The sequence below is a fragment of the Magnolia sinica genome, chromosome 7 (assembly GCF_029962835.1).
Source record: "Magnolia sinica isolate HGM2019 chromosome 7, MsV1, whole genome shotgun sequence".
NCBI classification, from domain to species: Eukaryota; Viridiplantae; Streptophyta; class Magnoliopsida; order Magnoliales; family Magnoliaceae; genus Magnolia; species Magnolia sinica.
In genome coordinates, this window is record NC_080579.1 from 41,295,751 (window position 1) to 41,367,839 (window position 72,089).

Sequence of the window (72,089 nt, forward strand, 5' to 3'; positions counted from 1 at the left end):
ATATTTTAGCAAATCCTTACACAGAGAGGTCAACATGCATATGACAACGATGAATCCTAGTTTAGTAGTCATAGCAAACAAAAATCATATTTACATGTTCATACAAACATTTCAACAAACACATGAGATGCGTATTTTGTACTACATAGTTCACACATGTATATTATATCGACAACGGTGTATTTAAGACAATATGGCAGCAATCAAGTCTGACATAAATCATTACTGACATTGAAAGCATTGAAAACCATAACCTAAACGTTTATAGTCCGCACCTTTCATCGGAATACTGGATTCGGACTCGGTTCGAACACTATGTTCCCGAAAAAGTAATGACGGGTACCTAAATCATGAAATAGGTTAGCTAGTCTGATGATTAATCAGCTGGATCTCTATACCAAGAATAGGGTTAGGATTTCTTACCCAAAATCATAGCCGAAACGGATCATGTAGCGAAGTGGGGAGGTGAATCAGTACATGGAGTAGTGGGAGAGAACCACTGTAGCATTCTCTAAAGATTTCTCTTCTCTCCTTCCTCTTTTCCCTTCTTTTCTCTCTTCTGTCTCCTAGGGTTTGGAGAAATTCGTATGGGAGAGAGATGGGGTGTGTGGGAGGCTATTTATGGGCCCAGTAGTGATGTAAATGGCCCCAGGGCCACTATATACATGGTTTATATCCTTTAGGCAGCTATTTTTAACAAATAGGGCTTATAGGGAGGCCCACTACTCACATACATCGTAGGGTAAGTCCCCTGAGAATAGATCTATGCCAGGACGTGATTTCGGTGCAATCAGACAAGCCAATCGACCGTGGAGGACTAATGTCAGATCAACGATTGAACTTACTCAATCAAGGCCACAAGTATACGGATATGTGTAGGGAAATTTCCTTTTCCCATGGGTGAAGTTAGGTCAGAAACTGACAGTCCAAAATCCCCAATTTCGTGTGTGAATGAATGACCCAATTCACTTAAGTTTCAATACATTTTCTAAAGATATTTTCATTTCTCACACACTTCACTCAGGGCTCAAGTTGTGTGTTTCTAGATACTATCCAGGCTCGATTCCCACAATGGTCGTCAAGCCCAGTAGGACGGACATAATCCTATAGTTTCGAGGTCATCGGATTCTCGACGTGCGATCTAGGTCCGATACGGAGTTGCAATGATGTACTCCTGAGAGCGACAGGCTCTTGGGATTTTTCCTAGGTCTTTATACCATGTTGAGTCAGCGGTATTAATAATTTTAGGTCTTCTCATTTGTGAATATGGTGATCCAAGCTATATCCACCAATTATTTAGTTTAGTACTTAATGAAATTTTGCCTAAATTATACTACAGGATGTGGTCCTCAGGTAATTCTATGTTTTCTTGGCACTTCTAGTTATTATATTATTTTAATTATTTTTTTAGTAGTTCATCATCAAGTCTACTTTATCTTCACCAAATTTCATTAAATTTCATGTTCTAGAAAAATTCTAAAAATTCTGGAAGTACCAGCTGTCTGAACTAATAATTTTTGGATAGTTGTCACATCAACCTAGATTTAACTATATTAAAATTTTTATTTTATTTTTCACTTATTTTTATATGAAACTAGACTTATCAAGCTTCAATCTGTCTTTTGAATCGCCTAAATTGGAATTATAGTGACGGAAATATGACTTTTTGAAGTTGGCCTGAAAATGTAAAAAATTTCAGTGAGGGTCCACTGAAATTTGGTGCACCGGCGGTGTGCCGCAGACCGGGTGGTGGCGTCGCGCCCCTCTGGTGGTCCTGGTGATGACTCTACCACTTTATTCTTGAAACGAGTGTATCTTGTAAACCGGAATGAGTTATTAGACGTGCAATATATGATTTTGGGGTAGGAGAAGCTAAGGTATCCAAATAACCTAGTTATTTCTAAAGATTCCATCAGGTTACTGGTCTAAAGTCCACTTTATTTGTATTTTTACTATTTATAATAAATTTTAGTTTAGTTATAGTTCTTCATCCTTTGAGCTTTAGGATTTGTATCTAATCTGAAAGTACTTAGAAAAATTTGAAGAATAGGGTGGTGGAAGATGAAATTTTCGAAGGAGATGGGTTGAAAGGGGGATTTGAACTTTGGGATTGAGTTTTGAGAGCCTGGGAAGAGAATGGGGTGATGACTTGAGAGTGAAAAGGGTATAACAGACTAGAAATGGGGTATAAGTGAAGTAGAAATGACCCTAGGTGAAGCCCCTCGGGCTTCTATGTGATTCATGAGAGCAAAGAGAGGTCGCTTCTATAGCTAAACCCTAGGCTAAGACTTCAGTGTTTAGATTAGCCAGATGGCTTGATCCTAGGGTCCTTTAATGTTGATAAGTTCAATCACTCCCTCCTAAGTCAATAAGGTGTTATGATAGACCCATTTCCTAAGGACGTCCAACTCCAAGTTGGCAAAAATCCGGGACGTTACATCTTCATAGCCTACTCCTCCTAGCTCATCTTCTCCTATGACTAGGTCTTGGGCGTGCTTACAAGCATCGCCGTCAATTCCTCAAGAAGGGGGTAGCCAGGCTTCTCCATCCTCTTCAATTCCAGTTAACAAAGACTCTCAACCAGAAGGTAGTCGAGCTTCTCCTTCTAAAGGGAAACATATTATGATTGAAGAAGTCGATGAAGAAGACTTAGGGGATGAGAATTCAACCTCCTCATCTGACTGTACTACTTCTGCTGAATATGAAGATGATGAAGACGATGAAAATGATGAAAATGATGATGATTTCGAAGGAGAAGTTGACATCGATGGTGAGGAAGATGTCATTGCAAAGGGTACTGACAAAGAACATCTCCCACCGACCTCTGAGACTCTTTGTAATGACCCTGAAAATTTTATGCCAAGACCCGAGTAATACCTCTATTTTCCTTATAAGCTTTTTAGGGTAATTAGCGCTTAACTCGATTGCTTGTGAAATTTGCATCAATCACTTTAAATTGGATCTGCATGACTTAAAACCTGTAGAATGGTTAGCGCTATGTTACTCTGAAATCTGGGATTCATCGCTAAAGCCAGTTGTTCTTGGGAATTTTTGGAAGTTCTGGATCGGACCTGGACCGCGCGTCGAAAGTCCGATAGCGATGATCTTAGGCTATTGTGGTCACCATGTTGGGCTTGACCATCACCTCAAAAATCAAGTCCATGTGATGTTCTAGGTCGATTTGATTGAATTCGGAGTGAAGAGTGTGAGAACGGTTGGAAATTTAATAAGATTTTGTGAAATCTGAGTCGTGTCGCTTACGCGATGATTTTAAGCAATCTGACCATTGGATTCTGACCCAATTTCACCCTCTGATCAGGGAAGGTGGTCCAAGCATGTCCTTGTGCTTGTGGACCTGATCGAGATTCGGTGACCGTTGATTTGAGTGTGGTCCACCACGGCTGATCTGAAGATCCAGTCGGTACGAAAACTCAGCTTGACCTAGATTTATGGTCAGTGAGCTTAAGTCCGACCTTTCGTGGTAATAGGCCCACCGGAAGTGCTTCGTTGGATTGAGAGAGGCTTGTTTTGGTTATACCCTAAGTATACCTTGGCCTTGGGGTTATTTTCATCAATGTTAGGCCTATTTATAGACCTTAAAACCCTAGTTCTCTTTTCCATACGAATTTTCTAACCCTAGCTTAGAGAGACAGAGAGGAAAAGAGAGAGAAAGTGAGAGAGAAGTTGGTGAATCATCTTAGATTCTTTCCTATTCTTCTTCATCCTTAAACCTTCACTTTTGAATCGTTATTCCGGCGATTCTGAGTTCATCTTTGGGTAAGTTAACTTAACCCTAATCTGTGTTAGAGCTTAGAATAGTCTTTGTGTTGTTGTAGCTCATTTCTATTCTTGCTTTAGGTTATCCTGTTGCCGTTGACAAAGACATATCGTCTGAAATCAGTTCGGTGTTCTTTTCTGGATTAAGGTGCGGACTTTAATCGTATAGGTTATGGTTTTCAAGGCTTTCAATGCCAGTGAATGGTTTATTCTTGCTATGGATGATATTTCACATGCCAAATGTTATGTTTATTCTGCGTTCCTGATATACATGTGTTACATTGAGATTTGTGTATTCTATATGTATGTATAAAGTACCGTATGCGTATAAAATATGAACATGTGGTTGCCATGATTATTTGTCGTGTACTTATGCTAATTGTATGTGCGACAACTCCTTGGTAAAAGGAATTGTCCAAATGTGTGTATTTCAACATACGTCATATATGTTGAACTATGTATTCTAAGTGTTTGTAGAAATGCCTGAATGATCTAAAGTGTAATATATTATACTATTTGCGGGCGTTGAGAAGCGATTCTCAACTCTCCCACTAGTGTGTATGATTTCCTTCATGCAAGTTACATTCCTTGTTGTTTAATTTCAAGTCCTACTTATGCTTAAATCCAAGTTCAGTTGATATTCTTCAAATGCTTACATACTACATGATTTGAGTTGTTGTTCCATTACTATTCTAAATTGTAGATAGGAATATCTGTTGTAGTGGAGTGTGTGTGGGACTATGAATAGTCCAGGAAATCGGTAATCGGCCTTAAGTTCGTGGCTGAGGTTGCTTTCGCCACGTAGGACGTGATTAGACGAACCCGAGTCGTATTAGAGTTGTCGGCCGTGGTTTGGCCACGCGGAGTGTTCGCGCACTCTATGTCGTTCAACCCAACATGTGCTCGTGCTAGTCGAGTTCGTCAAGTAACCCGATTGTCCGATGTATGTTCACCATGTATGGAGCTACTGCTTGAATTTAGGGTACCGAACTTACCAATGAAATCCTGTTAACCATGGTACCTTGATCCGCTAAGACTCATGAGCCGGACATGGTGGTATGGGACACCGTGGTCGAGCTGTCGGCTATGCTGGGGTGACAAACCTCCCCGTAGTGACCAGTGAGCAACCAAACTCGTGAGCCGATTATGGTAGTATGGGACACTATATTCGTGCTGTCGGCCTACATTGATTGGTGACGAGCCCTTTGTAGTGACCTCGAGCATGCCTGGATACCGCATTGAGGTGACGAGCCTTATTCTAGTAACGAAGGTATGATAGGCGTGCATTGATTGGTGACGAGCCCTTTGCAATGACCTGAAAACATATGATCGTATGAGATATCTAGGACTGACGACCCTAGAATGGATCACTGTTTGGATGGTGATATGAGGAAGGTATCTTAGCTTCCCAATCCTGCTGTATGAAAAGGACTAATAACAACTTGGTAATCATGTTCATGCACCGCATTTGCATGTGCTTTGTAGACGTGGTGCACTTTGAGGCGATGTCATGCGTAACGTAAGATGAAGACGCTGAGGGTGTACGCGTGAGGGCACACATCATTCTTCATACATCCTTGCATTAACAAGAGTACTTAGGATTTGTTTAATTGTTCTGCTTTATCATTACTTCTTGATTGAACTGATAACATATTAACCTTTGCTTTATTGTTCCACTGAGTTGATCACTCACTTCCACGTTCTGGGGCGGTATTAAACACCCACTAGACTTTGTCTTAGTTGCTAATGTTGCAGATGTTGAGGCGACCTCTGAGGCAGAGCGGGAGATTGATGATGATAAGGTTGCTTTCTCTTTTATGCAGTTTTCAGACGAGTTCTAGTGAGCCTTGTTCTGATGCGCGGGATGCTGGGATTTCTTTTGGGAATTAAATGATGTAATTTGATACTTGTAATTTTGATAGTAACACTTGTTAGTATGACCTGGTATGTATATGTACTTCAGGGATTTACACATGTATACATATATTTCTATAAGTCTTCTGCTTGCTTTCTTCACTTATCCCTAAATTATATTTGCTATTTAGCTTAATCTATTCCATGTTTTATGCACTAATACAGACAACATACATCCATCATTAAATATGTTGCATAAGTGATGTTTTGAAACTCGGGAGCTGAGTTATGCTCGACCCCCAAATTTCAGGGCGTTACACTCTTCCTAGTACCACTATTCCTGCAAAGACCCCTGCAATAAAAGAGGAGGAAGAAGATGAGGCCCTGGATTACGGAGAATATCGATATTCACTAAGTAAGGAATTTTCTCTTTTTCTTTTTCTTCTTACAACTTTATATATATACATATATATATATATATATATATATATATATATATATATATATATATATATATATATACATCTTGCAATAGTTATCTCATTGTTATTATATTTTTATTTCAGATGTTCATATTGTCAATGTTAGGATAGGTGATACTCCTCCTGCGGATCTTCCTTCGACTGCACCAGTGATAAGGGTTCCTCTGGTTCCTTTGGTGGCACCAAAATTGTTTTTCAAGTGGAGACCATTGATGTAACACCCCAAATTCGAAAACCGGGCTCATAAAATCCCGTTCACCAAATCCGGTACCGATAGCCTCCGTAGTACCCCATTCTTGGCTCCCAGCACCCATACGCCAAATTCTGATCCTGGGATCCTATAAGGAGGATTTTTCAACGTATAGTCATCTCGTAAGAAGTATAACCACAAGTTTACCCAAATCACGAAGGCAACCTCATCATCACATATCCACTAATAAAAACATTTGAATACAGTGCTGAAAGGGAAATACATATATCGAAAATCAAAGCTCCAGAAGACCGCTGAATGCTCCAAGCTTAATGCTGCTGCAAATTAACATCACCTGCATGCATCTATCATGCATGAGTTTATATAATGCTTAGAGGGTGGTGTAAGTGTGTGAGCAATATATGCATGCTCAGAATGTAATATCAGAGTAAATGGAAATACTGGTAAGTCCACGAACCATACAATATCAGAGTAAGCAGAAGTACTGACAAGTCTAAAAATAAATATCATCAACCTAATCCAGGATATGCGATGAAAAGACTTAGCAAGCCAATGTCATATACTAAGAAAGTAATGTAGGTCAATTATGCAATACGAAGACATAATAAGTCAAATATAAGATACCGATGATACAATGCAATATGTAAATCATGCTAAGTTCGTCTAAGCCATATAAGTATAGAAACATAGTAACCCAAAATGCCATATGCCTGCGAATGTAATGAAATATGCGATGTGAATGAAATGACGAAGCTGGAGTGTGAAGTCGAGATGATAGTACGTATTATAGCAGGCGACGGGGTCCACCATAAGGGACTTCTATCCAAACTAGTCCCATACCTAAATTTGGATAGTCAAACTCAATGTGGTAAACTCCTGATCTCAGGTTAGTCACTCGCCCCAACTGAAATTCTGGCCATTGCGAAGGTACACATAACAAACAGTTGCGCACCATTAGCCTGAGTGGATAGTGAATGAATGAATGAATGAGTATGCAACTCTTGCTAAATAAGTCCACATAATAATACCGTACATCTCTGGGATCATCACCGGGGTCTAGTACACTCCAAACTGTCTACCGCCCCTGCAGGACACCTAGCCCAACGAGTGGAAAAGTCCTCACTATCCGCCTTCCAGTAGTATACTAATGCCTACCTGGCTCGTCGATAGCGGACCCATTTGGGAGCTGGTCAAACTCAACCTAGCTTACAGCCCCCTCACTAGGGCGGATAAGGCTACACCCCATCCCAACCGACCACGACACAGTGAGAAACGTGACCTACTGGTATTCGGCACTCGGATGCTTATGTATCCACTCGGTCTAGACGTTGGGGTAGAGGTTTAGGGACTTTCACTCACAGACATCCAAAGTGCCCCGATGCTCGAACTCAAACATTTTTAGTGTCCCATATGGTCATCCACGACTGCCTTTGGAGGTCACAACCCTGATGTCACTAGGGCGTGCACAATCAACAATGCAAGATGCATGAATCATCTAGTCCAATCATGTATCAATATTACACATACCGTGCGCTCATGTGGGATAACTCCACCTATCAGGGAGTCCCATAAACCATCTATACAATGACATATGCAATGGTCAATCACATCTCATAATAAACATGCGGATGATGTGTATGGGCATGTATCATGATGTTATGCTATCTCATACTCATAATTGGTATCAATAACCGGCATAACAATCGGCCTCGACAATGTGGACATTTAACCAACATTGCCCCCAAGGAATAGCCCACATAGAGCCTAACATATAGCGGACCCATGGCCTCACACAACGGCCTAATATAAAACACCATGGGCCTTACTAAAGAGAATAATACACATCATGATGGGCCTCTCACATGGGCGTAACATATATCACAATGGGCTCTATCACCTGGCCCTCAAATGCACCACGATGGACCTCATCACATAGGTCTCAAATACGTCACATTGGGCCTTCAACATGGGCTGAATACACATCATAATGGGCCTTAAATATGGACCGCATATACATCAAATTAGGCCTCGACAATTGGAATCGGCCTCGACAATCAGAATCGGCCTCGATAATAAGAATCAGCCTCGATAATTAGAATCGACCTCAACAATCAAAATCACCTCGATAATCAACATCGGCCTCGAAAATCGGCCTCGAAAATCATCCTCGAAAATCAGCATCAATCTCGATAATCGGCCTTGATAATCGGAATCGGCCTCGACAATCGAAATCGACCTCAACAATCAGAATTAGCCTCAGCAATCTGACAATCAGAATCAGCCTCGACAATTGAAATCAGCCTCGGCAATCGAAATTGGCCTCGACAATCGAAATTGACCTCGACAATCAGAATCGGCCTCGACAATCGGAATCGGCCTTGGCAATCAGAATCGGCCTCGGTAATCAGAATTGGCCTCGACAAACGGAATCAGCAATCAGCCTAACCAAGGGCCTAAAGGAAGGTCACAATGAGGACTTTCAACTATCATTGCCTATCAATGTGGACATCTAACCAACATTGCTTCCAAGGAGTGGCCCACATAAATGATTCATACACAACGTAACGGCCACACATACATCACATTAGGCCTCATTCATGGGCCTCTCATATATCGCGTTGGGCTTCATACAGGGGCCTCAAATAAACCACAATGGGCCACGCCCATGGGCCTCGAATACATCACAATGGGCCTCACTCATCGACCCCGAATACATCACATGGGACCTCACCCATGGGCCTTGAATACATCATATTGGGCCTCCACCCATGGGCCATCAAATACATCACATGGGCCTCTATACATCAAGTGGGCCATATCACATGGGCCGCACTAGCGGGCCTCATATACATCAAGCTGGGCCCATCGTAACATTCATTTTTGAGATTTGACCTAGTCATAAGTTAACATAGAGATAAATGAAGTGAAAACCAAACATCAGCTTGATTAGAAACTATTGTGGCTCTTAAGAAGTTTGAACGGTGGATGTCACTGTCCACTATTTCAATGGTGGGGTCCACTTGAACTTTAGATCTGACTCATCCTTTCACTCATACCATAAAATGATATCTCAAAGTGCTTGGATGATACGGATACAATGCATGCATCATGGTGGACCCCATCGTCCAAACAGTGGATGGTGTAGATAAAACACATACATCATTGTGGGGCCTGCGGAACTTGCTGACGTTGTACAACAGCGGGACCCACAATGCCTGGTGGTGTCAATATAGCAGTGATATAACTAGCATGAGGTACCCAGCCAACCCACCTTCCCACTACTGGTGGGTCCCACTATCCCAATCTGATGGACGGTGGATACAATGCATGCATCATGTGTGGCCCATCCAAATGGACGGATGACATAGATGGGTCCACGCAAGAGATGAGTCCCACAGGCCCTACTGACGACAATACAATAGCTATTTAGCTGCCTACTTCAAGCAGAGCAAGTGGTCCCATGTAGGGCCCACCACTATATATATGAATATAATATATATATATATATAAATATATATATATAATATTAAATTTATACAATATTAACATCCAGGCCCTCGACGGCCTGGCAATTGCATATGTCAATGAGTAGCCCCACATGTGGAGTGGGTCCCACTATCCACGAACGGTGCAAATGAAATACGTGAGGTGGGTCCCACGTGATGGGCCACCCTCTCATGAAATAATAATATAATTTTATATATTATAATATATATATATATATATATATATATTGTAGCTGGATAGTAGACCCCATTGTCAGTTCACACTTTCTTATTACACGTCCAGCGTCCAGGGACGGTAGACGGATGGTGTGGATATACGTTTCATCAAGGTGGGCCCCATCTGTGGGTACACCACATCATCACGGTGGGTCCACGTGGTGGCCCATCACCGTTTGGATTAAATTGACATTTGTATTTTCTCCTCTGCCCAGGTCTGTCCAAGCGGACAGTGTAATGCCCTAAAATTTGGGGATTAAGCAGAAGTTCAACTCCCGAGTTCCAATGCATCACTTATGCAAGAATGATAATGATATTTAAATGTTGTCCATATTAGTGCATTAAACATGAGTGGGATTATACTAAAATAGCATATCATACTCCAGAGATGATTAAATTAAGCAAGCGGAAGACTGTGATAGATATATAAGGTATATAAGTGGTTATAAACCCCCAGAGTATGATCATGTCACTAAGCTGAATATATACATACTGGTTCCAAAATATACAAAATGACCAAATGTAATGTCCAACTAATTCGTAACCCTGTAATCCCGTCAATCAGTACATGGTCTACATAGACCCGCCTGATAGCTGAACATAGGAGAAATTCACCTCCTTACCTATGAAATTCAAATCAGCAGCGTAGACATCGTCGCCACCTGCGTCTACAACAGAGTCTGTTAAGTGTTTTCAAACATCATCCCATGTGGGAATGAGTAGCTAATTTAATGGAACTATAATACAAAGGTTAACATGTTATCAATTCAGTCAAGCAGTAATGATAAAGAAGTACATCAAACAATCCTAGCTACTCTTATTAATGCAGGGATGATATGTATTAATGATGCATGCCCTCACCTGCACTCCCTCTGCGACATCATCTCACGGTCACGCATACAACACTCCCCGTAAATGTACGCTTCCTCGCCAAAGCACATGCAATGTGGTGTATGATTGTGTTAGACAAGTTTTTATTTAGGCTTATTCATACAGCAGGTTTAGGAAGCTAAGGTACCTCCCTTTATATAATTTACCCAAATGATGATCCATCTAGGGTCATCAATCCTAGTTAATCGCATACGATGGGCAGTTTTAGGTCTCTACGGAGAGGCTCGTCACCTCAGCGTAGGCCTAGTTTATACTCGAGGTCACTACAAAAATGCTCGTCACCTTAGCATAGTCCTAGTGTATACTCCACGTCACTCCACCAATGCCCTACCAACTAGCAGTCTATTTTCAAAGGCTCGTCACCAACCCGACTGGAGACCACAGCCAGGTTGCGACTGTGTAGGCCGACAGCTTGAATATAGTGTCCCATACCACCGTATCGGCTCACGAGTTTTAGTTACTCACTCGTCACTATGGGGAGGCTTGTCACCCCATCGTAGGTCGACAGCTCGACCACGATGTCCCATACCACCATGCCTGGCTCATGAGTCTTAGTGGATCACAGTACCAAGGTTGAAACGAGTTTTGCATTGGTAAGTGGTACCTTAGATTCAATTAGTAGCGTCCATACATGGTAAACACACAATAGGCCAATCGGGTTATTTGACAAGTTCGACTGGTACGAGTGTACGCTGAATTAATCGACATGGTACCACTGTCGACAATCATCGTACGACTCGTATTCACCGAATGCATCAAGTGTGGTGAGACTAATTTGGCCACCCGATCGAAAACTATTACTGATTGGCTGGACTACCTATTAGTCCTAATCATACTCAATCGCAACAGGTAATCACATGTGATAGTCATAATAGTATTGAACAAACAATTTAAACACTACAATCATTTGAGCATTTTATAAAATGCAGAGCAAACATATCTTCACACATATGTATTTCATACATAAATCGCATAGTTGGATTTAAGTTACATGAAGGAATTTATACATATAGTGAAGGTGGTTAAGAATCTTATCTCAACACCCTCAGAAAGTACAATTCATCAGACATTTATTCACTCAGACATTTTATCAAACACTTAGACTACACATTTCAACATACATAACATATATTAGTTATAACATATATTAAGGTAAATCCCTTCATAAAGGAGTTGTCTTACATACAACAAACATGTATTCTAGATTAATAGTCATGGCAAGCACAAATCATGATTTCACTTTCATTCGAACATTTCAACAAACACATGGAATGCATTATATCCAACATAGTTCATATATGTGTAATACCTAGAAAACATCGTATCTAAGTACATGTGATAGCAATCAAGTCAATCATAAATCATTAACTAACATTGAAAGCCTTGAAAACCATAACCTAAACATTTATAGTCCGCACCTTTCGTCGGTTAACTCGTTTCAAACTAGGTTTGGATCTTACGTTCCCGTATACAAAACAACGGTACCTAAATCATGAAATGGGTTAGCTATTTCACCGATTCCTCTATTTGGATTCCTAAAACAAGATTCGGATTAAGATTTCTTACCAAAATTGTAGCTGGAAGATGGTTGGATAGTGAAAGAAAATAATGATCTAGCATATAGAGTCGTGTAGGATGATTCTTGCAACGATCTCCCAGACTCTCCCTTCTTTCCTCACTCTTTTCCCCTCTTTTCTCTCTTTTCTCTCTTAGGGTTTGGAGAAAATCGTATGGAATAGAAATGGGGTGGTTTAAGGACATTATATAGGCCCAAAACTGATGCAAATGGTCCTAGGGCCATGGTATACTTGGTTTGTATCCAAAGGGCACCTATTTCTGACGAATGGGGCTCATCTGGAGGTCCATTACTTGTATATGGTCTGAAGAAAGTTCCCTGATAATAGATCTATGCCATGTTAAGATTTTGGTCTGATCAGATTAGTGGATCGATCATGGAGGATCCGTTTCAGTTTAACGGTCATTGTCACTCGATCAGGGCCACAAGTATACCAATGAGTGCAGAAAAATTTCCTTGATCCAAGGGTGTAGATGGGTTAGAATTTGACGGTCTGAAGTTTTTAATTTTTCCCGTGAACGAATGGCCCAATTCACTTAAGTTCTGGTTCATTTTTTAAAGATATTCGCGTTTCACACACACTTCACTCAGGGCTCAAGTTTTGTGTTTCTGGATACTATTTGGGCTCGATTCCAGCAATAGTTGTCAAGTCCAATAAGACTGACATAATCCTATAGTTTCACGGTAATCGAACTTTCAACGCACGGTTCAAGTCTGATATAGAGTTTCAATGTGCTCCCGAGAACAACTAGGTTTTGGGATTTGTCCTAAGTTTGCAAGGGACATTGAGTCAATGGTATTAATGATTTTGGGTCTTACCATTTGTGTAAATAGTGGTTCGAGCTAAATCCAACAATTCTTTAGTTTAGTACTTGACTAAATTCTGCCCTAATTTTAACAGAATAAGATCCTAGGGTAGTTCTATGCCCCCTTTTGACACTTTTAGTTAGTATATTATTTTAATTATTTTTTTAGTAGTTCATCATCAAGTCTACTTTATCTTCACTAAAATTTATTAGATTGTGTTGTAAAAAAATTCTAAAAATTCTAGAAGTTACAGCTGTCAGAACTAATAATTTTTGGATAATTCTTACATCAACCTAGATTTAAATTTATTAAAATTTTTATTATATTTTTTTACTTATTTTTATATGAAACTAAACTTATCAAGCTTCAATTTATCTTTTAAATCACCTAAATTAGAGTTACAACGAGGGAGATATGACTTTTTGAAGTAAGTCAAAAATGTAGAAAACTGCAGCGAGTGTCCACCAAATTTCGGTACACCAGTGGCATGCCACCGACTGGGCGGTGGTGCCACCCACCCGCTGTGAAGTCTGGTGCCGATTCTACCAAGTGAATTTTGAAATGGGTGTATTTTACAAACCGGATTGAGTTATTCGATGTGAAATATATGATTTTGGGGTAGGAGAAGCTGCTCTATCCAAATAAAATATTTATTTTATGAGATTCTATAAGAATAATGGTTAGAAACCCATTTTATTTATATATTTACTATTTATAGTAAATTTTAGTTTAGGTATTGTTCTTCACCATTTAAACTTTAGGATTAGTGTCTACTATGAAAGTAATCAGAAAAATATGAATAATAAGGTATTGAAAGGTGAGATTTTTAAAGAAAATGGGTTGAAAAAGGGATTTGAGACTTTAGGATTGAGTTTTGAGAAGTCGATAAGGTGTTATGATAGACCCATTGCCTAAGAATGTCTAACTCCAAGTTGGCAAAAATCTGAGACGTTACAATCTACCCCCCTTAAAAAAATAATTTCACCCCCGAAATTGGCTAATGCTTCTATTAGGTTCGTATTCAACGAGCACATTTGTGAATACACTGACCTCAGTTATTGTAATTTTGCTCGTACCCATTATTAGGCCTATTCTTTAATATAAACTACTTTAATATTGAACCCTAATTGCTTTACTTCAATGACTTCCTTATTGACATTCTAAGGAAGATTCAGATCATATTTAATGACCTAACCTTACGTATACCCTGGATCAATTTCCTTCGATCATGGGCCAGTGGGGAAGGGGCCCACCATGCTTCCACTGTGCCACTTTGATCAAATAGATGTATAAACTGATTTAACTAGATTAAGCTCAAAATGTTCTACCCCCCTTAAAATTATTTCTACTCTTAAGGCTCAAGAATCTATGTCCCAATCCGTATGTCGGAACAAGGTGTAATGTAGGACCTATCCTTGACATGAAATGAAAAACGATCTCTCAATACATTGGTCTTCCTTTCATCAATGATATGTACTATGACATTGGTACCTATGGTCATAAAAAGGAGTTAAAATATGATGGGTGTTGTGGTTGATTTCAGGGACGGGTGTGAGTTTGTGGCAAGATGCCTAATTCTATCAAAGGAGTTTTGCCACGGTCCTGACTTACCCTCTTTAATCATGTCTAGTTTAATACTATAAGATAATCTATACATTATTAGTGCATAAGGAATTTGGATAAAATAGGTTAACAGGCAGACTATCTTTCTAAGTTCATATGCATAATATGTATGCCAGAATGGTCTGCGATTCGGGACCTAATTCCTAAATGTCTGTTGCCCATTTGAGAAATTTCTTAGGCCTACAAAAAAAATTCCTATTAGTTATGTGTTCTTAACACTTCTCAAAGGTGAAGTAATAAACTTTTGGTTGTAAGTGGTCGGTCCAATACGGAAGGAAAGTTGTGTAGTGGGTTTAAGCCGGATACATAGATCTTCTGCTTAGCTATGACAGAAAATTTGTCGTATCAGTTCTTAATCCTAGTTGATCTCGATCTTCTGCTTGATCAGAGTATCGAGTTCATTGGTAACTACCAGGATTGAGAATTCGATTCAAACCGTGAATACTTCACTCATATATAGTTTCTCTACTTCGTGTTTTCGATTGTAATAAGTCCCTGGGAAGGCAATTCTAAGGGGTGTGTTGATTTGACTTAACATTCAATCTGAGGGATATATAAGTTTTCTCTAAGCATGAGTAGTCTCTAATCAAACAAGCTTCCTAAGAGTTATTAAAGAAGCCCATAAGTATCAAGGGGATCTAACGAAGGAATGAGGTCTCACTCCAACCTAATCAAGCCAACTAAATAAGTCTATCTTTCAATTATCTTAGCATATTCAGTTTTTTACATTCCTTAGTATAACCAGTAGCCTAGTCTTAACTTATGAGTAGCGATAATCCAATAGTTGTAATCCAAAGTTTGTGCTCATATGCTAGATGATTTCATACCATTTCTAATATAAGAAATTGTTTTATCACTTAAGGTCAAAATTTATCTTATTGGAATTGAGTTGCCCGAACTTGAATTTAGCTACGCTCGAGCACTTCACAAATGCGCATACCTGCTAAGGAGGTCATAGGGTTAATGTTATTAATTTATTAGATTTCCTATACTATCAGATCTTTCGAAATCTAAGAGTACCAACTTTAGGGCCCAACATTTGATGGTCATTGTTTATAGACTAAACTATAATGTTTGGTCTCGACCATTGGTAGAGACCATTCTAACGGAATTCGAAGGTCGAGATCTCGTTTCGACCTTTGTTTGGCGCTTGCACTAGTCTCGGCACTCATCTTATTCTTTGAACGGGTTGGGTGGCTAGGCCCGGTCTCATCCGGGGCCGTGCTCTTCTTTCCCATAAGGGAAAGGAATGTGGAGGGGGAGAAGATAGAGGTGACTAGCTTAAAAAGAGACATTGAGTTGACAAAGGTTGAAGAGTGAGGTGGTTTTATGAGTTTGGAAGGATATGAGACACCAAAGAGTACTTTTTTTCTCAAATAGGTGGAAATAGCGAAGATGGAGAGATGAAAATGAGGAATAGTGATGTAAGGATGAATAAGATTGAAGATTTGAAGGTTTTGAATGTATAGAAGAAGGGATTTGAGAGGGAAAGGAAGGTTTGGAGGGTTTGGGAGTGAAAATAAAGTTGGAGGGGTGTGATGTAACGCCCTGAAATTCGGGGGTCGAGCATAACTCAGCTCCCGAGTTCCAAAACATCACTTATGCAACATATTTAATGATGAATGTATGTTGACTGTATTAGTGCATAAAACATGGAATAGATTAAGCCAAAACACAAATATGATTCAGGGATAAGTGAATAAAGCAAGCGGAAGACTTATAGCAAAATATGTGTACAAGTGTAAATCCCTGAATTACATATACAAACCAGATCGTATGAAAGTGTTATTTAACAAAATTATAAGTATCAAATTACATCATTTCAATTCCCAAAAATAATCCCAAAGATCCCGCGCATCAGACCGAGGCTCACTAGAACCCGTCTGAAAACTGCATATAGGAGAAGGCAGCCTCGTCGTCATCCAGCTCCCGCTCTGCCTCAGACGTCGCATCCACATCTGTAACATCAGGGCCTAAGACAGAGTCTGGTGGGTGTTTAACACCGCCCCAGAAATGTGGGAGTGAGTGATCAACTCAGTGGAACAATAAGGCACTGGTTAACATGTTATCAGTTCAATCAAACAGTAATGATAAAGCAGGACAATTAAATAAATCCTAAGTACTCTTGTTAATGCAAGTATGAATGCGGTATGATGCGTGCCCTCACGCGTACACCCTCAGCATCTTCATCTTACGTTACGCATGACATCGCCTCAAAGTGCGCCACATCTACAAAGCACATGCAAATGCGGTGCATGGATATGATTACCAAGTTGTTATTAGTCCGTTTCACACAACAGGATTGGGAAGCTAAGATAACTTCCTCATATCACCATCCAAACAGTGATCCATACTAGGGTCGTCAATCCTAGACATCTCATACGATCATATGTTGAGGTCGTAGCAAAGGGCTCGTCACCAATCAATGCACGCCTTTCATGCCTTTACTACCACAGATCGGCTCGTCACCTCCTTGCGGTATCCAGGTATGCTCGAGGTCACTACAAAGGGCTCGTCACCAATCAATGTAGGCCGACAGCACGAATATAGTGTCCCATACCACCATAATCGGCTCACGAGTTTAATTGCTCATTGGTCACTACGGGGAGGCTCGTCACCTCAGCGTAGGCCGACAGCTCGACCACGGTGTCCTATACCACCATGTCCGGCTCATGAGTCTTAGCAGATCAAGTACCATAGTTAATAGGATTTCACTGGTAAGTTCGGTACCCTAGATTCAAGCAGTAGCGTCCATACATGGTTAACATACATCGGACAATCGGGTTATTTGACGAACTCGACTAGCACAAGCGCACGTTGAGTTGAGCGACATAGAGTGCGCAAACACTCCGCGTGGCCAAACCACTGCCGACGACTCTAATACGACTCGGGTTCGTCTAATACGTCCTACGTGGCGAAAGCAATCTCAACCACGCATATAGGGTCAATTACCGATTTCCTGGACTAAGGCATAGTCCCAAACACTTGACACTACTACAGATATTCATATGGAATGTAAGATAGTAATGGAACAACAACTCCAATCATGGTACATACGCACCTGAAGAATATCAACTTAACATAAATGTAAGCATAGGTAATGCTTGAATTAAATAACTTGGAATGTAACTGCATAAAGGAAATCATGCGCATCAATAGGAGTATTGAGAATCACTTCTCAACGCCCACAATTAGTGTAATAAGTTACACTTAGATCATTCATGCATTTCTACAAACACTTAGCATACATGGAACAATATACATGACGTATGTTGGAATACATGCACTTAGACAATTCCTTTTACTAAGGAGTTGTCATACATGCATCTAGCATACATACATGACAAATAATCATGACAAACACAAGTGCATATTTTATACGTATACGGTACTTTATAAATACACAGAATACACAAATCTCACCATAGCACATGCATATCAGGAAAGCAATGTAAACATAACATTTGACATGTGAAATCTCATCCATAACAAGAATAAATCACTAACTGGTGTTGAAAGCTTTGAAAACCATAACCTATACACTTAAAGTCCTCACCTTAAGCGAAGAAAGAACCACCGAACTGATTTAGACGAGTTGTCTTCGTCAACGGTGCTAGAATACTCTAAAACAAGGATAGAAATGAGATACAACAACACCAAGACTAATCTAAGCTCTAACACAGGTTAGGGTTAGATTAACTTACCCCAAAAGAACTCAGAACCGTCAGAAGAACGATTCAAAGCGAAGATTCAAAGATGAAGGAGAATAAAGAAGAATCCAAGATGATTCACCAATTTATCTCTCTCACTTTCTCTCTCCTTCCCACTCTCTTTCCAAGCTAGGGTTAGAGAAAATCGTATGGAAAAGAGAGCTAGGGTTTAAGGACTATAAATAGGCCTTTACTTGATGAAAATAACCCTAGGGACAAGGTATACTTTGGTTATAACCAAAGTAAGCCTTTCTCGATCCAACGAAGCACTTCTGGTGGGCCTATAACCATGAAAGGTCGGACTTAAGCTCCTTGACCATGGATCTAGGTTAAGTAGAGTTTTCATACCGATCGGCTCTTCAGATCAGCCGTGGCGGACCACACTCAATTCAACGGTCACGGAAACTCGATCAGGTCCATAAGCACTAGGATATGCCTGGGCCAACCATCCTGATCAGAGGGTGAAATTGGGTCAGAATCCAACGGTCAGAATGCTTAAAATCGTCGCGCAAGCGACACGACTCAGATTTCAATAAAAGCTTAATAAATTCCAACCGTTCTCACACTCTTCACTCCGAGCTCAAGCAAATCAACCCAGAACATTAGATGGACTTGATTTTTGAGGAGGTGACCAAGCCCAACTCGGTGACCGCAACAGCCTAAGATCATCGCCATCGGACTTTCGACGCGCGGTCTAGGTCCGATCCAGATCTTCCAAAAATTCCCCAGAACAATTGGATTTAGCGATGGATCCCAGATTTCAGAGTAACGTAGCGCTCACTAATCTACACATTTAGAGCCATGCAGATACAATATAAAGTGATTGATGCGAATTTCACAAGCAATCGAGTAAAGCGCTAATTACCCTAAAAATAACTACTTAAGGAATGATTAGCACAAAAATCTAAGGTCGTTACATGTGAAATGGGTGAAAACAACCCAATGGGGCTTTAGAGGGGTGGTGGGGTGGTCCCACACATGAGTCAGGGCCCACATGGTCGGCTGACCAGCGGTGCGCCACTGACCGGAAGGTGCCGTCGCCACCTCCCTGGACTGATGGAGGTGGCCACCCCTCCCGGGGTGCCGAAAATGTGCAGGGGACCCCCTGAGTCCCTCGGGATTTTGTAGTTTGAGCCCTTAAGCCCGCACGGTCCATTCCACTAATTGCACGTGAATGTATTCGTGCCTTTTGGGTTAATTTTAAGTTTAAAATTCCTCGACTATGGTCTAAACTCGTCAACTGATGGCTTAAGGTGACTGGGATCAATTTACATGATCAAGGACGCATACGGACTAAGCTACTGTAGTTAATCTCACCCGTCGGTGAAACATTTAGATCCTACGATCATTTCTAAACTCCATCGCTCCCTTCCTAAGTCAGAGTGTGTCATAGTGCATTGTGTTACCATAACCCAGGTCCAGTTTAATCCAAATCATGCTTTGATGCCATCTTGTAACACCCTGAAAATCGGGGGTCGAGCAGAAGCTCAACTCCCCAGTTCCAATGCATCACTTATGTAACATAGATAATGATGTTTAAATGTTGTCCATATTAGTGCATTAAACATGAGTGGGATTATATAAAAATAACATATCATAATCCAGAGATGATTAAGTTAAGCAAGCGGAAGACTATGATAGATATATAAGGTATATAAGTGGTTATAAAACCCCAGAGTATGATCATGTCACCAGGCTGAATATATACATGCTCGTTCCAAAATATATAAAATGACCAGATGTAATGTCCAACTAATTCGTAACCCTATAATCTCGCCGATCAGTACATGGTCTACATAGACCCACCTAATAGCTAAACATAGGAGAATTTCTCCTCCTTGTCTATGAAATCCAAATCAGCAGCGTAGAAATCGTCGCCACCTGCATCTACAATAGAGTCTGGTTGGTGTTTTCAAACACCATCCCAGGTAGGAATGAGTAGCTAATTTAGTGAAACTATAAAGCAAAGGTTAACGTGTTATCAATTTAGTCAAGCAGTAATGATAAAGCAGTACATTAAACAATCCTAGTTACTCTTATTAATGCAAAGATGATATGAATTAATGATGCATGCCCTCACCTGTGCTCCCTATAAGACATCATCTCATGGTCGCGCATGCAACACTCCCGGTAAACATGCGCTTCCTCGCCAAAGCACATGCAATGCGGTGCATGATCGTGTTATCCAAGTTCTTATTTAGGCTTATTCATACAGCAAGTTTAGGAAGCTAAGGTACCACCCTTTATATCATTTACCCAAATGATGATCCATCTAGGGTCGTCAATCCTAGTTAATCGCATATGATGGGAAGTTCCAGGTCGCTACGGAGAGGCTTGTCACCTCAGCATAGGCCTAGTTTATACTCGAGGTCACTACGGAAAGGCTCATCACCTTAATGTAGTCCCAGTGTATACTCAAGGTCACTCCACCAACGCCCTACCAACTAGCAGTCTATTTTCGAAGGTTCGTCACCAACCTGACTGGGGACCACAGCCAGGGTTGGCCAGTGTAGGCCAATAGCTCGAATATAGTGTCCCATACCACCGTATTGGGCTCATAAGTTTGGGTTACTCATTGGTCATTACGAGAAGGCTCGTCACCCTAGTGTAGGCCAACAGCTCGACCACGGTATCCCATACCATCATGCCCGACTCATGAGTCTTAGCGGATCATGGTACCAAGGTTAAAACAGGTTTTGCATTGGTAAGTGGTACCTTAGATTCAAGCAGTAGCGTCCATACATAGTAAACATATAATAGGCCAATTGGGTTATTTGACAAGTTTGACTGGTACAGCATATGCTGAATTAATCGATATGGTACCACTGTCGACAATCATCGTACGACTAGGATTCACCGAATGCATCAAGTGTAGTGAGACTAATTCGCCCACTTGACCGGAAACCGTTACCGATGCCTGGCCTACGTAGTAGTCCCAATCATACTCAATCGCAACAGGTAATCACATGTGATAGTCATAATAGTATTGAACAAACAATTTAAACACTACAATCATTTGAGCATTTTATGAAATACAGAACGAACATATCATCACACATATGCATTTCATACATAAATCGCGTAGTTGGATTTAAGTTACATGAAGGAATTTATACATATAGTGAAGGTGGTTAAGAATCTTATCTCAACACCCTCAGAAAGTATAATTCATCAAACATTTACTCATTCAGACATTTTATCAAACACTTAGACTACACATTTCAACATACATAACATATATTAGTTATAACATATATTAAGGCAAATCCCTTCACAAAGGAGTTGTCTTACATACAACAAACATGTATTCTTGATTAATAGTCATGGCAAGCACAAATCATGATTTCACTTTCATTCGAACATTTCAACAAACACATGGAATGCATTATATCCAACATAATTCATATGTGTGTAATACCTTGAAAACATCGTATCTAAGTACATGTGACAGTAATCAAGTCAATCATAAATCAATAACTGCCATCGAAAGCCTTGAAAACCATAACCTAAATGTTTATAGTCCACATCTTTCGTCAGTTAACTTGTTTCAAACTCGGTTCGGATCCTACGTTCCCGTATACAGAACAATGGTACCTAAATCACGAAATGGGTTAGCTATTTCGCTGATCCCTCTATTTGTATTCCTAAAACAAGATTAGGATTAGGATTTCTTACCAAAATTGTAGTAGGAAGAGGGTTGGATAGTGAAAGAAAATGACGATCTAGCACGTAGAGTCGTGCGGGAGGATTCCTGTAATGATCTCCTAAACTCTCCCTTCTCTCCTCACTCTTTTCCCCTCTTTTTTCTCTTCTCTCTCCTAGGGTTTGAAGAAAATCGTATAGAATAGAAATGGGGTGGTTTAAGGGCATTATATAGGCCCAGAACTGATGCAAATGGCCCCAGGGCCATGTATACCTAGTTTGTATCCAAAGGGTGCCTATTTCTGATGAATGGGGCTCATCTGGAGGTCCATTACTCACATATGGTCTGAAGAAAGTTCCCTGATAATGGATCTACGCCAGGTTAAGATTTCAGTTTGATCGAATTAGTGGATCGATCATGGAGGATCCGTTTCAGTTCAATGGTCATTGTCACTCGATCAGGGCCACAAGTATACCAATGAGTGTAGGAAAATTTCTTTGATCCAAGAGTGTAGTTGGGTCAGAATCTGACGGTCTGAAGTCTTTAATTTTGCCAATGAATGAATGGCCCAATTCACTTAAGTTCTGGTTCATTTTATAAAGATATTCACGTTTCTCACGCACTTCGCTCAGGGCTCAAGTTGTGCGTTTCTGGATACTATTTGGGATCGATTCCCATAACGGTTGTCAAGTCTAATAAGACTGATAGAATCCTATAGTTTTGCGGTAATCGGACTTTCGATGCACGGTCCAGGTCCGATATGGAGTTTCAATGTACTCCCGAGAGCAACTAGATTTTGAGATTTGTCTTAGGTTTGTAAGGGACATTGAGTCAATGGTATTAATGATTTTGGGTCTTGCCATTTGAGTAAATAGTGGTTTGAGCTAAATCCAATAATTCTTTAGTTTAGTACTTGACTAAATTCCGCCCTAATTTTGACAGAATAAGGTCCTAGGGTAGTTTGATGCCCCTTTTTGGCACTTTTGGTTACTATATTATTTTAATTATTTTTTAGTAGTTCATCATCAAGTCTACTTTATCTCCACTAAATTTCATTAGATTTTGTGTTGTAGCAAATTTCTAAAAAATTCTATAAGTAACAGCTGTCCGAACTAATAATTTTTGGACAGTTGTCACTTCGACCTAGATTTAACTATATTAAATTTTTTTTAAATATTTTTACTTATGTTTATATGAAACTAGACTTATTAAGATTCAATCTAGCTTTTTAATCACCTAAATCAGAGTTATAATGAGGGAGTATGACTTTTTGAAGTCAGTCGAAAACTGTAGCGAGCGTCCATCGAATTTTAGTACACCGGTGGCACGCCGCTCGCCCGCTGTAAGTCTGGTGGTGATTCTACCACTCAACTTTTAAAATGGGTGTATTTTGTAAACTGAAATGAGTTATTCGATGTGCAATATATGATTTTGTGGTAGGAGAAGTTGCTCTAGCCAAATAACATATTTATTTTGTGAGATTCCATAAGGATAGTGGTAAAAAACCCATTTTATTTATATATTTACTATTCATAGTAAATTTTAGTTTAAGTATTATTCTTCATCATTTAAACTTTAGGATTAGTGTCTAATATGAAAGTACTTAGAAAAATATGAAGAATAAGGTGGTGAAAGGTGAGATTTCTGAAGGAAATGGGTTGAAAATGGGATTTGAGACTTCAGGATTGAGTTTTGAGAAGTCGATAAGGTATTATGATAGATCCATTGCCCAAGAACATCTAACTCCAAATTGGAAAAAATCCGGGATGTTACAAATAGGTAGGAGGCCTGCCGCTGGACGTTGATAAGGTGGGCCCCATAAATGGGACAGTGTGGATAAGATTATGGTCGGCCACACATCAAGAGAGAGAGAGAGAGAACGGTGATGATGGGAGGAGCTCTGCCACTATGAGCTCTTCCATGATACAATGCATACATCAAGAAGGGTCCCACCACAAGTGGGCCCTCAAATCATCAAACCCAAGCAAAAACATATAAATCTAATCCTAGGAAAGCACCTACCTTAGATCTCTTCTTCGTTCTTCCGTCAATGCATCCTATAGCTCCAAGGAGACAATTTTAATGGTTGAGATGGACTTTGGATGGTGGGATTGGGTGGTAAGAAGGTGAGCCACACTTGGGGTTCTCTCTCCTTTAGGGATTGCTTGGACGTTGGCTCTCTTACTTGGGAATGGTTAGAGAATGAGAAGAGAGGAGAGAGAGAGAGAGAGAGAGAGAGAGAGAGAGAGAGAGAGAGAGAGATGTGATGTAGGGAGTGAGGGATGGGTGTGATGGGTGAGTGATGGGTGTGTAAGGAGAGTATGGGTTTGGCTAACTTTGGGAATGGGAGAGGGATAGTTGCTTGTACTTGGAGTTGGGATAGAGTGATGGGTTGTACTTGACTTTGATTGATGGATTGATGTGATGTTTAGGGTAGAGATTCTCTCGGGATTCGCAACGCATGGTATTTTTCTGAAATATGAGCAGGCCCACAACTCCTAACCTGGGTATCACATCAGCGCGAGATGCGACGTTGGAACCGCGGCGACGGCGCGGTCATACTAGTACAAGTCTCGAGTTGAGTCGAGTTAGATATACAGGACTCGACTTAAGATTGCTCGCAAACGCTGGTTATAGATTGGGATTCGAGAGTGGGAGTCTGCGAAACGGTACGGCTAGGATACAGGCCTCACAACTCTCTCCTCCTAATAAAAATTTCATCCTCGAAATTTAAACGACAACACAATCAATACAGAGCTCACCAAGGGAGGGATATCCTATTGCTATAGATATAATCAGAACACAATATACCAACATAATCAAACACCTAAAAGATGGGCCAACACCCACAAATCTCAGCCTCTTTCTCCTTAGACGCCTCATCAGCACTATGATGATCCTACTGAACCCTGGATCCTGGATTGAAAATGATCAAAATTGGAATACTATGCAGCCTCACAATCTTAATGGAAGAGAGCTATATTAGAAAATCTCTAAGTTATTCGAACTCGGGGATCTAACCATTCTAAGTTCTCAACAATCATAGAGTGCAAGGTAGCTATCAGCAGATACGTGATGTTATCTTCAGGTATTCCCAACTTATGCTCTGATACCATCTTCTATCATGCCCTAAATTTGAAAACTGGGCTCACAAAATCCCAATCGCCGAATTTGGTGCCGACAACCTCCATAGTACTCCATTCTCGGCTCCCAATGCCCATACGCCAGATTCTGATCCTGGGATCCTACAAGGAGGATTTTCCAACGTAGATTTATCTCGTAAGAAGCATAACCACAAGTTTACCCAAATCACGAAGGCAACATCATCATCACATATCCACTAATATAAACATTCGAATACAGTGCTGAAAGGAAAATACATATATCGAAAATCAAAGCTCTTCTGCACGCTCCAACCTAATGCGGCTACAACTTAACATCATCTGCATGCATCTATCGTACATAAGCTTATAGAAAGCTTAGAGGGTGGTGTAAGTATGTGAACAGTATATGCGTGCTCAGAACGTAATATCAGAGTAAATGAAAATATTGGTAAGTCCACGAACCATACAATATCAGAGTAAGCAGAAGTACTGACAGGTCTAAAAAAAATATCATCAACCTAATCCAGGATATGCGATGAAAAGACTTAGCAAGCAAATGTCATATACTGAGAAAGTAAAGTAGGTCAGTTATGCAATACGGAGATATAATAAGTCAAATATCAGATACCGATGATACAATGCAATACGTAAATTCTACTAAGTCCGTCTAAGACATATAAGTACAAAAACATAGCAACCTAAAATGCCATATGCCTGCAAATGTAATGCAATATGTGATGCGAATGAAATGACCAAGCTGGAGTATGAAGTCGGGATTATAGTACGTAGTATCGCAGGCTACGGGGTCCACCACAAGGGACTTCTATCCAAACTAGTCCCATTCCTAAATTTGGATAGTCAGACTCAATGTGGTAAACTCCTAATCTCATGTTAATCGTGCACCCCAACCGAAATCCTGCCCATTGCAAAGGTACACATAATAAACAATTGTGCACCATCAGCCTGAGTGGATGTGAATGAATGGGTGAATGAGTATGCAACTCTTTCTCAATAAGTCCACATAACAATACCGTACATCTCTGGGATCATCACTAGGGTCTAGTACACTCCAAACTGACAACTACACCTGCAGGCCGCACAACCCAATGAGTGGAAAAGACCTCACTACCCGCTTGCCAGTAATATACCAATGCCTACACGGCTCGTGAATAACGGACCATTTTGGGAGTTGGTCAAACTCAGCCTAGCTTACAGCCCTCTTACTCGGGCGGATAAGGCCACACCCCCTCCCAACTGACCACGACACAGTGGGAGATGCAGCCTACTGGTATTCGGCACTCGGGCGCTCATGTATCCACTCGGTCTAGACGTTAGGGCATCTCCTGGCCTCAGAGGTTTATGGAATTTCACCCACGGACATCCAAAGTGCTCAAATGCACGAACCCAAACATTTTTGGTGTCCCATCTGGTCATCCACGACGTGCCCGTGGAGGTCACAGCCTCGATGTCACTAGGGCGTATAGTAATCACAATCACATAATGTAAGATGCACGAGTCATGTAGTCCAATCATACACAATCCTGCGCATACCGTGCACTCATGTGGGATAACTCCACCTATCAGGGAGTTCCATAAACCATCTGTACTATGGCATATGCAATGGTCAAACACATCTCATAATAAACATGCAGATGATGCGTATGGGCATGTATCATGATGTTATGTTATCTCATACTCATAATCGGTATCAATAACCGGCATCAACAATTGGCCTCGATAATGTGGACATTTAACTAACATTGCCCCCAAGGAATGGCCCACATAGAGCCTAACATATAGTAGACCCATGGCCTCACACAAGGGCTTAATAAACAACATCATGGGCCTTACTCAAGAGATTAATACACATCACGATAGGCCTCTCACATGGGCCTAATATACATCACAATGGGCTCCATTGCCTGGCCCTCAAATGCACCATGATGGGCTTCATCACATAGGTCTCATATACATCACATTGGGCCTTCAACATGGGCTGAATACACATCACAATGGGCCTCAAATACGGACCACATATACATCACATTAGCTCTCGACAATCGGAATCGGCCTCAACAATCGGCCTCGACGATTATCGACCTCGATAATCAGCATCGGTCTCGATAATCAGCCTTGATAATCGGAATCAGTCTTGATAATTGGAATCGACCATAATAATCGAAATCAGCCTCGATAGTCGAAATTGGCCTCGACAATCGGAATCGGCCTCGGCAATTAGAATCGTCCTTGACAATTGGAATCGGCCCCGATAATCGGAATCGACCTCGGCAATCAGAATCGGCCTCGACAATCAGAATCAACCTCGACAAACAAAATCTGTAATCTGCCTAACCAAGGGCCTAAGGGAAGGTCACAATGAGAACTTTCAACCATCATTGCCCATCAATGTGGACATCTAACCAACATTACTCCCAAGGAGTGGCCCACATAAGAGATTCATACACAATGTAACGGCCACACATACATCACATTGGGCCTCATTCATGGGCCTCTCATATATCGCGTTAGGCTTCATACAAGGGCCTCAAAAGAACCATAATGGGCCATGCCCATGGGCCTCGAATACATCACAATGGGCCTCGCCCATGAGCCCTGAATACATCACAAGGGGCCTCGCCCTTGGGCCTTGAATACATCATATTGGGCCTCAACCCATGGGCCATTAAATACATCACATGGGGCCTCTATACATCAAGTGGGCCATATCACATGGGCTGCACTAGTGGGCCTCATATACATCAAGTCGAGCCCATCATAACATTCATTTTTTAGATTTGACCTAGTCATAAGTTAACATAGAGATAAATGAAGTGAAAACCAAATATTAGCTTGATTGGAAACTACTGTGACTCCTAAGAAGTTTGAACGGTGGATGTCACTATCCACTATTTCAATGGTGAGCTCCACTTGAACTTTAGATCTAACTCATCCTTTCACTCATGCCATAAAATGATATCTCAAAATGTTTGGACGGTATGGATACAATGCATGCATCATGGTAGGCCCCACGGTCCAAACAGTGGACGGTGTAGATAAAACACATACATCATTATGGGGCCTGTGGAACTTGCTGACGTTGTACAGCAACGGGACCCATAGAGCCTGGTGGCGTCAATACACCAGCGATATAACTGGCATGAGGTACCCAGCCAACCTGCCTTCCCACTACTGGTGGGTCCCACCATCCCAATTTGATGGATGATGGATACAATGCATGCATCATGTGTGACCCATCCAAATGGATGGATGACATGGATGGGTCCACATAAGAGATGGGTCCCATAGACCCTATTAACGGCAATATAGTAGCTATTTAGTTACCTACTTCAAGCAGAGCAGGTGGGTCCCACGTAGGGCCCACCATCATATATATGAATATAATTTATATATAATATTAAATTTATACAATATTAACATCTAGGCCCTGAAGGGCCTGGACAATCGCATACGTCAATGAGTAGCCCCACACGTAGGGTGGCTCCCACCGTCCATAGATGGTGCGGATGAAATACGTGAGGTGGGTCCCACGTGATGGGCCACCCTCTCATGAAATAATAATATCATTTTATATATTATAATATATATATATATATATATATTATAGCTAGATAGTACACCTCACTATCAGTTCACACTTCCCCGTTATACGTCCAGTGTCCAAGGATGCTAGACAGACAGTGTGGATATACGTTTCATCAAGGTGGGCCCCACGTGTGACTACACAACATCATCACGGTGGGTCCACGTGGTGGCCCACCACCATTTGGATCAAACAGATAAGCAGGAGGCCTGCCACTAGACGTTGATAAGGTAGGCCCCACAAATGGGATAGTGTGGATAAGATTATGGTGGGCCACACATCAAAAGAGAGAGAAAGAGAGAGAGAGAGAGAGAGAGAGAGAGAGAGAGAGAGAGAGAGAGAGAACTGTGATGATGGGAGGAGCTCCGCCACTATGAGCTCCTCTATGATACAATGCATACATCAAGAAGGGTCCCACCACAAGTGGGCCTTCAAGTCATCAAACCCAAGCAAAAACATATAAATCTAATCCTAGGAAAGAACCCACCTTAGATCTCTTCTTCCGTCAATGCATCCTAGAGCTCCAAGGGGACAATTTCAACGGTTGAGATGGACTTTGGATGGTGGGATTGGGTGGTAGGAAGGTGGGCCACACTTAGGGTTCTCTCTCCTTTAGGGATTGCTTGGACGTTGGCTTTCTTGCTTGGGAATGGTTAGAGAATGAGAGAGAGAGAGAGAGATGTGATGTAGGGAGAGAGGGATGGGTGTGATGGTTGAGTGATGGGTGTGTAAGGAGAGTATGGGTTTGGTTGACTTTGGGAATGGGAGAGGGATGGTTGCTTGTACTTGGAGATGGGATAGAGTGATGGGTTGTACTTGACTTTGATTAATGGATTGATGTGATGTTTAGGGTAGAGATTCTCTCGGGATTCGTAACGCATGGTATTTTTCTAAAATATGAGTGGGCCCAAAACTCCAAGCCTGGGTATCGCATCGGCGCGCGAGATCCGGCATTGGAACCGTGGCGACAGTGCGGTCGCATTGGTACAAGTCTCGAATTGAGTCAACTTAGATATACAGGACTCGGGTTAGGATCGCACGCAAACGCCGGTTATAGATCGCGGGTTGTCGAAATTCAACCAGGAGGACCTCGGGAGTCTACGGAATGGTACGACTAGGATATGGGCCTCACAACTGATCTACTAACTCTGACTATTAGAGATTCGAGCACGGAGGCCAGAGCGCCTTCTTTTGCTGATATGTTAGGAACTGATCCTTCTTCTTTTCAGGATATTCAACCTCCTGTCAGTTGTACTTCTGCAACAGGTATATATATATATATCGATTACTTTATCGAATTTTCCATATCCTCTAGCCTTGTTATCATTATCCTAATTTCTTTTCTTCTTTATATTATAAGAACTCCTCCTCGTAGCGGCACGACAAGCTCTGAATATGTAGCCACTGCATTTGAACTATTGTCTTTTGAGAAGATTCCTACACATAAAATGCTTTTGATGAGGAATTCATGTTAGCAATAGTTCATATCTTCAAGGATCCTGATCAATGGTTGGATTTAGACATCGCTATTGAAATCCTAGAAAGCACTGCAAGGATGGTGAAGATTAATATTTCCACCCTACGTGACTCCCTTTTCAGATTTCATGATTCAATAATTTCACTAGCATCAGCAGAAAATGTCACCATCGCTCCTGAGATATTGGAATATGGGAAACAACTAGCTCGTTCCAAGGAGAAGACTTCCCTCATCACTTCTACTATTTTTGAGTTTAACCAAGAACAATTAACTCTTTAGGAATAGTTGAAGGCTTGTGCTGACAACAGGATGATTATTCAGAACCACATAGCTGTCTTAAAAGAGGAAATCTTACAGCTGGAGTTGAAAGATCATTCAAAGGAATTGACCATGAAGGAGAATGAAGAGAAGATGTGAATCAGTATTCAATCTATTGATGCTGAGAAATTTGAATTATTAAGAAATGAAGAGATAATTACATCCTTGGAGAACAAGCTAGTTGGAATTCCTGATCAAGCAAAGATCAATCTCGAAGAAAAGTTAAAGCATGTCGCAGCTCAAATTTAGTTAAAGGAAGATTTGCAAAAGTATATGGGAATATTAGGAATTATAGATGAGTTATAAAGAATTTATTTTATTTGTGTATGCTTTTTTTTAGAACATGTAATTTCTTTTGATTTTTAGCATATATCAATGAAGACATAATGATATCTTTGAGATATTTTTCTCTTTCATAAATTTCTAAATCATGGATCATTTTAAGCATATTCATTTATGCAATAGTCTTGACATGATATTTTAATGAAGAATTGAGATAAAGATATCAACATATTATGATTATTAGTATGGGATTTCTTATGTGATTTTTATTTTGATATGCGGCACTAGATTTCAATTTAATTAGATGATCACACACAGTTTAAGCTCTTGAGTAGTGGAGCAACATAGTTTTTTAGACTCTTGAGAAGTGGAGTCGGGTCTCACATGATAGTCTCTGTAACTCTTATGAGTTCACTGAACTTCTCCTAGCCTATTGAGTTCACAAACCACGATTCATCAGAGGGGCTCAGTGAAGCTACTAGGGCCATGAACTCGGTTGGATTTACGCACAGGGTTGGCCGCAGTAACTCTCTAGAGTTCACGGGGTGCACAAGGAGATATTTGGGGTACCAAATCTAGGGCCGTTAGTCCATCCATGAGTAGGTTTAGGCCCTTTCTCATGAGTTACTATTGAAATCAAGCCAGAGATCTGGGGGGGGGGGGGGGGGGGGTATTACACATGGTTGGCCTATCTGTGGACATGGCCAAAGAGCTCAGACCCATTCACTGGAGGGCAGTTTCATCTGTTCCCCGTGGCACTATCGGAAAGCTATATAGACGGCATGGGTGTTACGCGTGACTAGTCGTTGAAGACTTTTGGCCCTTTTAGGACTTTCAGTTGCTGGCTTCATCCTAACTCACATGGGTATGCATATGATGGCCTTCACGGGCTTTTTAGGGCCACTGGCTTCTCACTGCTGGCCAAATGGCAAAAATGATAGGTCTTATGCGTAGTTGGCCATTTTTAGGGCTTGGCTAGGCTACCCTAAAATATAATAGTAGGTAGCTATCGTTGTCACGAGAATGATAGATATCTCTGATTGAGATTGATACATCACCACTTCTGTTAATATCTTCAATGATATTGATATGTGTTGTTTGTAATATATCAGCTTGGTGATGATACCAATTTTGATGATACCAATTTTAACAAAATTCTGTAAAGCTTGCTTCCTGATGAAAGTGATGGTCCCCTTTAGGACTTTCCTTTTGTAACAATTACTGATATATAATTTTGATGTGCTCGCGAATTTCTTCTTTATTCATTCATTTGAAAGTAGAGTACATGGCCATGGTCTTGTTTATTCTTGCCCCCTTTTGATACAGAAGCATTATTTTGATAATATTCTGTATCAAAATCAGAAGTATCTTCAGGGATGATATCTTTTGATGAAGCGAGCATTGACCGGTAAACTGATACGTTGTCCATCTTAATCTACGACTCTGAATGCTTGTAACGCCCTGAAAATCGGGGGTCGAGTAGAAGTCCAACTCCCGAGTTCCAACGCATCACTTATGCAACATATTTAATGATGATTAAATGTTGTCTGTATTAGTACATAAAACATGAATAAGATTAAGCCAAATCAACAATACATAATCCAGGGATAGTTGAATACGCAAGCGGAAGACTTACTCAAATATGTATAGCGTTATAACTCGGTATAGGTCCTTAAAGTATGTATGCATTGCCAGGTCAATAATTACATGTATTGTTCAAATTACAAAATGTCAAAATGTAATAGTCCACTACAAGTATAACCCTGAAGCCCCGTCGATTCAGAACGGTCTATGAGAACTTGCCTGAATACTGCATGTATGAGAATGCATCCTCATCGTCTACAAAGTCCGCCTCCGCTTCATCAGTTGGGTCTCCATCTGCAACTAAGACAGAGTCTGGTTGGTGTGTACAACACCATCCCGTAATGTGGGACTGAGTGATCAACTCAGTGGAACAATAAAGCAAAGGTTAACATGTTCTCAATTCAGTCAAGCAGTAATGATAAAACAATAAAATCAAACATCCCTAAGTACTCTGATTAATGCAAGAATGGTATGTATAAATGATGCATGCCCTCGCCTGCACTCCCTCTGCGATCTTCATCTAACGGTCGCACATGTCAGCAACTTCCTTAGTGCTCTGCCCAACATCAAATGGCACATGTAGTGCGGTGCATGATCGTGATTACCAAGTTCTTATTAGTAATTTTCATACAGCAGTATTGGGAAGCTAAGGTACCTCCCTTATATCAATTCTCAAACGATGATCCATTCTAGGGTCGTCAATCCCAGTAAATCTCATACGATGTTACAGTTCTAGGTCACTGCAAAGGGCTCGTCACCTTATCAGTGCAGGCCTAGTTTGTACTCTTATTGCTACGTAAGGGCCCGTCGCCTCTACGCAGTCTTAGCGTACACTCGAGGTCACTACAAAGGGCTCGTTACCTTATCAGTATAGGCCGACAGCTCGAATACAGTGTCTCATACCACCATATTCAGTTCACGAGGCTATGTTGCTCACTGGACACTACGGGGAGGCTCGTCACCCCAGCGTAGGCCGACAGCTCGACCACGGTGTCCCATACCACTATGCCCGGCTCATGAGTCTTAGCGGATCAAGGTACTAAGGTTAAAGGGGTTTTCACTGGTGAGTTTGGTACCTTAGATTCAAGCAGTAGCGTCCATACATGGTGAATATACATCGGGTTAATCGGGTTACTTGACGAGCTCGACTAGTACGAGCGCACGTTGAGTTGATCGACATGAAGTGCGTAAACACTCTGTGTGGCCTAACCACTGCCGACATCCCAAGTACGGCTCAGATTCATCGATCACGTCTTATGTGGCAAGACAACCTCAACCACCTATTTCAATGCCTGTTACCGTTGCCTGGACTATTCCGTAGTCCCAAACACATTCAATTATAACAAATAATCATACAAGATAATCAGAACAGTAATGGATCAACAATTCCAATCATACAAGCATGTGAGCATTTGATGGATTTCAACTTAAATATGAATTCACACATATGCCATCCCTCGGTAAAACAGACAAGGAATATAAGTTACATGGAGGAAGTCATACACATCATTAAGGTAGTTGAGAATCTGATGCAGGGGAGGACGTGAGGTCGAGCACCGTCTTCCTCAAGAGGATAACTATTCCGAATCTACGGAACTTCTCTGGACTCCTCACAGAGACTTCTCAAATCCACGAGGAAAGAAAGCAAAAAATAGAAATAAATTCTAATAAATTTGAAATTGATTGATGAATTATTAAAAATGAGTTCGCAACCCTTTAAATAAGGGTATTAAGCAATGGGAAAGAAATCATAATCAAACTACAACTCAAACTCCTAGAATCCGCGACTTACTATAAATAGTAAACTTACTATTTATAGACGGTCGTGATGTCTACTAGTGCGCAAGGTTTTCGGCTAAAAAATAGTAAGTGTCCTATTTAGCTTCACCAAACCGTTCCCCTAATTATTCTAAGCTCTTTTCATGTTGGGCGCAACTCCTAAAGCCCGACGGATGAAGAGTTATAATCAAACTAAAACTTACTATTTATAGTAAAAACAAAATTAAAACAGGGAAACGACCATCGACCAAGGGGTTTTTCACAATTTCGAGCTGTGCAACCCAGCATAGCTGGGTTGGTTGGCTAAAGTAGCTCGTTTTATCCCAAAATCATATATTTTACGTCAGATAACTCATTTCGGATTGCGAGATACGCCCGATCTAAGGTCCGATGGTCCGAATCACTTCTGTCGTCGACCGGGCCTTTTCTGATCCATCTTGGCCATGAAACTGTCCGCGACCCGCTCTATATCAGTCCCCTCCACTTCAAAAGAACTCGTCCTCGAGTTCTCATCTTGCGCTGGTTCATAATACTGGGTCAGGTCCGCGACGTTGAAAGTCCGTGAGATTGCCATGTCATCTGGAAGATCAACAACATAAGCATTGTCATTGATCTTTCGGATGATTGGTACCGGTCCAATCTTTTTATTCTTTAACTTGTTGTACGTTCCGGTTGGAAATCGTTCTTTACGCAGATGGACCATTACTTGGTCACCCACCTCGAACACTTTTTGTCACCGATGCTTGTCGGCTTACTCCTTGTATTTTTCGTTCGAGGCATGTAGCTTGGTTTGTACTTCTGCATGAATGCCCATGATCTTGTCAGCCATATGTTCCGCTGCAATGCTCATGCCTGGGAGCTTGGGCAGAGGGACCAAGTCTAGTGTGTGGTGAGGGACTCGTCCATAAATAACCTGGAACAAGGATTTCCCTGTTGAGCGGTTCACCATGTTGTTGAATGCAAACTCCGCTTGAGACAAAGCCAAATCCCACTGCTTCGGTTTTTCTCCTGAAATACATCGAAGGAGGTTTCCCAACGTGCGATTCACAACCTCAGTTTGACTGTCAGTCTGTGGGTGGTAGGCGCTGCTAAACTGAAGTCGTGTATCGAATCGAGTCCACAAAGTCTGCCAAAAGTGGCTTATGAACTTCGTGTCACGGTCAGAAGTAATAGTCTTGGGAACCCTGTGTAGCCTCACAATTTCTCTGAAGAATAGATTCGCCACGTGTGTTGCATCGAGAGTCTTCTTGTATGGAATAAAGTGCGCCATCTTGGAGAAACGATCTACTACCACGAACACCGAATCCATGCCGCGTTGTGTTCGTGGGAGACCAAGCACGAAGTCCATAGATAAATCCTTCCAAGGGTCATCAGGCACGGGTAACGGAGTGTAAAGGCCTGTATTATTAGATTGCCCCTTAGAGGTCTAACAAATATAACAACGTTGGACAGCCTTTCCCACATCACGTACCAATTGCGGCTAGTAATACCGTTCTTCCACAAGAGCTCGCATCTTGTCTCGCCCAAGGTATCCACTGAGGCCACCTCCATGTAGCTTTTAGATTATCTGTTCCCTTAGCGAACTGTTTGGGATGCACAGTCGATTTCCCTTGAAAAGGAACCCGTCTTGCATATGTAAGTCGCTGGGGTGACCTTCTTGGCATCTAATCCATGCGTCCTTGAAGTCGTCGTCATTGGCATATATGTCTTTGAGGCGCTCGAACCCGACAACCTCATTTCTCATAGTGACTAACAAAGTTGCACGGCGACTCAATGCATCAGCTACTTTATTCTGTTGCCCTGACTTATGTTTTAGTATGAATGTAAATTCCTGCAAAAACGAGATCCATCTAGCATGCACACGGTTAATGTTAGCTTGACTATTAATGAATTTGAGAGCTTGATGGTCCGTGTAAAGTATTAATTCCCTTTGAATCAAATAATGTCGCTAGTGCCGCAGTGCCTGGACCACCGCGTATAACTCGATCTCATATGTAAACCACTTCTTATGTGCATCGCTAAGTTTCTCGTTGTAGAAGGCTACCGGCCTACCTTCTTGAGACAAAACTCCCCCAATTCCGACATCTGAGGCATCACATTCGACTTCAAATAGTTTGTCGAAGTTGGGAAGTACAAGAATCGGGGTCGTGGATAATCTGTGCTTGATTTTGGCAAAGCTCCTGTCAGCTTTGTCAGTCCACTAAAACTCCCTTTCTTCATGCAATTTGTGATTGGTGATACAATGGTACTGAAATTTTTTACGAACCGACGATAGAATGTCGTCAGTCCATGAAAACTTCGCACTTCGTGAATATTTGTAGGAACCGGCCATTCTCTGATTGCCTTCACCTTTTCTTCATCCACCCGAATGCCCGTGGATGTGACGATAAAACCTAGGAATAATAGGCTATCAGTCATGAAGCTACACTTTTTTAAATTGAGGTACAGTTTATTTTTAGTGAGCACTTGAAGGACCTTTTTGAGGTGTTCCATATGGGTGGTTTCGTCTTGACTGTATATCAAAATATCATCGAAGTAAACCACAACGAACCGCCCAATGAAAGGTTTCAGAACTTGGTTCATCAATCTCATAAATGTGCTAGGCGCATTCGAAAGACCGAAGGGCATGACCATCCATTCATATAATCCTTCCTTGATCTTAAAGGCTGCTCCCCTCATCACCCGACCGTATTCGAATCTGATGGTAGCTGCTCCTTAGGTCCAATTTAGAGAATATTTTTGTACCCTCTAGCATGTCGAGCATATCGTCCAACCGTGGTATAGGAAACCTGTATTTTATGGTGATTTTGTTGATGGCTCGACTGTCGACACACATGCGCCAACTCCCATCTTTTTTTAAAGTTAATAGAGCTGGTACAGTGCATGGATTCATGCTCTCTCGAATAAGACCTTACGGATTAACTCCTCTACTTGTCCCTGCAGAATCTCACGCTCATTCGGACTCATTCGATAATGGGGACGATTCGGTAAACTGGACCCAGGGACAAAGTCGATATGGTGTTGAATATCCCGCATGGGGGGTAACCCATCGGGAAGCTCATCGGGCCAGATTTCTTTTAATTCATGTAGCAGGGGCCTTAGTCTTTCAGGGATGTTGGTAAGCTCGAGTTCTTTCCCTCTTACAATTAATGCATAAGTCTGTCCTGTTTCCTTTAATTCTTCTACGAAGTCCCGTATGGTTAAGCGAAAATGACCCTCCACTTTAGAAGTTTCAGGTGGTCCCTCTGGATCCATAGGGGCCAATATGGTCTTCCGGCCATCCTTGACGAAGATATATATATTATCTCGCCCTTTATGAGTGGCATCACGGTCATATTGCCAGGGCTAACCGAGTAGTATGTGACATGCTTCCATGTCGACCACATCGCATACTACTTCATCCTTATAATGTTTACCAATTGAAAAGGATATGGTGCACCGTTCAGTTACCTTTGTTTCGCTGACCTTCTTGATCCAACCGATTGTATATGGAGAGGGATGATGCTCCGTTTTCAATTGTAATTTTTCACCATGACCTTGGAGATGATGTTCTCGCTGCTCCCACTGTCAATGATCACGTCACAAATATTTTGATTCACCGTACACCTAGTGCGGAAGATGTTATGCCGCTGTGGATGCACTTCTTTTCTTGGCGCATATAATAGTCGCCTCACGACAAGCGACTCGCCGTGATCTTGCTGAATCCAACCTGAATTATCTGCCTCATCCTCGGTGGTATGCTCCTGTTCTTCAATATCTGGATCTTCATAAGCGTTATCAGCACTACCATCATTGATGGCGAGGTTTGCCACTTTTCGCTGGGGACAAGTATTTGATAGGTGGCCTGGTTGGCCACAACGATAGCAGTTATCGGGCCTTGGCCGAGCATAGGGGTTCAGGATTTTACTTGGATTAGCAGCAGTCGATATGCCCCTTTGGGGTCTAGCTTGCCCACTTCCCTAATCTCGGTTCTCAAACGTAGGAGGTTGAGTGCGTGCTCCTACGGGTTCCTTCCCCCTAGGCTGTGCAGTTCCCTAGGGCAGACCTGCCACAGGAATCCTTGCAGTAGGATAGGTCCGTGTGTTAGGACGTTCAAGTTGCACTTCTGCACGAGTAGCCAACTTCATCGCATCATTCATCGTCCAGACGGACTACATCTGGACCCGATCCTAGATAGCCATACGCAATCCACCGTTGAATCGGGCGACTTGCTGCGATTCAGTCTCGACCAAATCGTTACGCGCCGCTAGGCGGTAAAATTCTTCTGTGTATTCTCTCACCGACCGACTACCCTGTCGATAATTTTGGTATTGTTGGAATAATACCTGATCGTAATCGCTAGGGAGGAATCGGGCACGTAGTAGCTGCTTCATCCGCTGCCAGGTGCGGATTAGTGCTTTCGTCTCCCTGGTTCGCGCGAGTTGCAGTTGTTCCCACCAAGCTGAAGCTCCTCCTTTCAACTTATAGGCCACAAGCTTGACCTTCTTTGCTTTAGGGATGTCCATATAGTCGAAAAATCGCTCAACTTCAGAAAGCCAATCGAGGAAATCCTCAATGTGTAGTTGGCCATTGAAGCTAGGAATATCAACCCTCATCTTGAATTCTCGATCCGTTCGATCTACTCGATTGCCGCCATGTCTGGGGTGTTGGAAGAGTATGTCGTCGATTTCCTCCTCACTGAAGCCCCCTTCCTCAGGAATGACCCTTGGATGCACTGTCGGTACTATCCTGCGATCAGGGCGATTAATTGGGGGTGGAGGATTGCCACCAAGAACACAGAGTTGCCTTAGGTTTTCTGCCAAAAGATCCGCTATGCGGTCGATGGAAGTTTGTAGCCCTTGCATGGCTTGCCGATTCTCTCGTTGCGCTACTTCAAAAGCTGCCGCTGTTAAAGGTAAATTCCCTGGAGCACCGCCCATAGGATTGTTGCCCGACCCGTCGTTAGAAGCCATCAATCCGAGGAGAAACCTCGCTTTGATACCAAACTGATGCAGGGGAGGACGTGAGGTCAAGCACCGTCTTCCTTAAGAGGATAACTATTCCGAATCCACGGAACTTCTCTGGACTCCTCACAGAGACTTCTCGAATCCACGAGGAAAGAAAGCAGAAAATAGAAATAAATTATAATAAATTTGAAATTGATTGATGAATTATTAAAAATGAGTTCACAACCCTTTAAATAAGGGTATCAAGCAATGGGAAAGAAATCATAATCAAACTACAACTTAAACTCCTAGAATCCGCGACTTACTATAAATAGTAAACTTACTATTTATAGACGGTCGTGATGTCTACTAGTGCGCAAGGTTTTCGGCCAAAAATAGTAAGTGTCCTATTTGGCTTCACCAAACCGTTCCCCTAATTATTCTAAGCTCCTTTCATGTTGGGTGCAACTCCTAAAGCCCGACGGATGAAGAGCTATAATCAAACTAAAACTTACTATTTATAGTAAAAACGAAATTAAAACAGGGAAACGACCATCGATCAAGGGGTTTTTCACAGTTTCGGGCTGCGCAACCCAGCATAGCTAGGTTGGTTGGCTAAAGTAGCTCGTTCTACCCTAAAATCATATATTTTACATCAGATAACTCATTACGGATTGCGAGATACGCCCGATCTAAGGTCCGATGGTCCGAATCACTTCTGTCGTCGACCGGGCCTTTTCTGATCCATCTTGGCCATGAAACTGTCTGCGACCCACTCTACATCAAAATCTTATTATATGCTTGTTCATTCAGATATTTCTACAAACACTTAGACTACATATTCCAACATACATTATGTATGTTGGTGATAGCACGAATTTGGGAAAATCCTTTCACTAAGGAATTGTCACGTATACCCTAACCATACATCTACAACAGTTAATCATGGCAAAACCATAACTAGAATCCATACTCATACAAACATTTCAACAAACACAAGAATACATTTCAACATAGTTCATATATATGTCTAAAGTGCAGGAAACAACATGTCTAAGCATGTGATAGTAATTCAAGTCAGGCATAAATCTTTAACTGACATTGAAAGCCTTGAAAACCATAACCTAAACATTTATAGTTTGCACCTTTCGCCGGTAGACTCGTAGCGAACTCAGTTTTTAAGTTAGGTCTTTGTCTACGGCACCACAATAACCTATATCAGGGAATAGATTAGCCAATTCATCTATTACGCTAGTCGAAAACCCTAAGACAAGTTAGGGTTAGGTTTTCTTACCTAAGTATGGAGTCAGAATTGCCTGTATAATGATACAGGAATGACGGTTGAGTGCGTGGAATAGCGGGATCGAATCTTAGGAAGAATCTCCAACTCTCACTCTCACTTTCTCTCTTTTCCCTTCTCTTTTCTCTTTTCTCTCTCCTAGGGTTTCTCAAATTCGTATGGAATATGGGAGAGAGTGTTTAAGGTCCTTATATAGGCCAAAGTTTGATGGGAATGGCTCCAGGGCTAAGGTATACTTAGGTTATATCCAAATACAGACTGTTTCGGTCCAACGGAGCACTTCTGGTGGCCCCCTTTTCCACGTGTGGTCAGACTTAAGCTCCCTGACATTGGATCTAGGTTAGGCTGAGTTTTCGTTCCGATCAGATTTACAGATCGACCGTGGTTGACCCGTTTCAGTTCAACGGTCACGGTCACTCGATCAGGGTCACAAGTACACTGACATGTGTGGGACATTTCTCTTGATCCAAGGGTATATTTGGGTCAGATTCGGATGGTCTGAATCCTTATATTTGCCCCGCAAGTGACATGACTCAGATTACTTAAATTCAGATTTTATTTCTAAATATTTTTATGTTTCTCACACACTTCGCTCTGGGCTCAAGTTGTGCATTTCTAGACACAATTAAGAATTGATTTCCAAGGGGTTGTCAAGTCTAGTAATGTGGTTGTAACTGTATAGTTTTGCATTTATCAAATTTTCGACGTGCGGTCTAGGTCCGATACGGAGTTTCAGTGTGCTCCCGAGAGCAATTGGGTTTTGAGATGGATTCTAGATTTCAAGGTAATGTAGCGTCAATGATTCTGCACGTTTTGGATCTTGCAGATCATATTTAAAGTGATTAGTGCTAATTTCACAAGTACTCTAGTTTAACACTTGCTAATATTAACCTAATTTCTAAAGGTTTTGGTCCTGGGTGATTTCTGCCTGAGGTGGTACTCGGGTCCTTGTACGGATTTTTTCGAGACGTTACAATCTACCCCCCTTAAAGAAAAATTTCATCCTCGAAATTAGTACCTTTTTGTACTCCTCGAGAATCTGAGGGTAATTCTTTCGAACATCGCCTTCCGTCTCCCAAGTAGCCTCTTCTTCCGTGTGATGTGTCCACAACACTTTCACGAGTGAAATAACCTTGCTACGCAGCACTTGTCCCTTCCTGTCTTGGACACGCGTTGGTCGCAGTATATATGTAGCATCCTCGCTCAACTGCACCTGCTCCCATCTGATAATGTGGGAAGGATCGGGAACATATTTCTTCAGCATAGAAACATGAAACACGTTATGCACACCCGCAAGTGGAGTGGGCAAAGCAAGGCGGTACGCTACCGCCCCCACTCGATCAAGTATCTGGAATGGGGCCAATGAATCGAGGCGTGAGCTTCCCCTTCTTGTCAAACCAAAGGACTCCCTTCATAGGGGAAACCCTGTGGAACACATGGTCTCCGACCTCGAACTCTAGCAGTCGCCGCCTCGTATCGGTGTATCTCTTCTGTCTACTCTGCGCTGTCAGAAGTTGGTGCCTGATAATGTGGACTTTTTCTGAAGTCGCTTGAACTAACTCCGGGCCAATCAAGCTCTTCTCGCCAACCTCTGCCTAATAATGTGGTGCCCTACACGGACTCCCAGACAGTGCCTCGTAAGGAGCCATGCCAATACTTGTCTGAAAGCTGTTGTTATAGGTGAACTCTGCATAAGGAAGATAGTCATCCCAACTATCCTTGAAATCCAGCACACAAGCTTACAACATATTCCCCAGAATCTGATTCACCCGTTCTGTCTGCCCGCCAGTCTGTGGGTGGAACGCGATACTGAACTTCAACTTCACACCCATCACTTCCTGGATGCGAGTCCAGAAAATGGATGTAAATCGCGTGTCTCGGTCCGACACGATCTCCAAGGGAACTCCATGCAGATGTACAATCTCTTTGATGTACAACCTGGCTAACTTGCCTACAGAGTTCGAAACTCTGATAGGGAGGAAATGAGCCAATTTCGTCAACCGGTCCACAATCACCCGAATGGAGTCATGCCCCTTCCTCATCTTCGGTAGCCCTGAGATGAAATCCATAGAGATGAAATCCCACTTCCATTCTACTATGGGCATGGGTTGAAGTAGTCCAGGAGGTCAGCGATGCTCTGCCTTGACCTGCTGGCACGTGAGACAATGGGATACATAATCTATTATGTGAGCCTTCATATTGTCCCACCAGTACGACCTCTTCATGTCACGATACATCTTTGTACTGCTTGGATGCATAGCCATCCTTGAATCGTGAGCGGCCTCAAGAATTTTCTTCCTCAAGTCAGGGAGGTTTGGGATGCATAGGCGGCCACGGTAGCATAAGCCCCCATTCGTGCCAACTCTCCATTTTGAGTCCTCATCTGCACTAACCTGCTCTCTCATCTTCACCAATAGCTCATTGTCTGCCTGAGCTGCGATAATCCTGTCATCAATGGGGGGTTGTACTCGAATATGTGCGATGCCCTCATACTACTCCTCCACCGTGAGTTTCTTCTCAAAGTCTCGCATAAACTCTACCATGTCCCACTCTGCTACCATCAACGGAGCCGCAAATGGCAATGCCTTCTTGCGGCTCAGTGCATCTGCCACAAGATTGGCCTTACCGGGATGGTAAGAGACCTCGAACTTGAAGTCCTTCAAGGTTTCCATCCATCGCCGCTACCTCATATTCAGGTCCCACTGAGTGAATATGTATCTGAGGCTCTTGTGGTCACAAAAGAGCTCGAACTCCTCTCCGTAGAGGTAATGCCTCCAGATCTTCAAGGCAAAGATGACGGCAGCTAACTCCAAGTCGTGTGTAGGGTAGTTTTCCTCGTGTTTCCTCAACTGTCGCGATAGGTAGGCAATAACCCTGTCCTTCTGCATCAAAACACTGCCCAAACCGACGCAAGATACGTCCGTGTATATCGTATACTTGACCCTTTGCTTTATCAATACTAGCACAGGGGCGGACGTCAACTTGTCTTTCAACTCCTGAAAGGCTGCTTCCGCCTTTTCATTCCATGCGAACTTCAAATCCTTCTGTGTCAACTGAGACAAAGGTCTAGCTATCTTCGAGAAATCCCGAATGAATCGTTGATAGTAATCTGCCAGACCAAGGAAACTCTTCACCTCAGTAACCGAACTGGGCTGCTTCTAGTCCTGAACTGCGGCTACCTTGGCAAGGTCCATAGCTATCCCTTCTCTGGACACCACGTGTCCCAGAAACTTGACTTCCTCTTTCCAGAAGTTACACTTCTTGTACTGGGCGAACAACTGGTTCTTCCTCAGAGTATTCAAGACTGCTCGTAGGTGTTCCTCGTGCTCTTCCCAACTCTTAAAGTATATCAGGATATCATCAATAAACACGATGACAAATCGGAATAGAAATGGTCGAAATACCATGTTCATCAGGTTCATGAACATGGCTAGTGCATTCGTAAGGCCGAACGACATTATGAGAAACTCCTAGTGTCTAAAATTGGTCATGAAGACCGTCTTCTGCACATCCTCATCCCTGATGTGCAACTGGTGATACCCCGACTGGAAGTCAATCTTCGAGAAATACCTTGCCCTCTTTAACTGATCAAACAGGTCATCTATCCTGGGCAAAGGATACTTGTTCTTTACCGTCACTTGGTTGAATCTGCGATAATCAATAAATAACAGTAGAGATCCATCTTTCTTCTTTACGAACAACACGGGTGCTCCCCATGGAGACACGTTGGGTCGTATAAAGCCTGCATCCAACAGATCATCGATCTATTTCCTTAGCTCCTCTATCTCACACGGAGCCATGCGATAGGTCGAAAGAGATATAGGTGTCGTACCAAGCACTAGGTCGATAGTAAAATCAATTTCGCACTGAGGGGGTAGTCCAGGTATCTTCCTGAACACGTCTGAGAACTCTTAGACTACAGGAGTGTCCTCAAGCACTGGACCATGAGCGTCCTCCAGCATGGAAGAATAACAATCAATGCGATTGGGCCAACTGACCTGCACCAGGAAAGTAAAGGTCGTGCCCTCTGGTCCATAAGCTGTCACCACTCTACAAAATCAGTCGATCTCTGCCTTCATCTCTGTGAGCCAATCCATATCGAGAATGACATCATAATGATGTAATGGGGTGACAATCAAGTCAAGGAGTGTTGTCCCGCTCCCTACATCGATCGAACACTCCTTACAGATCTTGGTAGCGTCCGAGAAAGTTCTTATGGCGATAAGGATTTTCACCCCAACCATAGGACTAGTTTCCAACCCTAGCCGCTTGACTACTGCGCACGATATGATAGAGACAGTGGACCCGGTGTCCACTAATAAAAAGACTGGAGTACCTTGGATATGTGTTGTAACATCAAAAGCCATAGGTGGCGTAGGTGCTGCCTCTGATGCTTCAGCTATAAGTGAGTGCGCTCAAGCCTGCTAAAAATGGTTAGGTTGAGGTACCATAGGCCTTTGAGGTGGCCTAGATCGAGGTACAGGTGGCCGGAATGATAGATGAGTTGGTGCCGTGCGTAGAGGTGGTGCTGATATAACATAGGGAAGCAAGCAGTTGACCCTCTAAGGCGGTGAGAAGTCGCTATCCCTCATCCTTGTGAAGCAGTTCACCTCTGTGTGGCCTGGCTTCTTGCAGTAGGCACACCACATGTCAGGTCACCTCATGGGGGCAGGTGAAGCCATCAGCCTCGGCGGTGAATCTGCCTGTGGCCTCTTCCCGAGGAATGGTCTGCTCGGAATCTCTGGTAGCGGCCTAGGAGCCATCAGTACTCGCATACAGGACTGCCTGTCCCCGTCCTGCTCAGCTCTCATGGACATGCTCACTGGCTCAGCATAGCCAGGTATGCTAGCGCATCATATCTTCGAGCGAATATCTGGTCGCAGGCCCTTAGAAAAATGCCGCATACGCATCGGCTCATCTGCCAAAATCAACGGAGCGTACCTGCCCAACTCATGAACCTGTTCTCATACTCTGCCACTGACATCCCTCCCTATCGAAAGTGAAGGAACTCACTCTCCTTCTTATAGCGATAGGTGATGGGATAGTATTTCTCGTGGAAGCGGGTCTCAAAATCTATCCACATCCACATATGTCCAACCGCAACAGTATGGAGGACACTATCCCACCATAATCTGTCCTCCTTCTCGAACATGAAGGTGACCAACTCCACCTGCTCGGGCTCTGTGCAGTGCAGCAGCTTTAGCATCTCAGAGATGCGGTCAAGCCAATACTCAGCCTCCTCGGGTCTGTGAGTACCTGCAAAGGTAGGGGGCCATAAGCACTAGAATCGCTCAAAGTGGCTGCTAACACCTGCATTCCTAGCAGGGGGTGTAAATGGAGCAGGCGAAGCCACACCCATGCTCTGGGGCAAAAATCCCCGCCATGTTGGCAAAAAACTGCTGCTTCTGTTGTGCCTGCTGCTGCTGCATCAACAACATCATCTGCTCCAACCTATCAGTAGGGGGAGCTGACTGAGGTACAGATGACGTCGAGGAAGACGCGCGGTTCTGCTCTGGAACCAGTGGCACAACAGGTGTAGGCCCATTAGTGGGGCCAGTGGCCGGCTGAAAGTCCGGCATGGTGTCAGAGGGAGATGGGCCCGAATTGGGCGCCGTATGGCTATCGCTCAAGGGAGGTGCCCCGTCAAACAAATCGCTAAGAGTGAGCCGTGCCGTACTTTGTGTGGCCTTAGGTGGCATTCCCTATATACAACATAGGGTGCAACCTAGGTCAGATTCAACATGCCCACAACCTCAACCACACAGTTTAAAGAAACTTCATGCATTTCATTTACCAAAATTGTCATAATACATGGAATACATATTACATGAATCATGACAGGAAACGCATACAAGCTATTACAAAGCAAGACTACAAACGTGGAGCAACTGCCAAACACAATCACACTTCCTACCTACTATACTACTAGGTCCATCAACATTAAAACGCAAACATTCTAAACTAGCAATAAAATAAACTACTGGGCAACGACATAGATGACTAGACATCAGAGTCTAGCGATGGAGGAGGGGCGCCCTTATCCTGCAGGCAACACAGGATAACTTTCAAGGTGCGAGTGACCTTCTTAAACTTTTCTTCACGAGGGCCCGAGTATCAATGATCTCCTGTCATAGGGCTGCCTAGCCCTCCTCAAGTCGAACTAAACGGGCTTCCCTAGCAGTCCGATCAGGGTCATGCTCCGTTACCATAGGAGGGGAGCTCTCATCCGTGTCCTGAGCCTTTACTTCTTCTTCCTGTTATTCTTCTATCTCTTCTCTGCTTTCCTCCTCGCTTTCATATTCCTCACTGGCCGTCTCATCCTCACTTTCATCGAGTCTGGCTTGCCGCTGTCGTGGCCCAATTTCCATCTGATTGAGAGTAGTTTCGTTGATGTAATGGGTCCGCACCGGCACTTCCACCCCAAGTCTATAGCCAAACTCACGTGCAATCTTACATATGAGTCGGCCGAATGGGAGCGAATCAGATGCTCTAGTGAAGCATACGGTAAGAACGATCTGCCGCAGAACGTGCGTAGGCACGCACAACTTCGCTCCCTACCCCACTTGGTATAGGAAATCCACCATCAGATGGGTGCACTCACTGCGGTTGTTCCACCTAGTGTACATGTTATACGTGAAGATGTGGTGGAGCAAGTGGAAGTCATTAGTCATATTAGTTGCTAGGAGACTGTTGTTCGGATTTTAGCGAGCCAGTTGTCCATAAAGGAATCACGTGCGGTGATCCCTTTCACGTGCACCCTTCAAATTCTTCTCGCTTGCATGCACTTCGCCAAGCGGCATCTTCATAAGCCAAGCTATCAACCCAGCATCAATTGTGGCCTCCCGATCTCTATCAACGGGGATCTTGAACTGCAAGGGCTCCAACGTAGGCTCTCGAATGTGGGCATAGAAGGCTCGGACTGTGCCCACACTTGCACAGTACTCACCCTCAAACACGGGACCCCACCCAGCCTTGACCAGGCAGTTCATCACTAGGTACTGCCCAAAGATCCTCTCATCCACATGAGCTTCAAAGAGGACCCTGTGACCCTGAAATCTCCCATGAGACATATCTGTCAGGAGGATCCTTTCGAGGGGAGCCTGGGGATTAATCTCTCACTTGGTCCTTATCTCCTGATCAGCACTTGCACTTGTGGTGGCGCCTCTAGGCCTCCTTGAACGAGTAGGGCGACTAGGCCCGGCCTCATCCACAGGAGTCCTCTTCTTCCCCATGAGAGAAAGAAGCGTGGAAATTGAGAAAATGGCCACAACAAGCTCGAATAAGACCATGAAAAGGGAAGAAATTAGGGAAGTGGGATGGTTAAATGGGTTCCCACTACTTGTTGAAGCACACAATGGTATTTATGTATTCAAAATGAGAAGGAATGAAGAAAATAGGAGAGGGATTGTTAGACTTTGGAATGTTGAGCTACAAAGAGGATTTATAAGCTCAACAAATGAGAAAAATAAGAAGATGGAAGGTGAGTTTCGATGTAAAGGGTGGAGGGGTATGTGTGTTGAAGGAAAATGATATAGGTGGATGGAGGAGAGATTTGAGAGAGATATAAAAGTTTTTGAAGAAAAAGGAGAGCTTGGAGGGGTAAGTTATGAAGGGGAAGTGTGTTTGGAGGGTTTAAAACTAACCAAACACACATCAGTGGGCCACACAACACCCTAGGGGCATCGGCCTGAATCGGCACGCCCGGCCAGGCCCGCTAGCAGGCAAGGCCTCACGGAACCAGCGAGGCCCTCACCAGTCTCTAGATATTTCGGCGATACCTTGCTAGTGGGGTGAGGTCCTCCTACCACCTGAACTCTAAAAACATGTGGGACCCACCCTAGGTCCCCCTGAAAATGTTCCGTTTGGCCCACGACTCCGTTTTGAGTCATTTCGGGTCATTTCGTGTAATTTCTGATGTAACCTCATATTTTCTCAATTGTTGAAGGCTAGGATTGGGTAAATTATGGTCTAAACCCGTCGATTGATGGTCTAGGGATGATCCGGGGTCATCTCAAGCGATCACGGATGTGTACGAACTCGATCTCAGCGATCGTTTTTGGTAACTTTTGACAATTGGCGAAACTGGACAACCTAAGCTTGTTTCTACACTTTTCTCACACCAACCTAGGTCTAAATGTGTCAGCATACATCGTGTGACCATAACCCAGGTTTGGTTTAATCCAAATCATGCTCTAATACCAACTTGTAATGCCTTGAAAATTGGGGGTCGAGTAGAAGTCTAACTCCCGAGTTCAACGCATCACTTATGCAACATATTTAATGATGATTAAATGTTGTCTATATTAGTGCATAAAACATGAATAAGATTAAGCCAAATCAGCAATACATAATCCAGGGATAGTTGTAATATGCAAGCGGAAGACTTACTCAAATATGTATAGCGTTATAACTCAGTATAGGTCCCCAAAGTATGTATACATTGCTAGGTCAATAATTACATGTATTGTTCAAATTATAAAATGTCAAAATGTAATAGTCCACTACAAGTATAACCCTGAAGCCCCGTCGATTCAGAACGGTCTATGAGAACCCGCCTGAATACTGCATGTATGAGACTGCATCCTTATCGTCTACGAACTCCGCCTCCGCCTCATCAGTCGGGTCTCCATCTGTAACTAAGACAAAGTCTGGTTGGTGTGTACAACATCATCCCATAGCGTAGGAGGGAGTGATCAACTCAGTGGAATAATAAAGCAAAGGTTAACATGTTCTCAATTCAGTCAAGCAGCAATAATAAAATAATTAAATCAAACATCCCTAAGTACTCTGATTAATGGAAGAATGATATGTATAAATGATGCATGCCCTCGCCTGCACTCCCTCTGCAATCTTCATCTAATGGTCACGCATGTCAGTCACTTCCTCAGTGCTCTGCCCAACACCAAACGGCACATGCAGTGCGGTGCATGATTGTGATTACCAAGTTCTTATTATTCCTTTTCGTACAACAGGATTGGGAAGCTAAGGTAACTCCCTTATATCAATTCCCAAATGATGATCCATTCTAGGATCGTCAATCCTAGTAAATCTCATATGATGTTATGGTTCTAGGTCATTGCAAAGGGCTCGTTACCTTATCAATGTAGGCCTAGTTTGTACTCTTATTGCTACGTAAGGGCTCGTCGCCTCTACACAGTCTTAGTGTATGCTCGAGGTCACTACAAAGGGCTCGTCACCTTATCAGTGTAGGCCGACAGCTTGAATACAGTGTCCCATACCACCGTATTTGGCTCACGAGGCTATGTTGCTCACTGGACACTACGGGGAGGCTCGTCACCCCAGCATAGGCAGACAGCTCAACCACGGTATCCCATACTACCATGCCTGGCTCATGAGTCTTAGTGGATTGAGGTACCAAGGTTAAAGGGGTTTTCACTGGTGAGTTTGGTACCTTAGATTCAAGCAGTAGCGTCCATACATGGTGAACATACATCGGGTCAATCGGGTTACTTGAAGAGCTCGACTAGTACGAGCGCACATTGAGTTGATCGACATGAAGTGCGTAAACACTCCGTGTGGCCTAACCACTGTTGACATCCCAAGCACGGCTCAGATTCATCGATCACGTCCTGTGTGGCGAGACAACCTCTGCCACCTATTCAGTGCTTGTTACCAATTGCCTAGACTATTCGGTATTTCCAAACACATTCAATTATAACAAATAATCATACAAGATAATCAGAACAGTAATGGATCAACAATTCCAATCATACAAGCATGTGAGCATTTGATGGATTTCAACTTAAACATGAATTCACACATATGCCATCCCTAGGTAAAACAGACAAGGAATATAAGTTACATGGAGGAAGTCATACACATCATTAAGGTAGTTGAGAATCTTATCTCAACACCCATATAAAGTATGATTATTGCACACTTGTTCATTCAGACATTTCTACAAACACTTAGACTACATATTCCAACATACATGACGTATGTTGGTGATAGCACGAATTAGGGCAAATCCTTTCACTAAGGAATTGTCACGTATACCTCAACCATATGTCCACAACAGTTAATCATGGCAAAATCATAACCAGAATCCATACTCATACAAACATTTCAACAAACACAAGAATACACTATATTCAACATAGTTCATATATATGTGTAAAGTGCAGGAAACAACGTGTCTAAGCATTTAATAGCAATTCAAGTCAGGCATAAATCATTAACTGACATTGAAAGCCTTGAAAACCATAACCTAAACATTTATAGTCCACACCTTTCGCCGGTATACTCGTAGAGAACTCAGTTTTTAAGCTAGGTCTTTGTCTACGGCACCACAATAACCTATATCAGGGAAGAGGTTAGCTAACTCATCTATTGTGCTAGTCAAAAACCCTAAGACAAGTTAGGGTTAGGTTTTCTTACCTAAGTACAAAGTCGAAATCGCCTGTATAGCGATATAGGAATGGCGGTTGAGTGTGTGGAATAGCTGGATCGAATCCTAGGAAGAATCTCCAACTCTCACTCTCACTTTATCTCTTTTTCCTTCTCTTTCTCTTCTCTCTCCCCTAGGGTTTCTCAAATTTGTATGGAACATGGGAGAGAGTGTTTAAGGTCCTTATATAGGCCCAGGTTTGATGGGAATGGCCCTATGGCCAAGGTACACTTAGGTTATATCCAAATACAGAATGTTCCGGTCCAACGGAGCACTTCTGGTGGCCCTTTTTCCATGTGGGGTTGGACTTAAGCTCCCTGACATTGGATCTAGGTCAGGCTGAGTTTTCGTTCCGATTAGATTTATAGATCGACCATGACGGACCCATTTCAGTTCAATGGTCACGGTCACTCGATCAAGGTCACAAGTACACTGACATGTGTGGGACATTTCTCCTGATCCAAGGGTGTATTTAGGTCAGATTCTGACAGTCTGAATCCTTGTATTTAGCTCGTAAGTGACATGACTTAGATTACTTAAATTCAGATCTTATTTCTAAAAATTTTCATGTTTCTCACACACTTCACTCTAAGCTCAAGTTGTACATTTGTAGACACAGTTAAGACTTGATTTTCAAGGGGGTTGTCAAGTCCAGTAATGTGGTCATAACTGTATAGTTTTATGATTATCAGATTTTTGACGTACGGTCTAGGTCCGATACGAAGTTTCAGTGTGCTCCCAAGAGCAACTGGATTTTGAGATGTATTCTAGATTTCAGGGTAATGTAGCGTCAATGGTTCTACACGTTTTGGATCTTGCAGATCATATTTAAAGTGATTAGTACTAATTTCATAAGTACTCTAGTTTAACACTTGCTAATATTAACCTAATTTCTAAAGGTTTTGGTCCTGGGTGATTTCTGCCTGAGGCAGTACTCGGGTCCTTGTACGAATTTTTTCGAGATGTTACAACACTCCATTAGAGTATACTTCTTTTATTATGTACAACCTGTCCCATTTGAGCTCGAATTTGCCCCCTGTTATGTGGGTGACCACTATCGGTCTTTTTAGCATCAACACTATATCCCCTTTTTTGAAAGAGCGATACTTAACTCATTTATCAAAGGTGGTCGATATCCTTACTTGATACGACTGCAGTCGCTGCTGAGCTGCCAGGCATTTCTCATTGAGTAAGTCCAGTTCTTCCGGTCTTATTCTTGCATTTTCATCATCTGTAATTAATTGATGTACTACCACTCTGAGTGACGTAACTTGTGTTTCGATTAGGATTACTACCTCCACGCCGTAAACTAATGAATACGGTATTGCTCGTGTTGCTGTTTGGTGGGTAGTTCTGTATGCCCACAATGCTTCTTGTAACCTTTCGTCCTAATCATGCTTAATTCCTATTACTGTCTTCTTCAGTATCTTAACTATCATTTTATTAAACGCCTTTACTAATCCATTAGCCGGTGGATAGTAAGGTGTTGAAAATGAATGATGAATGCTGAATTTCTGACATGGCTTTTCCATGCCTCTGTTTTTAAAAGAAGTGCCATTATCTGTGACAATTTTCTTCAGGATACTATGGCGGTATATTATTGCATGTTGGATGAAATTGACCATATCTTTCTCCTTGACACTGCGCAATGTAATCGCTTTCTTCCATTTGGAGAAGTAATCTTTCGTTGCTAGAATATACTGTTTTCCTTTCGATGAAGGCAAATTTATAAGACCAATAATGTCAAGTCCTCGGGCAGAGAAAGGCCAAGAGGTGACTGACTGATGCAGGTCTTCTGGAGAAATGTGTATAACATCTTCATGAATCTGACATTCGTGACACTACTTTGCATAATCTATCGCATCTCTAAACATGGTAGGCTAATAATACCCCATTCAATTGTAACGTCTCGGAAAAATCCGTACAAAGACCCGAGTACCACCTCAGGCAAAAATCACTAAGGACCAAATCCTTTAGAAATTAGATAAGAATTAATTAAGTACTAAACTAAATTAATCAGCGAATTAGCTAGAACCACTATCTGTACGAACTGCAAGACCCAAAACCATTAGAATCGCTAACCCAACATTACCTAAAAACCTAGGATCAACCTTAAAACCAAAGTTGCTCTCGGGAGCACATTGAAACCCCATATCAGGTCTGGACCGCGCGTCGAAAGTCTGATGACTACGAAACTATAAGGTTATGACCACCTTACTGGGCTTGACAACCACCATGGGAATCAAGTCCAAATAGTATCCAAAAACACACAACTTGAGCCTAGAACGAAGTGTGTGAGAAATGCAAATATCTTCAGAAAATGAACTCAAACTTAAGTGAATTAGGCCGTTCGCTTGCAGGACAAATTTAAGGTTTTAGACCATCAGAGTCTGACCCAACTACACCCTTGGATCAGGGAAATTTCTCTGCGCCCATTGGTATACTTATGGCCCTGATCGAGTGACGATGACCATTGAACTAAAACAGGTCCTCCACGATTGATCCACTAATCTGATCGGACTGAAATCTTAACTTGTTGCAAATCCATTGCTAGGGAACTTTCTTTAGACCGTATGTGAACAATGGATCTCCAGATGAGCTCCGTTGTCCCGAAACAACCATCCTTTGGCTATACCATAAGTATATCATGGCCTTGGGGCCATTGACATCAGTTTTAGGCCTATATAAGGACCTTAACTCACCCCTCTCTCATTCCATACGAATTTTCCTAACCCTAGGAGAGAGAAGAGAGAAAAGAGGAGGAAAGAGTGAGGAGAAGTGTGAGAGATCTATGGTTTATTACTGGGATTCACTCCTACCACTCCACGTGTCGAATTATCTCTCCCATGTTACTACACCGTCGAATTCAAATCTATTTTTAGGTAAGAAATCCTAACCCTAATCTGTTTTAGGAATCCAAATAGAGAAATTAGTGAAATAGCTAACCTATTTCAATGTTTAGGTAGTTGTTATGCCGTAGACAAAGACGTAGTGTACGAACCGGGTTTGTAACGAGTAAACTGATGAAAGGTGTGGACTATAAACATTTAGGATATGGTTTTCAAGGCTTTCAATTTCAGCAATGATTTATGTCTGACTTGATTGCTGCCATATGATCTTAGTTACGACATTTTCGACATATTATGTACGTGTAAACTAAGTTGTATACTAAAATGCATTCCAAGTGTTTGTTGAAATGTTTGAATAAATAGAGAATTATGATTTATGCTTCCTATGACTATTAATCTAAAATTCATGTTCGTTGTACATATGACAACTCCTTGGTGAAAGGATTTGCCATAATATACGTTATAACTAATTTATTATATGTATGTTGAAATGTGTAGTCTAAGTGTTAAATAAAATATTTGAATGATAAAATATTTTTTGAAATGTATTTAATGAGGGTGTTGAGATAGGATTCTCAATTTACTTATCTATAATTAAAGTTCCTTTATATAACCTATCTTGCTACTACGTGATTTATAGATGAAATTTCTATGTATGATAACATGTGCAATATGATTGTTAAAATGCCTGAATGAGAATTGTATTTGAATTAGTTGTTAAATGTTTTTTGGACTATCACATGTGATTACCTATTGTAATTGAGTATGGTTGGGACTACTACGTAGCCCAGGCGATCAGTAACGGTTCCTGGTCGAGTGGCCGAACTAGATTCGCCACATTGGATACGTTCAATGAATCCGAGTCGTACAATGATTATCGACAGTGGTTAGGCCATGTGGAGTGCTTATGCGCTCCATGTTGATTAATTCAGCGTACGTTCGTACTAATCGATCCTGTCAAATAACTCGATTGGCCTATTGTGTGTTTACCATGTATGGACGCTCCTGCTTGAATCTAAGGTACCACTTACTAATGTAAAGCCCGTTTCAACCTTGGTACCACAATCTGCTAAGACTCATGAGCCGTGCATGGTGGTATGGGACACCGTGGTCGAGCTGTCGGCCTATGCTGGGGTGACGAGCCTCCCCATAGTGTCCAGTGAGCAACACAAACTCGTGTGCCGAATATGGTGGTATGGGACACTATATTCGAGCTGTTGGCCTATGCTAAGGTGACGAGCCTTTTCATAGTGATGTTAAGTATAAACTATGCCTATGCTGAGGCGACGAGCCTCCCATAGCGACCTGAACTTACCTATCCGCTATTTTTAAATCAAGGGTAATGTTGCCCTATAACTTGCCTATTGTATGTGATTAACTAGGATTGATAACCCTAGATGGATCATCGTTTGGGTAAATGATATAAAGGTAGGTACCTTAGTTTCCCGAATCTGCTGCATGAATAAGTGTAATTAAGAACTTGGCTAACACAGCCATGCACCGTATTGCATGTGCCTTTGGCGAGGAAGAGCTCAGTGGGAGTTTAGCATGGGCAACTGTGAGATGATGTCACTAAGGGAGTGCAGGTGAGGGCACACGTCATTACCACATATCATCCTTGCATTAACCATAGTAGTTAGAAATGCTTGTTGTATTTTTTTATCATTACTGCTTGATTGAATTGATAACATGTTAACCTTTGCCTTATAGTACCACTGAGTTGATCACTCACTCCAACTCTGGGATGATATTTTAAAACACCAACCAAACTCTATTTTAGCTGTAGATGATGGCGAGGCTTATGAAGTGGAGCTTGACTTCTATGACGATGAGGAGGAGTTTTGTTATATGCAGCTATCAGGCAGGTCTATGTAGACCATGTACTGATCGATGGGATTGTAGGGATGCAAATTAGTGGGACATTTCACTTTTTCATTTTGTATATTTTAGAACAAACATGAATATATTCAGCCTGGTGACATGATCATACTCTGGGGATTTGTAACCACTCATATACCTTATATATCTATCATAGTCTTTCGCTTGCTAAATTTAATAATCTCTGAAATATGATATGTTGTTTTAGTGTAATCTCACTCATGTTTAATGCACTAATGTGACCAACATTTAAACATCATTATCTATGTTGCATAAGTGATGCGTTGGAACTTGAGAGCTGAGCTTTGCTCGACCCCCAATTTTCATGGGGTTACAAGTTGGTATTAGAGCATGATTTAGATTAAATTAGACCTGGGTTATGGTAACACGATGCACACCAACATACTTTAACTTAGGAGGGAGCAATAAAATATAGAAACGAATGTAGGATTCTAAGTTTCATTGATGGGCAAAACTGACCGTTGAAATATGACCCGTATGCAACTGTGATCATGTGAGATGATCCCAGTTCCTTTCTAGACCGTCAATCGATGGGTTTAGAAGGTAATTCGGTGCATTCCACACTCAAATAACTCGAAAATTGTGAATATACGCGAGATGGAACCCGAAACCACCTCAAACGGACTCGGGGGCCCAAACGACACAAAACGGTGGGACACAGAGGGTCCCCCATACATTTTCGGTGGACCGTGATGGCATCTCGCCTACCGCGAGGCCTCGTGTTCTGGTCTAATGGGCCGAGTTGGGCTCACGAGTCCGGCGGCCGGCTGACACTTCAACATGTGTGGGGCCTTGCAAATTCACATGGGGCCCTCTATTTTACCCCATATGCCTCATTTCTCTCCATTTCATCCCTTTAAAGCTCTCCCTACCCTCAAAACTCTCACTTTTCTTCTCAAATCCCTCCCTCCATTCTCAAATCTCCTTCTTCTTCATCACTACATACCCACCTCCCACCATTCCTTTCAAACCCATCTCTTATCTCCCTTATTTCCTCCCATTTGAGCACACAAACCCACCTTTGTGTCTCAAAAATCTCAAAATCCACTAACCCATCCCATCCCTCCATCCTTCTTCACTCTCCTGGCTCTTTTTGAGCTAGTGGCTGCTATCTTTTCCCTTTCCACACTTCTTTCCCTCATGGGAAAGAAGAGGGCGCCCGTGGATGAAGCCGGGCTTAGCCACCCTACCTGTCCACGGAAGCAGAGATACGTCAAGCTAGCACTAGCATTGAGCACGAGCGAAGGATGAAGCAGAATCTCGATCCCTAAATTCCTATCGAAAGAGCTTTGCTAGCGGGCATCACACATGGTAGGTTTCAAGGCTGTAGAGTTATCTTTGAAGCACACATGGACGAAAAACTATTTGGGCCTTATCCGGTGATGGACCTCCTGTTGGACATCAGGTGGGGTCCCATATTTAAGGGCAAGTACCGTGGGTGTGAGAGCACTGTCCGAGCCTTCTACGCCCACATACAAGATCCACTGCTGGAGTCTCTACAGTTCACTATCCCCATGAGAAGGCGGGAAGCCATTGTCGACGTTGGTGTGATATCCCGAATCATGGGGATTTCCCGTGAAGAAGTACATGCTAGCGAGACGAATCTCAAGAGTATACGAGAACGGGATCGCCACACGCGGTTTCTTTACGGCCGACTGGTCCAGTGGAAGTGAGGCAATTGCCTCCTAGCGTCCGAGATAACTCTTGACTTCCGCCTACTCCACTACATATTCACAAACAATGTGTATCTTAGGTGGGGCAATCGTAGCGAATGCACGCGTTTGATGGTGGACTTTCTATACAGAGCTAGGTAGGGAGACGAGTTGTGTCTACCTATGTACGTGCTACTACAGGTAGTCCAGATCGCATGCTCCATTAGGATGGAAATTTCACTCCTATTTGGCTGACTTATATGCAAGATTGCTCATGTGTTTGGCTACAGACTTAATGTAGATGAGCTTGCGTCGATCCATTTCATCAATGATACCACACTTAATAACATGGGCATTGGACCATGACAACATCAAGCCTGACTTGATGAGTATGGTGACAAGATAGAGGAAGAGGAAGTAAGTGAAGAGGATGAGAGGAGTGAAGATGAAGAAGGCGAGGAAGGAAGTGATAAGGAGAGAAGTGATGAGGAAGAGTAGGAAGAAGAAGAAGAGGAGGCCCAAGACTCTGATGGGGGCTCTCCTCCTACTACCAAAGAGCACCACCATGATCGGGCTGCTTTAGAAGCCTGCTTGGCTCAACATGAGGAGAGTCAAGTCGCCCTGAGACAGGAGGTTAGAGAGACCCAGGCTGAAGTAAAGCAAAAGCTCGACGAGAGTCAGGCTTATATGAAATAAAGGTTTAAGAAGGTGTCTCGCACCTTGAAGGCTCTCTTGTGCTGTATGCAGGACAAGGATGCTCCTCCACCATCATTAGATTCAGACGACTAGTCCTATGTTGTAGTCGTCTTTAGGTTTTCCATGTTTTTCTTGCTTTTTATGTTATAGCCTTGATAGGTTTAGTAGTAGGGTAGAGTTGTTGGTGTGTTTTAGTATTTAAAGCTTGGTTAGATTAGCCCACGTGCATCTTCTGTCATGATCCATGTAAAACTACATCTCATGTATTGTGAAAATTTGGTTAAATGGAATATATGCAGCTCCCTTTGTTATGAAATGTGTAGAATGCTTGAGAAATTGAGTGTTGTTATTTTAAATCTTACACATGTTGCACCCTATGTTGTATATAATGAAGGCCACCTAAGGCCATTCAGAGTACGACACATCTTACACTTGGCGAATCGAGTGACGGGGCACCTCCCCTAAGTGATAGCCACACGGACCCCAGTTTGGGCCCGAATCACGAGACTATGCTGGATTCTCTATTGGCCACTAGCCCCACAAATGGGCTAACACCTAGGGCACCACCGGTTCTAAAAAAGAACCGTGCGTCTACCTCGACACCCCACATGCCTTAGGTGGCTTCTCCTCCTGATAGGTCAGAGACCACCATTGTGGGGGCCCTTGCCCAGAACATGAACGTGGCCCCGCTTGCACCACCTGTGCACCCTGCTAGAAACATGAATGTCAACGGCTTATTTAAGCAATTCTAGTGCTTCTGACCTCCCACCTTTGTGGGTACTCACAGACCCGAGGAGGTCGAGTACTGGCTTGATCGCATCTCTAAGATGCTAAAGCCGCTACAATACACTGAGGCAGAGCAGGTCGAGTTGGTTATGTACATGTTCGAGAAGGAGGTTAGTCTATGGTGAGACAACATCCTACTGATAGTGGCTGCTGGGTATGTGTGGACATGGGAAGCTTTTGAGACCCACTTTCATGAGTACTTTTCCCTCACGTACCGTAATGAGAAGGGAGAGTTTCTTCACCTCCGACAGGGATGGATAACCATAACAGAGTATGAGAACCACTTTATGGAGCTGGCCAGATACGCTCCTTTGATACTATTAGACGAGCTGATGTGAATGCGGCGTTTCTCAAATGGTCTGCGGCCCGATATCCCCACAAAAATGTGTTGCGCTAGCATTTTCAACTATGTTGAGCTAGTGAACATATCTTTGCAAGCTGAGCAGGATGGGGATAGACTATCTCATACATGTGTGCCCATGAGCCCTAGGCCTTGACCTGATTTACCGAGCAGACCGTTCCTCGGCAAGAGGCAATGGCCAGATTCACCTCATAAGCTCTTGACTCCATCAACACAGCCTAGGCGATCGGATGTGTGGTGCACCTACTGTAAGAGGTCGGGCCATATTGATACTTACTACTTTACCAGGATGAGGGACAACGGCTTTGCCCCTCTTTAAAAAATCAACCGTCAGATGCCACAGGCTATCTCAGCTCCACCTTCACGATCAATGCCACTTGCACAACCATCTTACCGGCCACCTGCACCTCGATTTAGGCCACCTCAAAGACCTACGACATCGTAATCGAACCATTCTTAGCAGGCGCAAGTGCATGTGCTTGTAGCTAAAGCATTTGAGTTAGTAGCTATAGTGCCTTTAGCCTTTGAAGTCACTGCCCACATCCAAGGTACACCCGTATTTCTGTTGGTGGACACTGGGTCCACTATTTCGATGATATGATGTTCTACGGTTAAGCGCTTAGGGCTGAATACAACCCCTATGGTTAGGGTGAGAGTTATCGCAGTAGCGGGAACTTTTACAGATGCCACTAAGTTGTGTGAGGGTTGCTTGATAGATTTGGGGAGCAGAACGATACGTATTAACCTGATTATCACCACGATATACCATTGCAACATCATCCTTGATATGGATTGGCTTACTGAAATGAAGGCCGAGGTCGACTGCGAGACCCGACTAGTGACGACACACGGGCCCGAAAACACGACCTTCACTTTTCTCGTCTAGGTTAGTTGCCCCTTTTGGGTTCTTTGTTATGCTTCCCTATTGAAAGATCGCAATGGTCCGACATTTGGAAACACACCTGTGGTCTAGGACTTCTGGGAAGTGTTTAAGATGATCCCTGGATTACCTCCTCGACGCGAGATTGACTTTACGATCAACCATGTGCCGGGTGCGACACCCATTTCCTTACCCACGTATCGCCTGCCTCCATGTGAAATGGAGGAATTAAGGAGACAAATTAATGATTTGTTGGATTTAGGTTTTATACCACCGAGTGTATCTCCTTGGGGAGCACCTATGTTGTTTGTGAAGAAGGATGGATCACTGCGATTGTGTATTGATTATTGTAGGTTGAACCAAGTGACAGTGAAGAACAAGTATCCTTTGCCAGTATTGATGATCTATTTGACCAGTTGAAGGGGGCATAGTATTTTTCAAAGAACGACTTACAGTTATGGTATCACCGGTTGCGTGTCAGGGATGAGGACGTGCAAAAGACAACGTTCATAACCAGCTTTGGGCACTATGAGTTCCTTGTGATATCGTTTGGACTCACAAACCCACTGGCCGTGTTCATGGACCTTATGAACTGGGTGTTTCGGTTGTATCTATACCGATTCATCATCGTATTTATAGATGACATCCTTATATACTCTAAGAGTTGGAAAGATCACGAGGAGCACCTGCGAGCAGTCTTTGATACTCTTAGGAAGAACCAGTTGTTTGCTCAGTATAAGAAATGAGACTTCTGAAAAGAAGAAGTCAAGTTCCTGGGACATGTGGTGTCTAAGGAAGGAATAGTTGTGGACCTTGCTAAAGTGACCACAGTATAGGATTGGGAGCAGCCTAGTTCGGTTACTAAAGTGAGGAGTTTCCTTGGCCTAGCAGGTTACTATCGTTGATTCATTAGGGACTTCTCCAAGATAGCCAGACCGTTGTCTCGGCTCACTCGGAAGGATCTCAAGTTTCCCTGGAATGAGAAGGCCGAAGCAGCCTTTCAGGAACTAAAGGACAAGTTGACGTCTGCACCCGTGCTAATATTTTCAGAGTAGGGAGTCTGATATACCATTTATACCAATGCCTCTCGTGTTAGTTTGGGTTGTGTTCTTATGCATAAGGATAGGGGTGATTGCTTATGCCTCGCGACAGTTGAGGAAACACGAGGAAAACTAGCCTACACATGACCTGGAGTTAGTCATTGTCATCTTTACATTAAAGTTCCGGAGACATTACCTCCACGGAGAGGAGTTTGAGCTCTTTTGCGACCAAAAGAGCCTCAGGTACATATTCACACAGAGAGACCTAAATATGAGACAACGACGATGGATGGAAACCTTAAAAGACCTTAAGTTTGAGGTCTCCTACCATCATGGCAAGTCCAACCTTATGGCAGATGCATGGAGCCGCAAAAAGACGATAGCATATGCAGCACCGCTAATGATAGGAGAGTGGAACATGGTGAAATTCGTGTGAGACTTTGAGCAGAAACTTACGGTAGAGGAGCCATTCAAGAGCATCACACACCTCCACTTACAGCCACTTATTGATGACTGGATTATTGTGGCTCAGAGAGAAGATGAATGGTTAATGAAGGTATGAAGATGGCAATGCATCCTTCATGGCTTGAGAAAGGAGGTTCTAGAAGCCGCTCACAATTCGAGGATGGCAATGCATCCTGGCAGTATGAAGATGTACCAAGACATGAAACGTTCGTACTGGTGGGATAACATGAAGGGCCACATAGCAGACTTTGTGTCCCGTTATCTCACATGCCAGTAAGTCAAGGCCTAACATCTCCAACCTCCTGGTTTACTTCAGCCCATGCCTATAGCTGAATGGAAATGGAATTTCATCTCTATGGATTTCATTTCAGGGTTGCCAAAGATGAGGAAGGGACATGACTCCATTTAGGTGATTGTGGACCGATTGATGAAATCGGCTCATTTCCTCCCGATTAGAGTTTCAAACTCAATAGATGATTTGGCCAAGCTGTACATCTAGGAGATCGTACGGCTGTATGGAGTTCCTATGGAGATTGTGTCGAATCGAGACACGCGATTCACGTCCATCTTCTAGACTCGTATCCAGGAAGCGATGGAGGTGAAACTGAAGTTCAGTATTGTTTTCCACACACAGACTAGCGGGCAGACAGAATGGGTAAATCAGGTGTTAGAAGACATGTTGTGGGCATGTGTGCTTAATTTCAAAGACAGTTGGGATGACTATCTCCCTTATACTGAGTTCGCTTATAACAACAACTTTCAAGCGAGTATTGACATGACTCCCTACGAAGCACTGTATGGGCGTCCATATCGAGCACCACATTGTTGGGGAAAAGTTGGTGAGAAGAGTCTGATTGGCCCGGATTTAGTTCAAGTGACCTTAGAGAAAATCGACATTATCAGGTGTCAACTCCCTTCAGCACAGAGCAGACAGAAGAGTTACGTCGATACGAGGCGGCCACCGCTAGAGTTTGAGGTTGGGGACCATGTCTTCCTGAAGGTTTCTCTAATGAAGGGAGTCTTTCGATTTGGCAAGAAAGGGAAACTTATGCCACGATTTATTGGTCTATACCAGATTTTAAACCGAGTGGGTATGGTAGCATACCACCTTGCTTTGCCCACACCACTCGCCGGTGTGCACAACGTATTTCATGTATCGATGCTAAATAAATATGTTCCTGATCCTTCCCACATTATCAAATGGGAGCAGGTATAGTTGAGTGAAGGTGCTACTTATATACTGCGACCGATGCGTATCCTAGACAAGAATGAACAGGTGCCGCGCAGTAAGGTTATCCCACTTGTGAAAGTACGGTGGACGCATCACACCGAGGAAGAGGCTATTGAGAAACAGAAGCCGAGGTTCGTAAGAACTACCCTCAGATTCTCAAGGAGTACGAAAATGTACTAATTTCGAGGATGAAATTTTTCTTTAAGGGGGTAGATTATAATGTCTCAAAAAATTTCATACAAAGACCCGAGTACCACCTCAGGCAGAAATCACTAAAGACCAAATCCTTTAGAAATTAGACAAGAATTAATTAAGTACTAAACTGAATTAATTGATGAATTAGCTAGAACAACTATCTGTACGAACTGCAAGACCCAAAACCATTAGAATCGCTAACCCAACATTACCTAGAAACCTAGGATCAATCTCAAAACCCAGTTGCTATCAGGAGCACATTGAAACCTAGTATCGGGCGTAGACCATGCATCGAAAGTCCTATGACTGTGAAACTATAAGGTTATGACCACCTTACTTGACATGACAACCATCGTGAGAATCAAGTCCAAATAGTATCTAGAAATGCATAACTTGAGCCTGGAACGAAGTGAAAAGGCCTAGCTATATGTCCTAGAGGGGGGGTGAATAAGACAATGCCAAATAAAACTTATAACAGCGGAATTAAAAAGAATATGATAGCCAAAATAAATCACAATGCAAAAAAGTAAAACAGCCTCAAAATTTGGATCTTGAGAGGTTGATACAAATGTTGTTCTAAGGACAACCTTTCACCAAAAACCAGATTTTATGGTAGGACAACCTTATTTCTAGAAAGATCTTTGTATCAAATCTCAAACCAAAGAGGAATACAGAAATAAATACAAACTGAATTGAAATAAATTGTAATCACAAATGTATTGTTCTAGGGACAGCCATACACCATAAAAATGGCAGGGCAACCTTGCTGGAACAACTTTTAAAGGAAATTGAATATCAAGCTGATAAAAGAATAGCAGAAAATAAATTCTAAACTATTACAAAATTCTCACAATGCTTGAATTAAATGATTACAACATTCACCACCATACATACATCCCACAAAAGAATAATTAAAGATCAGAAGTATAAATCATTCAACCACAACACAAGGGATTATAGTGGTTCGCCTGTGTGTTCACCAACTGTTAAACAACAGCCACACAGAATGCTACTCCACTCATAATATCCTCATATAGGGGATATTAGCGTTCACTAACAAAATAGGTTTTCCCAGGTTCACCCAAAACCTTTACAATTGTGTCTTTGTCTGTGGGCTTACACAATTAAAAAAATCCCACTTCTGAGTTTTCCTGGCTCTCCTCAGATAACCAATACAACAAGATTTTTCTGGCAAATCTTGATAGAAACTAAAACAGAAAGGAATTTACAATTAAATGTAAAATACCTGATTATCTCCTTCATTGTAGCAGCCCGGTAGAACCAAATCAGAGTAGATGATTGAATGTCCAAGTTCAATGTCCAGTACTTAATTACAATGGTTCTAATTCTAATAGATTTTAAATTAAACCAAATAGGGCTTGCCTTAATTGATTTTGATTCCAAAGAAAGGGAATAACAATTCCTCTTATCAAATTAGATTGGAATAATAGAAACAAAATCAATTAAATAAAGCTAAGGAAAGAGAATATTAAATAAGCACACTTAGCTTAGATGGAGCACAGAATTATCTCTCAGAAGTTCGACGAAGATTGGCATGAATGGATTAATTAATTCGATGATTTCTTCTGAGATTCGTGCACTATTTATAGGTGAGCAGATCGCGTCTTCGACTGGTCTAGGGAGCTCTTCGACTAGTCGAAGCAATAATAGATATTTGAAAAATCAGGCGCGATAAGCTTTGACCATTCTACGACTGGTCGAAGGTCTCCTTCGACTGGTCGTAGGTCACCTTCGACTGGTCGAAGAACCTGAAAAACATCGCTGGATTTTGAGTCGAAGATGCAGTCGACACTGTTCCTTCGACTGGTCGAACAGATTCCTTGACTAGTCGAAGCCTAACAGAAATTATCCGATTTTTGTAACAAACTCATGACTGATCGAGGAATTTCTTAGACTGGTCGAAGCAACTCTAGGACTGGTCGAAGAACAAACCAAACCTATGTAAAATAAACATTTGATTTATGTATCCAAAGTGACCTACTTCTAAGGTCAACCTAAGGTCAGTCAAACCTCAACCATGAAGTAAGGACATTGAAACATTAGGAACTAGTGACCTTGAAGTATGAGCCTTGAAATCTTGATGTAGTTCAATCTTGAAAGTGTCTTGAGTTCTTTACAAACTGCCTTGTACTCTTCTTGAAGTCTTGCAGCTTGAGTCTTGTCTTGTGAGCAGTTCTTGCATTCAAGATTGATCCTTGTACTTGTGAGCTTTGCTTATTGTGAGCTTAGCTTGTTTATGAATGTTGATCCTTGAGAGAGCTTCACTTATGCAAGTTATATATAACAGTGATTTTGGCACCACAAATTTGACAACAGACAGGGATATAAACTATAGCATTTACAATCTCCCCCTTTGTCAAATTAGTGACAAAACACATAACCAAGATAAACATAAAGTAAAACAACTGGTTAAAGAGTTATGAACCAGGTCATATAAACTAGCTTACCTGCAAATCAGTATTCAATATTCAATATTCAACATTCAACCAGTTTCATTCAACTAGTTCAAACATACTCCCAGTTTCATTTAACTAGTTCAAACATGCTCCCCCTGAGTAACATAACCAATGCTACTCCTCTCATAATCACATCGTTAAGAACAAACCATTCTCCCCCTTTTTGTCACAATATGACAAAGGAAACAACAATAAAGGAGAACTAAATAAAGGGATATATGAGAGTAAACATGAGGAGTTATGAAAGTATAGTAAAACAGAGATAGAGATACTCAGCATAGCTTCACATAGAATAAATATCCAGCATAAAACATAGATAGTATCCAACTCAAAATCAGTCAACCAAGTGCTAAGTTATAAAGTTATTATAGACCAGAAGTCTCATATAAACTAGTCAGAACCAGAACCAGATGACGGAGCAGGAATAGAGGGATCAAGTTGGTGTATGCCTTTGTTCAATCACCTAAGATATTTGTGCATGTACTTAAATTGTAAATCATGAACAACAGACATGTTTTCCATCTTTACATTTATATTCTCAACTTTATCCTCTAATGCACTCAGACGAGCATCAACATCAGATGGTTTAAAATCTGGATCATTTGTTGAGTCAGAATCCAATTCCTCAAAAATGTCATCCATATTAATGTCATCACCAGCTTCTTCATGACCACCACCACCACCACCACCACCTTGTTCAGGAAGTAGATCCAGCTTCATCTTATTGATATTAGTATTGTTGAAGATCAGATGATGGATTGGTGCCTCATCAACCGGCATATCGACTAACATATGTGTAGCCAATACAGTCATTAAATAGGCAAAAGGAATGTCACTATGACCAGGATGGAGTTTAAACTGAAGAATGAAATGACAGATTAAGGATGGTAAACAAATCTGAGTACCATTGGAAATAGCATGGATAACACGAACCATAAACAAAGTCAAGTCAGTTTTATTATCCGAACGAGGATACAGATTAGACACAAAGATTTTGTGGAGAATTATGTACTTGGGTAACAAATACCTTACAGGAAGTGCATTCCCTTTTGTGTCCATTGAACATCCATGTTGCACAAGTCTCTAGTGAGCATGCGTTTTTCAGACATTGAGGGTTTATCAGTTAAATTATGGATAGGAATACCCTCATCATTCACAGGATTGTCCATAAGGGCTGAAATTAAATGACGATCAATGTCAAAAGGCCCTTCTCTAGTAAATATTTTAAAAGTTAAATTATCCTGTGAGAAAGCACTAATACATGTAAACATGGATTGGGCAATGGACCGGTATGCAGGCCCACCCCAATGTAATAAGTTAACCCAACCTACAGCTTCAAGCATAGGAATGATGTCAAAAGGTGCAATATGATTAACATCAATGGGATGTTTAACAATAACATTACGTAATCTAATGTCCTTAACATATGATGGATCATCATTGGGAACAAGAAGATGACGCTTAGAGATAATGGACGATCTGGAGGAAGAAGGACCACGGGAAGTAGTTTTTCTACCTCTAGAAGTCATTTGCAACAAGGATATCAAGGAATTAAGAAGTTGCAAAGGATTGAGAAGTGGGTTTACTGAAAACAGATTTTTCAAAATCCAAACCCCAAATCTCAATGAAATCCAAAATACAAAGCTTAAAGCTTGAAAAGTAAACAATCTAGACACAAATCTGCAAGAAAAACATGATTTGGAACACTAACCTTGAAGAACATGAATAGTGGGTTCGACAAGTCGAAGCTCAGCTCCTTAGAGAGAAAAAAACGGAATGAGGAAGAAAGCAAAAATTCTTAAATTTTAAGTGATTCCTGAGTTCTACGACTGGTCGTGGATATCTACGACCGGTCGAAGGTCGACTGGTCGAGTATACTCACGACTGGTCGAAGAATGTCCAAAAATTCATATTTCTTGCAAATTATACAAAAATTAGAATTCAATCTAGCAAATATATACACTATAATACAAGTAGTCATAAATAATCATTTTAAAATGCACATGCCGAGATCAAATTTCATCTTTTTGAACCTGCTTTTATCGAGAGGTTTTGTGAAAATGTCAGCTCGTTGATCTTCGGTAGGAATATATTCTAGAGATATAACTTTTTCTTCTACTAATTCCCTTATATAATGAAATCTAATGTCAATGTGCTTAGTACGAGAATGCTGAATAGGATTTTTTGAAATATTTATCGCACTGGAATTATCACAATGTAATAACATAGAATCCTGTTTAATTCCATAATCACTTAGCATTCGTTGCATCCAAACAAGCTGTGTACATGCATTACCAGCTGCGATATACTCAGCTTCAGCTGTTGAAAGTGATATAGAATTTTGTTTCTTACTAAACCAAGAAACTAGACAATTTCCAATGTAAAAACAACCACCACTGGTTGATTTTCTATCATCTAGATTACCAGCCCAGTCAGCATCCGAGTACCCAGCTAATTGGACATTGGTTTCATGAGGATACCAGAGACCGAGATTTACAGTACTTGCGACATATCTAATAATTCGCTTGACAGCAATCAAGTGAGATTCTTTTGGATCAGATTGATATCTTGCGCAAATACCAACACTTAGAGAAATATCAGGTCTACTAGCAATTAAATATAACAAACTACCAATCATACTCCGATAAAGTTTTGAGTCAACATTTTTACCATTAGAGTCTTTTGAGAGTTTCAGGGTAGTACTCATAGGAGTATCGAAATTCTTGCCATTCTCAAATCCAAATCTCTTGATTAGATTCAAAGCATACTTAGATTGAGAAATGAATACTCCTTCAGGTTGTTGCTTTACTTGCAATCCAAGGAAATAAGTCAATTCCCCAACCATGCTCATTTCGAACTATGATTTCATCAAATCTGCAAACTCAGTAGTCAAGTCAGTACAAGTTGATCCATAAATGATATCATCAACATAAATCTGCACCATTAAGATATGATCATTATGTTTTTTAACAAACAGAGTTTTATCAACAGATCCCATTTGAAAATTATGACTTAAAAGAAATTTTGTTAGTTTCTCATACCATGCCCTAGGTGCTTGTTTTAATCCATAAAGTGCCCTTTTAAGCTGATATACATAATTAGTATTTTTAGAATCTTCAAAACCCATTGGCTGTTCAACATAGACTTCTTCATGTAAATCGCCATTTAGAAAAGCACTTTTCACATCCATCTGATAGATCTTTATCTTTCTAAAACATGCAATAGATATAAATAGTCTGATAGATTCAAGACGTGCCACTGGTGCAAAAGTTTCATCGAAATCAATCCCTTCAATTTGAGTATAACCTTGTACCACTAGTCTAGCCTTGTTTCTAATTATATTTCCACACTCGTCAGACTTATTTTTGAAAATCCATTTTGTTCCAATGATGTGTTTATCTTTAGGTCTTGGTACGAGATACCAAACATCATTTCTTACGAATTGGTTGAATTCTTCTTGCATCGCAACAATCCAGTTCTCATCAGCAAGAGCTTCTTTTACGTTAGATGGTTCTATTTGGAATGTAAAATATACATAATTACATATATCCTCAAGTTGTCTACGGGTGCGAACACTGGTGAGAGGGTTTCCAAGAATTTGTGTGGTTGGATGATCTTTAACAGTCCTCAACTCAGAATCAGTCTGATTCGATGAAGTATCAGGTTTATCAATGATTAGTACTTCATCATTATCTGAATTAGAAATTGGCGTGTTTAAGTGATCGTCAATGACAATATTAATGGATTCTTGAATCACACCAGTCCTTTTGTTCAGAACCCTATAAGCTTGACTGTTTAAGGAATATCCTAGAAAAATACCTTCATCACTCTTCGTATCGAATTTTCTCAAATTTTCACGATCACGTAAAATATAGCACTTGCTGCCAAAAACTCGAAAGTATTTAACAGTAGGCTTTTTATTGAACCACAATTCGTAAGCCGTTTTATTATTATCTTTGATAGTGTAGACTCGGTTAATAATATAGCAAGCTGTGTTGACTGCTTCAGCCCAAAGATTTTTAGAGAGCTTCATGCTATTCAACATGAGATTAGCCATTTCTTGAAGCACCCTATTCTTTCTTTCTATAATTCCATTTTGTTGTGGAGTTTTGGGAGCAGAGAATTCATGTAATATTCCTTGGTCGGTACAGAACTTCTCAAAATTGCTATTCTCAAATTCAGATCCATGATCACTACGAATTTTACTGATTTGAGAAGATTTTTCAGTTTGAATCCTTTTGAAAACTTTTCTTACTTCTTCAAGGGTTTTAGATTTATCCCTTAAGAAGACTATCCAAGTGAATCTGGTAAAGTCATCAACTATTACTAAGATGTACTTTTTCCCACCACGACTTTCTGTTCTGGTAGGTCCTATCAAATCCATGTGGAGAAGTTCGAGTGGTCTTGATGTGGTATTTGAATTCACCTTTTTGTGTGAGTTCTTTGTTTGTTTGCCTATCTGGCACGCACCACATATTTTATCTAATTTCTGAAGTTTGGGTAAACCTCTTATAAGTTCTCGTTTGCTCAATCTATATAAATTTCGATAATGTACATGTCCAAGACGTTTGTGCCATAAATCAGTCTCGTCTGTATGGACCATGTAACATGTTTGATTAGATGAGCTAGATTCGCTAATAATATAGCAATTTTCAGACGTTCTACGTCCAGTTAATATTACAGAACCCTTATTGTTTAGTATCTCACAGCTTTGATTAGAAAACCGAACACTATGGTTACTATCACATATTTGAGATATACTAAGAAAGTTATGTTTTAAGCCTTCAACATATAAAATATTTTTAAACACAGGAAGATTAAAAAGTTGAACCATACCTTGGCCTATAATCTTGCAGTTGCTACCATCACCAAATGTGACTGAACCATCAGTCATATCTTTCAGATCCGTGAATAAAGCTTTGTCACCTGTCATATGCCTGGAGCATCCACTGTCTAGGTACCACTTTGAATGACTTGTTGCTTTGAAAGTAGTGTGAGCAACCAAGCAGGTAACTTTAGGAACCCATTTCATAACTGTTTTGGGTTTAGGAACATAGTTGGTCTTCTTTTGTGTATATTTGTAGGAATGACCTATAGAGTTAGATTTTAAGAGCTCCTTGAGTAAATCAACTATCTTTTCAGCTAGTGGATTTCGTTTTTGATTAAAGTTGACATGGCTGCTTCTAGGTTTTTGAAAAGTTTTTGAATTTCTAGAAAAATCTTGATAAGTACTTTTCCCTTTTGAGTTTGAGGACTCTCCTTTAACAAACATAAGAGGAGTATACTTTTGTTTAGGAGGTAGATTTTTATCATAGCCAAACCCGGATAGATCGCCACATTTTCTTGATCCGGATAAAAGTTTCTGTAACTTTGGATCACCTTGGGCATATTTCCATGTGTCCTTTAGACTCAGAAGAGAAGATACTTCAGTTTTAAGTTTCTCAATTTCAGATTTTAAATCAATAATTAGGGAGTTTTTGAATTTCAAATCGCATTTTGATTTTTCAAAACAATCTAAAATTTGTGATTTTTCTAAGACAAGTGATTCAAAACATTTTTTGAGTTTAGAAAACTTTTCTTTTTGAAGTTTAAGTTTGACAGCAATTTTACAACTTTCCTTATATAGGGCATTGTAAGCGTCTTGAAGATCATCTTCATTTTCACATCCACTACTCAGATTTTCTTCACTTGTTGAGTCATTATCTGAAAATGTGAATTTGGCTAGAGTCATAAGAGCTTTAACCTCATTGCCCGACTCAGTTTCAGAATCTTCTGATTCAGAAGAACCTTCAGAATCAGATGATTCATCCCATATAGCCAACATACCCTTCTTCTTGGGTTTGTCCCTTTTAGGACATTTATTTGCTAAGTGCCCATATTCTTGACAGTTGTAACATTGACTATCTTTCAAAGATTTTTGAGATTTGGGTCTAAACTTCTTTTTGTCATTTGATTTTTGAAAATCAACTCTTTTCTTGCTTTTGAAAATCTTATAAAATTTCTTAGCTAAAAGAGTCATATTATCTTCTGAATCAGAATTTTCTTCTGAATTACATTTAGAAGATTTTAGTGCGATAGATTTACCTTTAAGAGCTTTAAAGTTTAACTCGTAGGTTTGTAGAGAACCAACTAGTTCTTCTACCCTCATATTATCCGTATCACGAAGTTCCTGGATCGCGGTTACTTTAAAATTGAACCGTTCAGGAAGTGAGCGTAATATTTTTGCACACACTTTACTTTCTGGGATTTTATCGCCAAGACCCCACATTGAGTTTACAATGTCATTTAATCTAGTGTGAAAGTCCATAAACATTTCATTTTCCTCCATATGAATTTCTTCAAATCTGGTTGTGAGGAGTTGGACTTTAGATTTTTTGACAATTGTAGTACCCTCGTGTGTCATTTCTAATATATCCCAAGCTTGCTTTGCAGTATCATAGGAAATGATTCTTTTGAACTCATCCGGTGATAGTGCATAAGTAAT